Genomic DNA, 71,543 nt, shown 5'->3' with positions numbered 1-71,543 from the left:
TTGCCCAGGCTAGAGAGCAGTGGTGTGATCTCAGCTCACCGCAACCTCTGCCTCCCGGGTTCAAGCCATTCTACTGCCTCAGTGTCTCAAGTAGCTGGGATTACAGGCGTGTACCACCAGGCTCAGCTAATTTTTGTATTTTTAGCAGAGACAGGGTTTTACCACATTGCCCAGGCTGGTCTTGAATTCTTGACCTCAGGTGATCCACCTGCCTCAGTCTCCCAAAGGGCTGGGATTACAGGCGTAAGCCACTGCACCTGGCCCTGATATGAATTTTTTAAAAGAGAGCACTTTAACAAGGAAACTTTCTTCTATTTATCAGCGTCATCCATAAAAGAGTCCTAAGTTCCATCACAACAAAATGAAGTGCATGGTCCTGGACTGGATCCTGGTTTGAACAAAACAGCAGTAAAGGATATTTTGGAATCAACTGGGGAAATTTTGTGGATTAAGTATTAAATAATACTAGGAGGTTATAGTTAATTTTGTTGGGTGTTATATTTTGATTTTGGCTATGCAGAAAAATATTCTTTTTTTTTTTTTTTTGAGACAAAGTCTCACTCTGTCACCCACGCTGGAGTGCAATGGTGCGATCTTGGCTCACTGCAACCTCAGCCTCCAGGGTTCAAGCGATTTTCTTGTCTCAGCCTCTGGAATAGCTGGGATTACAGGCGCCTGCCACCATGCCCGGCTAATTTTTATATTTTTGGTAGAGATGGGGTTTCACCATGTTGGCCAGGCTGGTCTTGAACTCCTGACCTCAGGTGATCCGCCCGCCTCGGCCTCCCAAAATGCTGGGATTACAGGCATAAGTCACCGTGCCCGGCCAATATTCTTTTTTTTTTTTTTTTTTTTTTTTTTTGAGACGGAGTCTCGCTCTGCCGCCCGGGCTGGAGTGCAGTGGCGCGATCTCGGCTCACTGCAAGCTCCGCCTCCCGGGTTCCCGCCATTCTCCTGCCTCAGCCTCCCGAGTAGCTGGGACTACAGGCGCCGCCACCTCGCCCGGCTAGTTTTTTGTATTTTTAGTAGAGACGGGGTTTCACCGTGTTAGCCAGGATGGTCTCGATCTCCTGACCTCGTGATCCGCCCGTCTCGGCCTCCCAAAGTGCTGGGATTACAGGCTTGAGCCACCGCGCCTGGCCGCCCGGCCAATATTCTTATGTCTTAAAGATACATACTGAAGTATTTAGGAGTGGAATGTCATGATACCTTTATATATGTATTTAAATATTTCATAAAAAATTAATGAAGTGAGCTAAAGAGAAGACACTCTTCCCATAAGGCACCAGGCACGCAGAAGAAAAGCATGTGGAGGTTGTAGTAAACATCACGTTAAAGCCACCACACGTAACTCCTTGGCAAGGAAAGGGCCCACGAGTAGCATTGTTCTCGCCTTTCCTTCCTGCTTAGACCCCTTCCTGACTCCCTCTGGTTGAGTTTCTGAGAAACTCATGCCTCTACCAACAGGCCTCCCTGGAAGGGCTTAGCCTGGAGACTCAGGTTTGGAAAGGGCTGTCCCGTGGAAAAGTGAGGCCCACGTGGACCTAAGGAAGAACACTGGAGGAGAGAGGTTCAGATGGATAAAAGGCAAAATGGAGCTGGTTTCTTAGGGGAAGCAGTAAAATTTCCATCCCTGGAAGGGTCAAGCACATGCTGCAGGCTTGTTGGGAGTGACTGAGTGGGGAGGGAGGCTGGCCTTGACGTAACTTCTACTACAGCGCCTTTCAGCCTCAGACACCAGGACACAGGAGAAGGGTAGATCAGGCTGGAGATGGTAAGAATGAGACAGAGAGGCAGAAAGCAAGGCGGGGGCCAGGCACTGACTGAGCTGGAGCTTGAGCTGTTTCTCTCATCTCTGGCTTCCCCCCCGGACCCTGCTTTGTGGTGCTGCTTCCTGTCTCCTACAATCTGGAGAAGCCAATTTCCTGTGGTGGCTGATTTCATTTGATAAGAAAAGGGAGGGCAACTCAAACGAAGCCATGGCAGGGACTGTCCTTGAACAGAAACAGAAGCTCAGTCTTGGCACGTCCTCCTGCCATCCTGACCATTCCAAAACGAGGGAGATTTAGGAGAGAAGCCACAAGCCGAATGATCATAAGGTTTGTTTTGAACTTTGCAAATACTGTATTTAAAGCCAACAAAAAACAGTGACCAGCATATTTCCTAGCTCCAGGGAGAGCAGAACAATGCAGCTCAGGTCAATAGATGGGACCCTAGGACCTGATTGTGCTGGATTTGGACAGGATATAAAGATGAATAGACTACCCTCAAAGCATTTGCAACCCTCAATTGCAGCCAAAAGGCTGAAAAGAAGAACTCACTGTAAAACATACTTAGTCCTGAATTACCAGGAAAGAATATGGAAACATTTAACAGACAGACTATATGTCATATTCCTTCTGATCCCTTTAGAGTGGTTTCGATGTAGCCTTAACGTGAGGGGCAAAAAACAACAACAACAACAGCACCTAAAACCAATGACCCTTTGGTGGTCTCATTCAGACCTCGGATTCTAGAGGTACATCTCTCTGTGAGTCTCTCTTGGCCCCGGGGAAAGAAAGAAGCCACCTTCCCTGACAAGGGGCTAGGAGCCAAATCCCTAGAAATAAATCCACCTGGTTCTGTGTTGTTTTTCCTCTCAATGGCCCTGGACCCCTCAGGAGTTCAATCTGAAAGACGTACAACTATTATGTATCCATAATAATTACAAATAAAAAATTTTTGACCTGGCCTGGTGGCTCATGCCTGTAATCCCAGCACTTTGAGGCAAGTGAGGCTTTGAGGTTGAGGCAAGGAGGATGGCTTGAGGCCAGGAATTCAAGACCAGCCTGGGCAACACGGAGAGACCATATCTCTAAAAATAAATTAACAAATGTTTTTTAAGCCAATTTGTCCCAACACCTAATTCTTTGGCTTAAACTCAAGCAATATGCCCATGAGACAAGGGCCAAAGTGCTCTTGAGAAAGAGCTAGTAATGATAAATAATGTTTTAAAAACACTCCACCACAAATGCAAACTTTTCACATTATTATCTTTCTTGAGTATCTCAATTCTGTGAGGTATTTATTATTATTTTTTAGAGACAAGGTCTCACTCTGTCACCATACTAGAATGCAGTGGCGCGATCACAGCTCACTGCAGCCTCCACCTTCTGGGCTCAAGTGATCCTTCTGCCTCACCCTCCCAAGTAGCTGGGATTACAGGCATGCACCACCATGCCCAGGTAATTCTTATTTTTTGTGGAGATGGGGTCTTACTATGTTGCCCAGGCTGGTTTCAAACTCCTGGCCTCAAGCAATCCTCCAGCCTTGGCCTCCCAAAGTGTTGAGATTACAGGCATGAGCCACTGCGCCTGTCCTCTGTGAGGTCTTTATGAAAGGCAGTGTTGGCCGGGCGCAGTGGCTCAAGCCTGTAATCCCAGCACTTTGGGAGGCCAAGACAGGTGGATCACGAGGTCAGGAGATCGAGACCATCCTGGCTAACACGGTGAAACCCCGTCTCTACTAAAAAATACAAAAAACTAGCTGGGCACGGTGTCGGGCGCCTGTAGTCCCAGCTACTCGGGAGGCTGAGGCAGGAGAATGGCGTGAACCCGGGAGGCGGAGCTTGCAGTGAGCTGAGATCTGGCCACTGCACTCCAGCCTGGGCGACAGAGCGAGACTCCGTCTCAAAAAAAAAAAAAAAAAAGAAAGGCATTGTTAATTTATAGATAAGAAAACTGAGGGCCGGGCACGGTGGCTCACGCCTGTAATCCCAGCACTTTGGGAGGCCGAGGCAGGTGGATCGCGAGGTCAAGAGATTGAGACCATCGTGGCTAACACGGTGAAACCCTGTCTCTACCAGAAATACAAAAAAATTAGCCGGGCGTGGTGGCGAGCGCCTGTAGTCCGAGCTACTTGGGAGGCTGAGGCAGGAAAATGGCATGAACCCAGGAGGTGGAGCTTGCAGTAAGCCGAGATCGTGCCACTGCACTCCAGCCTGGGCAACAGAATAAGACTCCGTCTCAAAAAAAAAAAAAAAAAACCGAGTCCCAGAGAAGGCAAGTGACTTGCCCAAAATTAACTATGTGACCTCTAACCTAGTTCCACCATGCCCAAGATAATAAACTCCCATGTACATGTTTATCACCTTGGCCATGGTGGGACTAGGTTAGAGGTCACACAGTTGCCACGCTGCCTCTACTGTGGTATACCGGGGTACCGAGGCGGTATACGGGCATTGTAACAGTGGATTTCAGGGAGAAGCAGTGAGAAGGTCCTAAGATCACATTTCTGGGGATTTCTGCAAAACGACCCCTCATTACAGTTTTTGATCCCAGCCCCCCAGGTCCTACCCCGAGGCATTCCTTCTCCACATGCCATGCGTGTGTGGACAAAGGTATAGACCAGATTGCAGGTGGGTGTCCATGTTCTCATCCAGTCTAGCAAGTGAGTGGGGAACTCAGAGATGTGTAAGAAATTGTGAGAGGCCTTTGCCTTCCAGGTGATGATAGTCTTGGAGATAAATGTGATGCCTCTGGGGTAGGTGAGGAACGGGGGGAGCCAATCAGCTTTTCCTTTCCCTTATGCTGTGTTTCTTATTTCCAGAGTGACTAGAAGGTGATTATTTGGCCAGACCTATACTCCTGACCATTAGGGAAAAAATGGGAAAATGTTGGACATGAAGGAAGGGAAAGAGAAGAGTGAGAGAAACTAGAACATTTATGGCCAAAGCAGAGGATAAGAAATTAGGAAAAAGCAAAGAACAAAAAGCCATGTCCTCAGTAATACTGAGTGCGTCTTCCTACTTCCAAAATAAATGGCTGCCAGTTTTAGAGAAAACATATTTGTGGCTCAACTCACCACAGGTGTGGGTTTGACTCTGAAGTGGGACTGAGGAACTAGTTTACTTTTTCCATTCTATGTGTTTCCTCCTCCAAGTTCCTCCCCACAGGGCACCCCATAGCACCCCACCCCACCCTACCTGGCATGTGCCGCTGCTGCCCCCTGCTGGGAGAACACTGTTGGATCCCGGGGAGAGGGACTCCTTTCAGAGTGGCCACATCAGGGGCAGGACAGGAGGGGACTCTGAGGGATAGGTAATAAAACAGAGCATTTAAATATAGCCAGACACTAAAATCTTTGCACAAAATGTCTGAAACATCTGGCTTACAATCAGCATACAGGTGTGTGAAAAGGGATCAAGGAAATATAAGGTGGTTGGGTACCCACCTGAGATGGAAGCCTTTTAATGAGGCCTAGACTACCCATCTCCTCCCTTTGGTGTATCTGAAGCATTTTAGTCTTCTTAAAGCACAATGTTTATTACGTGGTAAAAAAAAAAAAAATTCTTCAAAGACTACATGGCTAAGATTCATACTCTTCAACAACCATTTTCTTCCCTTTTATTCCAAAGTCCACAAACTGACCCCAACCTACCTCTTTAGCCTTGCCTCTCACTGTTCTTCCTTGCACAGGCTGTGACCTATGTTGTCTTCTACCAACACACCCTGCACACACACTTATACCTCTATAAATAACACACATTATAAACAAAGTTATGAAACAAGAACTGACAAAAATGAAACAAGAACAGGCAAATATTTTTAAACCAATAACCTCATCATTGTATTTTTTATTCTTTGAATTCTGTAACGTCCCTATGTTTCATATTCAAAAATAATAAATTCATTAGTTTATTTTTAAATCAGAAAAAAATGGGTTAGAAATCTTAGGAACATGACATATGTTTAATGACTTTAAAAAGCTAATAGAATAAACTCCAGACTGAGCACAAAGAGAAAATTTGTGAATTAGGACATGACAGAGGAGTAAAGACAATAAAGGCATTTTTTCAAGTAAAAAATATGTGACATCAGCTAAGCAATGGAGACAATACATCGGGTCTCTAATATATCCCCTTTTAAAAGCCTCAGAAGAAAATAACAGTAAAGGAGAAATGATTGAATAGATAATAGTTCACATGAATATCCACATGTAAGATAATGAAGTTGAATTTCTACCTCATACCATAAAAAAAATTCTAAATTCTCATAGACCTAAATGTAAGAGATCAAACTATAAAACCCTTTGAAGAAAACAAAGGAGTAAATCTTTGTGACTTTGAATTAGACAATGGTTTCTCAGCTATGACACCAAAAGCCCAATTGACAAAAGAAGTAAATAAGTTGGACTTCAACTCAACAATAAAAAGACAAATTACCCATTTTTATTTATTTATTTATTTATTTTTTATTTTTGAGACAGAGTCTCACTCTGTCACCCAGGCTGGAGTGCGGTGGTGCTATCTCAGCTCACTGCAACCTCTGCCTCCCAGGTTCAAGCAATTCTTGTGCCTCAGCCTCCCAAGTAGCTGGGATTACAAGCTCTTACTACCATACCTAGCTAATTTTTAAAATATTGTTAGTAGAGACGGGGTTTCATCATGTTGCTGAGGCTGGTCTCAAACTCCTGAGCTCAGGCAATCCGCTCACCTCGACCTCCCAAAGTGCTAGGATTACAGGCGTGAGGCACCACACCCAGCCAAATTACCCATTTTTTAAATGGGCAAAGGATCTGTACACAAACAACTTAGATGCCTGTGAGGAAAGCATGCTTAGTTCCTACTCCTAAGATTTCCATTCATTTCAAGGACCTCTTTTGGTGTGATAGTCTCAGTTTCTCTGCCTCTTTACTCATCCTGCTCCTTGGAGGACGGAGTGATGTTAAATAGTAAATTTAGGGAGAATAATCTGGATTTGTTAGTTCTGTTTTTCTTTTTGGGGAGTAAACTGCTGGCAGTGTTTTATATATAGATATATTTATCAAATTGTTTGTATATTTGTTGCCTTGATCTACTAAACAATCAGCTAACAGACCTAAAGCTGCATCCTCTAACCTGGTCACTATCAGCAATAAAGATAATATTTTGGCTTCTATAGGGGTCAAACCCAAGCAGGGAACCCCATCTTTTTATTGGATCCTCAAAGACAATATCGAGTGACCCAAAAGATGGTGAGATATGCTACAGTCATGGATGAGAATGCATTTCATCATAAAGATACCAATTCTTCTCTAGTCTGTTGATTCAACATGCATATTGATTTATATTTTCAATTTTCAATAAAAATCGCAACAGAACTTCCTGGTGACTCGACAAGGTACATTCTAAAATCTATACAGAAGAGCAAAGGGCCAAAAATAACCAAAACAATTTTTTAAAACCAAAAGTATGAGGGAATTGCTCTTTCAGAATGAAGACTGGGGCTGGGCACCCTGGCTTATTCCTGTAATCCCAGCACTTTGGGAGGCCAAGGCAGGTGGATTGCTTGAGCCCAGGAGCTCAAGACCACCCCGGGCAACGTGGTGAAACTCTGTCTGTACAAAAAAATACAAAAAAATTAACCAGCATAGTGGTGTATGTATGCATGTAGTCCTAACTACTTGGGAGGTTGAGGTGGGAGGATCACTTGAGCCAAGGAGTTCAAGATCAGAAGTTAAGCCCAGGAGACAGAGGCTGCAGTGAGCCGTGATCACAGGGCTCATGCTTGTAATACCAGCCTGTAATCCCAGGAAGATTGCTTGAGACCTGGAATATGAGACCAGCCTTGGTAACACAGTGAGACTCCAGCCCTAGAAAAAAGATTATTTAAAACATTATAACAGATCTATAAAAAAAATTGACCAGGTGTCATGGTGCACACCTGAAGTCCCAGCTACTAGGGAGGCTGAGATGAGAGGATCTCTTGAGCCCAAGAGTTCAAGGTTACAGTGAGCTATGATCATGCCACTGTACCACAGCCTGGGTGACCGACCAAGACCCTGACTCTAAAACAAAACAAAAACCCAAAGATTGATTATAAAATGAGAACAACTAAGAGTGTATGGTACTAGCCTATGTATAGATAAAGAGGTCAAAAGAATCAGACAGTCCAGGAGCTGGCCCATGTAGACGTATGTATGGAAGCTTGATAAGTGACAGAGGAGGCACTGCAAATCAAGGGAAGCATAAGCTATATTCAGTAAACAGGAGCAGGATGAAATGTTAACCATATATTTTCAATAATGAAATTTCGACTTTCTCCATAACAAAAATAAATTCTAGATAGATTAAAAACCTATATTAAAAAGTTTTAAAGACTATTTCTCCTTTTGCTTTGCAGATATGGACAAAAGCCTCAAAATACCTTTTATGCCTTTCACGGCCTGTGATGCAAACTTGTCACAGTGTTGTCAACTAATACAAGCCCTAGGTCGGAAAACCTGTTTAATAAATCGCTAGGGCCAGAGGTGTAATGTAGAGGGATAAACAAGTTCGTTAAGTGGATGACCCTTGTGAGTCTTTTTTCAGGTAACCTAGCAATGAGCTGGCTCTTCAGGATGGGCTAAAAACCCCCTCATGTATAAACTGTCTGGATTATTGGGTTGTTTCTAACGTTATTTCTTAGGCCAGAAAGGCTGAAACCTTCCTTGCAAAGCCATGTTGGTCAGATGATCTCTGATTCCTCCATAATTCTTTTTTTTTTTTTTTTTTTTTTTTTTTGAGACAGAGTCTTGCTCTGTCGCCCAGGCTGGAGTGCACTGGTGTGATCTTGGCTCACTGCAACCTCTGCCTCCTGGGTACAAGCAATTCTCCTGTCTCAGCCTCCCGAGTGGCTGGGATTATAGGCGTGCACTGCCACACCCGAATAATTTTTGTATTTTTAGTAGAAACAGGGTTTCACCATGTTGGCCAGGCTAGTCTTGAACTCCTGACTTCAGGTGATCCACCCATCTCAGCCTCCCAAAGTGCTGGGATTACAGGAGTGAGCCACTGCGCCCTGCCCTCCATAATACTTTATAAATGCGTGAGGCAACAAGGAATTTTATATTCCCTCTCCTTGTACAGAACACATGATATGTCCAGCTCTGCCCAGCCTAAGCACTCTTCCCCATGAAGTGGTGAGAATCTTGGGTACTATATGCATCCCCTACACCTGCAGGTTGAAATATGCCTGTACCGTGTATTATTTTTGGTGCTTGCCCTTGTCCCTTGCTTGATAAACAGAAATATTGATGGCGGAAGAAACAGAAATGTTGATGGTGATGAACAATTAGGCAATATCTAACAAAGGTGGAGATGAGCATAAGCTAGAACTCAAGAATGCCACTTCTCATAATGTATTCTAGAAACTAGAGCACATACATACAGAATTCATTCCAGCTCTGTTTGTAATCACAAATGGGAAACAACCTAAATGGTCGTGAACAGAAGAATCGATAGACTGTAGTACGTTCGTGAAATGGAATACTGTGCGGCAGCGGTCCCCAACCTTTTTGGCATCAGGGACCCGTTTCCTGGAAGACCATTATTTCATGAACTGGGGGTGGGGGGGATGGTTTGGGATGATTCGAGTGCATCACATTTATCGTGTACATTATTTCTGTTATTATTACATTGTAAGATATAATGAAATAATTATACAACTCACCATAATGTAGAATCAGTGGAGCCCGAGCTTGTTTTCCTGCAACTAGACAGTCCCATCTGGGGATGATGGAAAACAGTGACAGATCATCAGGCATTAGATTCTCATAAGGAGCACGCCGCCCAGATCCTGCGCATGCTCAGTTCACAATGAGGTTCACGTTGCTATGAGATCTAGTGCTGCCGCTGATCGGACAGGAGGCGGAGCTCTGGCAGTAATGCCAGTGATGGGGAGCGGCTGTCAATACAGATGAAGCTTCACTTGCTCAGCCGCCTGCTGCTCCCCTCCTGCCGTATGACACAGTTCCTAACAGGCCGTGCACCTGTGCTGGGGTTGGGGGCCCCTGCTGTACAGCAATTAGAACAATGAGAACACTGGGACGCAGAGTGGGGAACATCACACACCGGGTCCCATCATGAGGTGGGGGCAGGGGGAAGGGATAGCATTAGGAGAAATACTTAATGTAAATGACGAGTTAATGGGTGCAGCACACCAACATGGCATATGTAGACATATGCAACAAACCTGCACGTTGTGCACATGTACTCTAGAACTTAAAGTATAATAAAAAATAAAAAAAAGTGACAGCTCTATGTTTAGGAATGGATAAATTACAAGAACGTGAAGTTGCAGGAGGACAGAAACAGCTCATGGCACACGCGCATGTGTATATATCCTGTATGTGGTTTAGAAATATGCAAAAAATGCTAAGCCTTCTTTATGGATCATGGATACGTGAAAACATAACAAAGAAAACCTGGAGGCCGGGCGCGGTGGCTCAAGCCTGTAATCCCAGCACTTTGGGAGGCCGAGACGGGTGGATCACGAGGTCAGGAGATCGAGACCATCCTGGCTAACCCGGTGAAACCCCGTCTCTACTAAAAAATACAAAAAACTAGCCGGGCGAGGCGGCGGGCGCCTGTAGTCCCAGCTACTCGGGAGGCTGAGGCAGGAGAATGGCGTGAACCCGGGAAGCGGAGCTTGCAGTGAGCTGAGATCCGGCCACTGCACTCCAGCCTGGGCGACAGAGTGAGACTCCGTCTCAAAAAAAAAAAAAAAGAAAACCTGGAATTGCATTAAAAAAAATACAAACAAAAAGTCTTTTCCCAAAGTAGGAGGAGATTGAGAGACCAAAGAATGACTGAGACAAGTCCAGCTTGGCGAGTAGACGAGTTTATGTGGACCAACATACGAGGCCTCCCGGGCAGCCGCAGGACAGCATTAGAGACCTGCACTGTCTCCCACTCTTTTTTTTTTTTTTTTTTCTTGAGACGGAGTCTCACTCTGTTGCTCAGGCTGGAGTGCAGTGGTGTGATCACGGCTCACTGCAACCTCCACCTCCCGGATTCAAGCGATTCTCCTGCCTCAGCCTCCCGAGTAGCTGGGACTACAGACACCCGCCACCACGCCCAGCTAATTTTTGTATTTTTAGTAGAGACGGGTTTCACCCCGTTGGCCAGGATGGTCTCGATCTCTTGACCTCGTGATCCGCCCACCTTGACCTCCCAGAGTGCTGGGATTACAGGCGTGAGCCACCGCGCCCAGCCACACTCTTGAACTGCCTTTAAGCTAATTTTCTGGCTCTTTGCCCACTGTGTGTGTGATGGACTGTTTTTCTTGGTAGTTTCTTAGAAACCCTCCAGGATGTTTGGTTCCAAGGGACACCTGCTCCTCTGCTGGGGACGGTGGCCTTGGCTCATGGCCTGGCCTTCAGGGTTCAGGCAGCCAACACACACTGTTTAGTAACTTGGCTGGGGACCCCTCACACTACAGAAAAGCATAAAAACAAACACAGCAATGACACGTGTCAGGTTCTAGAGAGGGAGGGAAAGGAGTCAAATCACAGGCATAGATGTATAAGAGGCTTCCACTGTATCTGTGGCATTTCATTTCTGAGAAAAAATATCTGAAGCAAATATGGCAAAATGTTAAGATTTGCTAAAGCTGAACATTGGGCAAATGGGTGTTTGTTGTTACTCTCTTTACTCTTCTGCATTTTTTTTTTTTTTTTTTTTTGAGATGGAGTCTCGCTCTGTCCCCTAGGCTGGAGTGCAGTGGCATGATGTCGGCTCACTGCAAGCTCTGCCTCCCGGGTTTACACCATTCTCCTGCCTCAGCTTCCCGAGTCGCTGGGACCACAGGCACCCACCGCCATGCCCGGCTAATTTTTTGTATTTTTAGTAGAGACGGGGTTTCACTGTGTTAGCCAGGATGGTCTCCATCTCCTGACCTCGTGATCCACCCGCCTCGGCCTCCCAAAGTGCTGGGATTACAGGCGTGAGCCACCGCGCCTGGCCTCTTCTGCATATTTCAAAGATGTCAAAATTGAAAAACAATAGTCACTGACTTAGCATGACAGAGAAATCTTCAAGCATAGCTTTGCAAAGGGAGATACCTGTGGGAACCAAGCCACTAGAGCCATAGAATCCCAAGGAGGCGCAAAACGGATTTGAAATTGGGCAGAATGATGTGTGAAAAAGCATGATCCATTGGGTGTTGTGTCTGTGCATACACGGGACCTAGAAGGACACGGCCAACTGTAAACTGCTCGTGCTTGTGGACGGCTTTGTTCTCTGCTTGTGTTTTTCAGTTTCTTATAATGCACATATTAACTAAGAGTAATGAAATTATCCTAATTTCTATTACATTAATTTATATTAATTAATACATTAATTAAAAATAAAGGTTACTTTTAAAACCAGAAAAACATGGTTGGAAGAGAAAAATTAACCTTATAATGTTTTTTGACATTTGGGACATAAACATTGCCTGAAATGAAAACATAAATAAATAAATGGAATATTGGGAAAGCTTGGTAAAAATTAAATTGCTATACATTCTACAAATTGCTAAAAGGGGCCGGGCGCGGTGGCTCAAGCCTGTAATCCCAGCACTTTGGGAGGCCGAGACGGGCGGATCACGAGGTCAGGAGATCAAGACCATCCTAGTTAACACGGTGAAACCCCGTCTCTACTAAAAAATACAAAAAACTAGCCAGGCGAGGTGGCGGGCGTCTCTAGTCCCAGCTACTCAGGAGGCTGAGACGAGAATGGAGTAAACCCGGTAGGCGGAGCTTGCAGTGAGCTGAGATCTGGCCACTGCACTCCAGCCTGGGCTACAGAGCGAGACTCCGTCTCCAAAAAAAAAAAAAAAAAATTACTAAAAGGAATAAAGTTTTGGCTGGACGTGGTGGCTCATGCCTATAATCCCAGCACTTTGGGAGGCCGAGGCAGGCAGATCATGAGGTCAGGAGTTCGAGACCAGCCTGACCAATGTGGTGAAACCTCATCTCTACTAAAAATACAAAAAATTAACCGGGCTTAATGGTGCATGCCTGTGATCCCAGCTACTCAGGAGGCTGAGGCAGGAAAATCTCTTGAACCTGGGAGGTGGAGGTTAGAGTGAGCTGAGATTATGCTGCTGCACTCCAGCTTGGGTGACAGGGCAAGACTCCGTCTCAAAAAAAAAGAGGAATAGGCCGGGCGCGGTGGCTCAAGCCTGTAATCCCAGCACTTTGGGAGGCCGAGACGGGCGGATCACGAGGTCAGGAGATCGAGACCATCCTGGTTAACACGGTGAAACCCCGTCTCTACCAAAAAATACAAAAAACTAGCCGGGCGAGGTGGCTGCGCCTGTAATCCCAGCTGCTCGGGAGGCTGAGGCAGGAGAATGGCATGAACCCGGGAGGCGGAGCTTGCAGTGAGCTGAGATCCGGCCACTGCACTCCAGCCCCGGCGACAGAGCAAGACTCCGTCTCAAAAAATAAATAAATAGGCCGGGCGCGGTGGCTCAAGCCTGTAATCCCAGCACTTTGGGAGGCCGAGACGGGCGGATCACAAGGTCAGGAGATCGAGACCATCCTGGCTAACACGGCGAAACCCCGTCTCTACTAAAAAAAACACAAAAAATTAGCCGGGCGAGGTGGCGGCGCCTGTGGTCCCAGCTACTCGGGAGGCTGAGGCAGGAGAATGGCGGGAACCCGGGAGGCGGAGCTTGCAGTGAGCTGAGATCTGGCCACTGCACTCCAGCCTGGGCGACAGAGCGAGACTCCGTCTCAAAAAAAAAAAAAAAAAAAAAAAAAAAAAAAAAATAAATAAATAAATAAATAAATAAATAAATAAATAAAAGAGGAATAAAGTTTTAGCGAGCAACATTGGTAAATTGCTATTAATCAATTTGTGTAGCCAGGCGTGGTGGCTCACACCTATAATCCCAGCACTTTGGGAGGCCGAGGTGGGTAGATCACCTGAGGTCAGGAGTTCGAGACCAGCCTGACCAACATGGTGAAATCTGTCTCTACTGAAAATACAAAAATTAGCCTGGCCGTGATGGCATGCACCTGTAGTCCCAGCTACTTGGGAGGCTGAGGCAAGCCAGTTGCTTGAACCTGGGAAGTGGAGGTTCTAGTGAGTCGAGATCGTGCCATTGCACTCCAGCATGGGTGACGCAGAGCAAGACTCAGTCTCGAAATAAATAAATAAATAAAAATAAATAAATATAAATTTGTGTTAACAATTTTATTTGGCAAATTGATACATGCCTAAATACGATTTATCTTTTAAGGATCTGCTCAGATGACACCTCCTCCACAAAGTTCCTCGGACCACAACCCTCCCTCACCTGCAAATGCCCTCACGTGGCGTTCCTCCTGCACTTCCTTCAGCTGTTCTCATTTTCTATATGTTACAACTATTTAGAAAGGTCTCAGCTTCCTCTCTGGGCCTAGATCCTTGAGGGCAGAGTTTTACGTGTCTCTGCCTGCCTGTCAGCGTAGTGTTCATGGCGGGTTCTTAGTATCTGAAAAAAGGAAAGGAGGAGGAATCTGGAACCCTAACTGAAGAAAGGATCAAATAACTAAAAATTCAGCTTCCTCCGGCCTGCAAAGTGTCAGGTATCTGTAACTGTGAGTGCTCTGAGATTAGGCCACAAACTTTTGCTATCTCAACAGTTTCTCCTCTTGGACCATTTCCTTTGAGTTGCTGTTCTGCCAGTTTCTGCATTCAGGCTCAGCCTATGGTGCCAACCTGTCAGTGTGGTGCCAGGGAGGTGCTCTCAGAGGAAGCAAAGCGAGAAGAGGTGATGAGAGCTCTTTCTGTGGCAGCCCCAGACACAGTCTCACGCTGAGGCATGTGCAGCAGCAAATGAGAGGCTGGGTGAGGACCAGAGGACCAGGATCCAGGCCAGAATGCAACACAGAAAAGGCAAAGGTTAGATGGGCAAGGTGTGACATCAGAGCCAGGCAAGAGGTCCCTGGCTGGGCTTTAGGGTTGCTACATTTGGCAAATAAAAATAAAGAATGCCCTCACCTCACACCCTTTAGGACGGCTGTTTGGGAAAACATCAGATGGAAGCGTTGGTGAGGATCTGGAGAAAGTGGAATCCTTGTGCACTGCTGGTGGGAGTGTAAAATGTGCAGCCAGTATGGAAAACAGTCTGGCAGTTCCTCGAAAAATAAAACAGAGAATGACTGTATGATTCAGCATCCCACTTCTGAGAACACACCCACAAGAACTGAAAGCAGAGCCTCAAAGAGACCTTCACACACCCGTGTTCACAGCAGCATTCCTCACAGTAGCAAAGCAACCCAGAGTCCATCAGTGAATGATGGATCCATAGAACGTGGCTCGATGGACTATTACTCAGTCTTAAAGAGGAAAGAAATTCTGACACATCCTACAACAGATGAGTGAACCTTGAGGATATCACACTAAGTGGAATAAGCCAGTCACAAAAGGGCAAATACTGTATAATTCCACTTACATGAGGTGTTTAGAGGAGTCAAAATCATAGATACACAAAGTAGAATGGTGGTTGCCAAGGACTGGGGAGTTGGAGGAATGTGGAGTTATTGTTTAGTAGACATAAGGTTTCAATTTTACAAGATAAAAGAGCTCGGGAGGCCAGGCTTGTGGCTTGTGCCTGTATTCCCAGCCTTCGGGAGGCCGAGGCGAGAGGATCACTTCAATCAGGGAGTTGGAGACCAGCCTGGGCAACACAGCAACACCCCATCTCTACCAAACAAATAAGCAAACAAACAGAGTTCTGGAGATGGATGGTGGTGATGGTTGCACACATTATGAATGTATTTAGTATCACTAACTGTACACTTAAAATTGGTTAAAATGGTAAACATTTTATATTATGTGTATTGTACCACAGTTTAAAAATTGGGAAAAAGTGCAGTGCCCACAGTGAAATCTGAATTTTAAACATGAATAAGGCCGGGTGCGGTGGCTCAACCCTGTAATCCCAGCACTTTGGGAGGCCGAGACGGGCGGATCACGAGGTCAGGAGATCAAGACCATCCTGGCTAACACGGTGAAACCCCATCTCTACTAAAAAATACAAAAAACTAGCCGGGCTTGGTGGCGGCGCCTGTAGTCCCAGCTACTCGGGAGGCTGAGGCAGGAGAATGGCGTGAACCCGGGAGGCGGAGCTTGCAGTGAGCCGAAATCGCGCCACTGCACTCCAGCCTGGGCGACAGAGCGAGACTCCGTCTCAAAAAAAAAAAAAAAAAAAAAAACCATGAATAATTGTTCAGTATCATTATATTTCATGCAACATCGGGTATATATGTATACTAAAAAACTATTCATTGATCTGAAATTTCATCAGGCATCCTGAATTTTGTCTGGCAACCTGGACACAGGTCAGGTTCTTTAGTGAATGGTGATCATAATTCATCAGCAGGCTGAGGGAAGATTCATAGAAGTGAGGAGAGGAGCAGAGAGGAGCTGGCTGGAGGGAATGTATGTTTTTCCCATTTTCCTCTCCAGTCCTGGTAAATAAAACACGGTCAAAGTGTATCTGCTGACTCTCCAGGCAAGTCAGCCACCCCAACACTACTCACGTTTATCTCTTCGAGAGCACTTACTTGTTATTGGATATTTATCTGCTGACATATCTGCCTCCCCCTTGAGGGGAAAGTAACCAAGGTTTTGAGTCAGAGATCGAGGCTGAAACAAGACTCTGAAACTTAAGGTTGTGACTTTAGCAAGTTATTTATCGTCTGTGAGCCTCAGTGTTCCATGAAATATGAATACCATCAAGATATTCTAACAAATAAATCAAATAATGTAGATAAAATACATAGCAGCTGCCCAGAAATATTAAGCACAGTATCTCTGAAGACCTGGAGTGCAGGGACCCAGTCCTAACAGTACCCACGCCGCAGAGCCCTAACAGTGCCCACATTGCAGAGCCCCAACAGTGCCCACGCTGCAGAGTCCCAACAGTACCCGCGCCGCGGAGTCCCAACAGTACCCGCACCGCAGAGCCCCAACAGTACCCGCTGCGGAGTCCTAACAGTACCCGCGCCGCAGAGCCCCAACAGTACCCACATTGCAGAGTCCTACTAGCACCCATGCTGCAGAGTCCCAACAGTACCCATGCTGCAGAGCCCTAACAGTACCCGCATTGCAGAGTCCCAACAGTACCCGCATTGCAGAGTCCCAACAGTACCCGCGCCGCAGAGTCCCAACAGTACCCGCATTGCAGAGTCCCAACAGTACCCGCATTGCAGAGTCCCAACAGTACCCACGCCGCAGAGTCCTAACAGTACCCACGCCGCAGAGCCCTAACAGTACCCGCATTGCAGAGTCCCAACAGTACCCGTGCCGCAGAGTCCCAACAGTACCCGCGCCGCAGAGTCCCAACAGTACCCGCATTGCAGAGTCCCAACAGTACCCGGGCCGCAGAGTCCTAACAGTACCTGTGCTGCATGTTCCATGGAGGAGGTGCTGAGTCAAAGGAATGTGAGTGCTATATCGATCGCCTAGACTAGGGCTCTACATATTTCATTCTTGCTGCTAGTCACGATTATGATGGCAAGAGGTAAGAAGACCTCAATCATAAATTGTCCGCCAGTCACTTCTGACAAGGCTCTGGAAGACAGAGGCACAGAACACAAGGCTGGACCCTTTCCGTCACTATCACGTGCATTTCTTTTTTTTTTTTTTTTTTTTTTTGAGACGGAGTCTGGCTCTGTCGCCCAGGCTGGAGTGCAGTGGCGCGATCTCGGCTCACTGCAAGCTCCGCCTCCCGGGTTCACGCCATTCTCCTGCCTCAGCCTCCCGAGTAGCTGGGACTACAGGCGCCCACAACCGCGCCCGGCTAATTTTTTTTTTTTTGTATTTTTAGTAGAGACGGGGTTTCACCGTGGTCTCGATCTCCTGACCTTGTGATCCGCCCGCCTCGGCCTCCCAAAGTGCTGGGATTACAGGCGTGAGCCACCGCACCCGGCCCACGTGCATTTCTTTATGGGCAGGGCAGCTGCAGGGAAGGGTGTTTTCTGTTAGTTTGTTTGTTTTTGTTTTTTTGAGACTGAGTCTCACTCTGTCGCCCAGGCTGGAGTCCAATGGCACGATCTCGACTCACTGCAACCTCCGCCTCCCAGCTTCAAACGATTCTCCTGTCTCAGCCTCCTGAGTAACTGGGATTACAGGCACCCGCCACCACGCCTGGCTAATTTTTGTATTTTTAGTAGAGACGGGGTTTTGCCGTGTTGGCCAGGCTGGTTTCGAACTCCTGACCTCAGGTAACCCACCTGCCTCAGCCTCCCAAACTGTTGGGATTACAGGCGTGAGCCACCATGCCCAGCCAGTGAAGAGTTTTTTAACTCGTCATGGGGGTTCCTAAGTGAGGGACTTGGGTGTGATTTTATGACAACTGGTCATGAAATTTCATGACAACCAGTTGTCATGAAATCAGGGGACAAGTATGTTTTTGTGCAGGGAGAGGAGGCCTGCGGGTGCAGTAGGTCCTCTTAAGCTCCTCTGGGTTCCATCTTCCTACAAGAGATTCTTTTCGACCAGGCGCGGTGGCTCATGCCTGTAATCCCAGCACTTTGGGAGGCCAAGGCAGGTGGATCACCTGAGGTTGACTAACATGGAGGCAGCCTGTCTCTACTAAAAATACAAAATTAGCCAGGCGTGGTGGTGGGCATCTGTAATCCCAGCTATTTGGGAGGCTGAGGCAGGAGAATCACTTCAACCCGGGAGGCGGAGGTTGCGGTGAGCCGAGATTGCGCCACTGCACTCCAGCCTGGGCAACAAGAGCGAAACTCCGTCTCCAAAAATAAAACAAACAAACAAAACAGGAGATCCTTTTCTGTCTCCAAACCCACAGCTCTAAGTGTCACTCTGAGAAGCAGAACGTTTCATTTGGTTGTCACGGCAGAGGTTTTGAACTCCGTTGCCATCCTTTCCCTAAAATACTGCCTCATTTCACCTCATCACCAAACTCCCCTCCAGGCTGGAACCCTCAGTTCATTTTAGTATTCCAAAAGCAACCAGAATTAAGCTCTGGCGTCTGTAGGAAAGGAGTCCGGTGAAAGATGTGAACACAATGACCACAAGAGAGGGAGAAACTTATTACCTTCATTTTTCACGCTCAAGATAAGCACCCAGCGAGCTGCTGGGCGTGAATGATTTCCTATCAGCCAAACAAAAAACAGATCACCAAGCTGGCTTTCCTCTGGGTTTCTAACCTCGCCGTTCTTCAGTCTCTCCCTTAAAACAGAGAACAGGAGACGAGGTAAGAAGTACAGTCTTTCAAGATCCGAAGACCTGAGCTTTCTCTTCTTGCTCTTGACTTAGCAGATCAGCCCCTGCTCAGACACAGCCCGATAGCCAGGTAGGGAGCGACGCTTCTCGGGGCAGAGCCTGGGCAAGGGGCGCCATCCTGAGTCTTACGCCGAGACGCTGCGCTCTCCCTCCAGGGGCTGTCTTGCTGTGAATCTCCAGGACTTGATAGGGTTGCCTTGCTCTCCCCCTCTCTTTTTTCCTCTTCACTCCTTCCAGCCTTTGTCTTTTTTCTTCTGGGGAGTCCTCAAATGTGCTCTTCCTCATGTGGCCAAACTTTGGGGTGGGAGGAAGCATGTTTGTTAGTGTGTTCCTGCACTACCCCGTCTCTTCCTATGGCTTCCCTCCCCCTCATCCCCCAGCCACAGAGGCGTAGGGCTGAGACTAGTGGCCTCCTAGGTACTGTGTGAGCCCACTCCTCACCCCATGGCCGTAGCTGATTGGACCAGTAGTAGGAATTGCAGTCTCTGTCTGGGACCCTGAGTTGATCTCTTGAATGGAGGGGAGAAGTGTGGGTGGCCATTTTTCCCGATGTGGACTATGGAGAAGAGGAAGTTTGGGGAAAGAATGCAGAAATGTTTCAGGAATAAGGAAGAGGTGGTATTCCCGGGCTCCTGACGGCTTTCCATTGCTTTGTCCAACTTCCTCATGAAAACTAAGGCGTTCCTGCTGTTGATCTCTGTGAGTTAGCCCTGCATCTCTAAAATAAACTTATTTTGCTTATGCTACCTCAAGTTCTGTTGCTTTATTTTTAAATGTTTCCTATATTTTAAAACATTTCCTATTTTAAAATGTTTCCTATTCTTAATTTTAGAACCAGATGAATGGAACGTTTTATATTTCACCACAATTTTTATTTTTTTAGTGACTAAAATTGCTTTTCTTTCATGGTTGGCTCCTAATGATACCTATTGTAGAACAGTTCAGTAATAATACTGAGAAACGCAGGGAATAGTTACTACACTCCTGGCACTGTTCCATCTGGTTCAATGTGCATTTCATGTAATGCCCACATCACCTTTTAAAGTAGGTGGCATGATTTCCCCCGCCCCCCATTTTACAAATAAGGGGACTGAGGCACAGAGGGATCAAACGTCCCACCCAGGGTTACAGAACTCTTCTAGTAAGTGGTAGAAGAGGGTTTGAATTCATGACTCCAGAATCCACGCCCCTAACTACTACCACTAAGTAGTTTACAAACACTGGGTTACGAATGCAACCTGGCAAAGAACTTCCAACAAATCTATAACACCTTAAAATTGTTCCTGACCTTTCCCATGGTTCCAGTGAACAACCAAACACAGCATCAAAGTTGCCTCCACAAAGAAACAGAATTGGTAGAGAGAAAAATTAAAAGGTGTGTTTCCTAGGGTTGCCACAGCAAAGTACCACAAACTGGGTGGCTTCAACTACAAAAACGTATCGTTGGGCACAGTGGCTCAGGCCTGTAATCCCAGCACTTTGGGAGACCGAGGCAGACGAATCACTTGAGGTCAGGAGTTCAAGATCAGCCTGACCAATATGGTGAAACCCTGTCTCTACTAAAAATACAAAAATTAGCCGGGTGTGGTGGCGTGTGCCTGTAATCCCAGCTACTCGGGAGGCTGAGACAGGAGAATTGCTTGAACCTGGGAGGCAGAGGTTGCAGTGAGCCAAGATTATGCCACTGTACTCCAGCCTGGGCGACACAGCGAGACTCCGTCTCAAAAACAAAAAAGTATCATCCCACCACCCCGGAGGCTGGAAGTCGGAGACAAAGGTGTCAGCAGGGCTGGTTTCCTCTGAGGCTGGTGGGGAGGAATCTGTTCCCCGCCGCTCCCCGGCTTCTGTTGGTTTGCCGGCAGTCTTTGGCACTTCTTGGCTTCTTGGCTTCTGCTGTACGGCCCTGATCACTGCCTTCATCTTCACATGGAATTCTCCCTGTGTGCATGTCTGCGTCTAACTCTTTTTCACAAGGACACCAATTATCTTAAATTAGGGGTCCAGTCTGGTATGACCTCATCTTAACTAGTTACATCTGAAATGACCCCATTTACAAATAAGGTCACATTCTGAGGTACTGGAGGATTTCAACATATAAATTTTTAAGGGGATGCAACTCAGCCCCTGATATTAGGTTTTATTGTTTCTTTCCTGTAGCAATTTTCAATCATTATATCTCCTTTTATCAGAGGTAAGAAGTTTGATTTCAAGATGTGACAAACCACAGATGCAGCTGCGCAGCTTTGGTAGGCACCCAGATGTCACTGCCACTCTGATATAGGAAGGACCAAATCACTAATCCCTGAAAGAATCCTGATAAGGACACCTCTTTTTTTTTTTTTTTCTGAGATGGAGTCTTGCTGTGTTGCCCAGGCTGGAGTGCAATGACGCGATCTCGACTCACTGCAAGCTCCGCCTCCCGGGTTCATGCCATTCTCCTGCCTCAGCCTCCCGAGTAGCTGGGATCACAGGCGCCCACCACCACGCCTGGTAATTTTTGTATTACTAGTAGAGACGGTGTTTCACCGTGTTGGCCAGGCTGATCTCGAACTCCTCATCTCGTAATCCGCCCGCCTCGGCCTCCGAAAGTGCTGGGATTACAGGTATGGGCCACCGCACCCAGTCTAGAACCTCTTTTAAATTACTGCCTCGCGTGAGCTCACTCAGGGCCATAGAAAGACTCACAGAAGAGGCAGTCGTGCCTCAGGTGCTCACTCTGGCGCCGCCATCATCTTGCTCTTGGTCTCTAGAGCTAGAGCTCTTTTTTCTCATACAATTTTCCTAGTTATAAACCAGAGATTTTTGCCTGGCACGGTGGCTCACACCTGTAATCCCAGCACTTTGGGAGGCCCAGGCGGGTGGATCATAAGGTCAGGAGTTCGAGACCAACCCAACCAACATGCTGAACTCCCATCTCTACTAAAAACACAAAAATTAGCCAGGCCTGGTAGGGCGTGCCTGTAGTCCCAACTACTCAGGAGGCTGAGGCAGGAGAATCGCTTGCACCCAGGAGGCAAAGGTTGCAGTGAGCCGAGATCGCACCACTGCATTCCAACCTAGGCGACAGAGTGAGATTCCATCTCAAAATAAAATAAAATAAAATAAAATAAAAATAAACCAGAGATTTTTGCCTCCATTTGAGGCTGCTCAAATGTCACTCCTGAATGGTGGTCTCCTAGTTCAGGGGAGAAGTACCTGGAGACTTAAAAACAAACAAAAGGCCAGGCACGGTGGCTAACGCCTATAATCCCAGCACTTTGGGAGGCCAAGGCAGGCAGATCACAAGGTCAGGAGATCGAGACCATTCTGGCTAACATGGTGAAACCCCATCTCTACTACAAATACAAAAAATTAGCTGGGTGTGGTGGCGGGCACCTGCAGTCCCAACTACTCGGGAGGCTGAGGCAGGAGAATGACGTGAACCCGGGAGGCAGAACTTGCAGTAAGCCAAGATCGTGCCACTGCACTCCAGCCTGGGGGTCAGAGCGAGACTCCATCTCAAAAAAAAAACAACAAAAACAAACAAACAAACAAAACTCCACTCTACTACCCCACGGAATTTAATTTTTCAGGGCATCTTATTTATTTATTTTGAGATGGAGTCTCACTCTTGTTGCCCAGGTTGGAGTGCAATGGTGCGATTTCGGCTCACTGCAACCTCTGCCTCCCGGGTTGAAGTGATTCTCCTGCCTCAGCCTCCCAAGTAGGTGGGATTACAGGCATGCACCACCACGCTCGGTTAATTTTTGTATTTTTAGTAGAGACAGGGTTTCTCCATGTTGGTCAGGCTGGTCTCGAACTCCCAACCTCAGGTGATTCACCTGCCTTGGCCTCCCAAAGTGCTGAGATTACAGGTGTGAGCCACTGCGCCCGGCCGCATCTTATCTTTTAAAAGCTTCCCAGATATAGGTTATCTTGATTGTGATGGATATATACATACATCAAAGCTTATCAAATTGTGCACTGTAAATATGTATAGCTTACTTGATGTCAGTTATTATCTCAATGAAGCTGATTTAAAGAAATAAAAAGCTCCCCAGGTGATTCTAGTGGGCAGCCCAAAATGAGAATCACTGAGCTAGGTCAGCCTCAGGGACAGCCCCAGAAAGGAAGACATCTGCTCAGGAATCGTGTCCCGACCGGCAGCCCCACCAGGACTTAGAACGCGTGAGTCCTGCGCTACTGATCCAGTGGTCTCACCTCAAGACCAAAATGAGAACGTTGCTGAGCTTCTCTCAAAATTATAAAGAGGCACCTAAAATTTTTGAACTGTGGCCGGGTGCGGTGACTCACGCCTGTAATCCCAGCACTTTGGGAGGCCGAGGTGGGCGGGTCACGAAGTCAAGAGATCAAGACCATCCTGGCTAACATGGTAAAACTCCATCTCTACTAAAAATACAAAATTTAGCCGGGCGTGGTGGCGGGTGCCTGTAGTCCCAGCTACTCAAGAGGCTGAGGCAGGAGAATGGCTGGAACCCGGGAGGCAGAGCTTGCAGTGAGCTGAGATTGTGCCACTGCACTCCAGCCTGGGCCACAGAGCAAGACCCTGTCTCCAAAAAAAGAAGAAAAGAAAAAAGAAAAAATTGAACTGCTAGGATTGTTATTCAGAGGTGTAGGGTGAGAGAAAAAAAAAAAAAAATCCCCAAACAACAAAACAAACACCCCAGCAGCCTTCAGTTGGCGGAGTCATGGTTTAGAAGGCAGCTGGTTGTCCTTTCAGGGTAGGCCCACCTCCCCTCACTCTACCTGCTGGACTGTGGAGCCTGCACAGCCAGTGAGGAAAGCGACACACCAGTAGCTCTCTTGTCAAGTTGGCTGCCAATCTCCTTAACTCCAAACTCACTAGTTCCAACTGCCTGTTCAGTACTTCTACCTCGGATTCAACATGTTCAAAACTGAACTCATTACCCTCACCCCCCAATCTTTTTTTTTTTTTTTTTTTTGAGACAAGAGTCTCACTCTGTCACCCAGGCTGGAGTGCAGTGGCGCAATTTCGGCTCACTGCAACATCCGCCTCGCAGGCTCAAGTGATCCTCCTGCCTCAGCCTCCCAAGTAGCTGGGATTACAGGCGCCGCCACCACACCCGGCTAATTTTTGTATTTTTAGTAGACGCGGGGTTTCACCATGTTGGCCAGGCTGGTCTCGAACTCCTGGCCTCAGGTGATCTGCCCACCGCAGCCTCCCAAGGTGTTGGGATTACAGGCATGAGCCACCACGCCCGGCCCCTCACCTCCCAATCTGTTTGTTTTTGTTGTTTTTTTTTTTTGAGACACAGTCTCGCTCTGTCGCCCAGGCTGGAGTGCAGTGGCACGATCTCGGCTCACTCCTTCTCAGTGCCGTTTCTTAGTAACAGTACCATTATTCTCTCAAATGTCTGCACCAAAGTGTCTCACTCTTGACATACAAATGGTGTCCAAATGTCCTCCTGAATTACCTTAAATACATTCCACCTCCATCTTTAGTCACCTTAGTTTAGGTTCTCATCATTTTCTGCCTAGATCTCCTGACTCCCACCTTTCAGATATTGCTTTTTGTAGTTAATCATGCCCTTGCTGAACACCTTTGAATGGCTTCCCCATGAAAAAACAGACAAAACCCAAACTATTTAGTATGGCAATTATAATCCAGACGCAATTTCCTTGTTTCATGCCCTCCCCCACCTCTTGTCCAGCATGGTTCCAGACATAGCGGACCTACCTGTGCCTCTGTATCATAGCACATCCTCTTCCACTTGTCTGGAACAGTGGATTTATCTTCATTAGCTCCCACCTACTTATCTTCTAAGCTCAGCTTAAACATCGCCCCAGGTTAACTGCTTCCTCTCTACGCCACCCTGGACCTCACCTGTAATTTCGTTAAAGCCGTTATCCCAGTTTCCCGGCAGAGTCTGTTTCCACTTTTGCTTTCACAGAAGCTTGTCAGCAACTTTTTTCCTTCTCATCTTTCCATCTCTAGTACCTGGTAAAAGCCTGGTATATGATAGATGTTAGAAAATAATTTGATAAATTATCTTTCCTGCCTTTTTCATTCTTTCTACATTACCAATGGATGACTAGTAGCTGGGTGGGCAGGAAGATCCTTCAAAATTTCAGAAGCTCAGCTATGGCCACATAAAACCGAGAGTGGCCTGTGGAGTCACTGTTAGCTCCACGGCTCCATCAGCACTGAAGTTCCCGTAGGCTGTGCTCAGAAGGGTGGCCTGCGCCGGGCTTTGCCACGTCTCTGCCCAGAGCAGCATCTTCACTGCCAACATGTCTTTTGTGATAAAAGTGTCCATGCTGTCCTGGGCAATTCAATCATCAACTACACCACTCTTTGGCCTATCGAGGGGTTAGATGTCATCGACAACTCTCATTCCAACCTTAAGCCTCCTTTCCTTCAAAGGGGAGGAGGACCAACAGAGGTGCACAGATGAATAATATGCCCTTTAAACATGGGTTGGGAATAGCGAGCAAGTTAGCTCCATTAAATAAACAAAGATATCTGGTCTATTCCCACTACAATACGCCTCTAATGAATCTAACTTGAGACACTAGAATTTTAATACATTATTTCAGGGAGACTTTCTCAAGGGAGCTATGACCTCAAAACCATTACTTGATTTTATCCCCATTTTATTTCTAGAGCAAAGGGGGCAGAAATATAATACAGTGTACAAGTATCAAATCATATCTAGACAGGACTTGACCTCCCTGATCTTTTCTTAATGTTTTCCTGCCTTAAAAGAAACAGAAATTAAGCACTATCAACATGGTGACCTAAGAAAACTCCCTAAATGATTCCTACTTCTTGAGCCACTCATCATGAAATCCTACATACAAAAGCTGAATTCACAATCTTAAATCTTAAAGGGCTACTTCTTTCAGCAAACTATATTCTGAAGACTAGAGAACATGTTGCTCTCAATGGTATTTTAGAGAACACATTAAATAAGAAGCAAACAGTTCGGGGGAGGATCCAAAAAAGAAATCAGGACAACAGACTGGTAAAGCTGTCTCCGGCGTCTCTTTCCACTAAACAAAGAGGCAAATACAGAACATTTACACCTATTTTTCTTTTACGAAATTTAAATGCTTTGGGTCGGGCACAGTGGCTCACGTCTGTAATCCCAGTACTTTAGGAGGCTGAGGCACACGGATCACCTGAGGCGGAGGCTGCAGTGAGCCGAGATCACATCAACTGCTTTCCAGCCTGGGTAACAGAGGAAGACTTTGTCTCAAAAAAAAAAAAAAAAAAAAAAAAATTAAAATGCTTTGTATGAACTTTAACATATTAGGCAAATTTTTAGCAACATAATCAACTGATTCTCTTTTAAGCTTTTGGATCACAGGAGCCATTTATTCAGCCAGTTCAGGAACAGCATGCCTGTCCCTTTTAATTCTTCAACTGCATTATCCAACAAATGTGAGCAGTGGGGCGGGGTGGGGGGGCGGTAGAAGCAATTGGGAAATAAGACCCTAGTGAATTACTGTTCCTTGTCCACATTCCATTCTAAACATGGGGAATATGGATTCTATTATTAAAGCCATGGAATTTATAGGTAAATTCCATCACCACCTTTGGCTATTAAGGCACACCCCAATTTTTCTTTCTGACCAATGTGTAACAAATTTCTTTAAATGTAAGCAATCACAGGTGGTTAATGTTTAACTTTTTATTAAGAAACTAAGGCAAAACAACAGAATTCCAAAAAAATAAAGATACAGAATTCTATTTTAAATTCTAAACAAATATAAAAATCAGAGTTTACCAGTATTTTCGAGTAGAGGGAATGGCTAAATGCATTCGCAGTAATTACTTCTTCCTTACTAGCCTCAAGTTTGCACCCCTTTCCTTCCTGCTTCACTGGGACTAGAACATAGAATTTCTCATTCATCTTTCGCTACTGTAATTTTTGCTTCTATAGTCTAAAACTTCAGAGGAGCTCTTGTCTCTCTCCGTAGTTCTTTCTCTGTTCCTTCAGCAAATACGTGAGCACCTGCCTATTGGGCTTACGTGGTGTGGGTACAAAGATGAGTCCGTCAGAGATCCTGTCCCAGTTTAGGGGCGATATGACACCAGTAAATAATCAATAAATAATTTTAAACAAGGTATAAATAAATACAGCATGAGTCAACTATAGATATATAAAACTAGGGAAATTTCAAGGAGAGATTACATTCAGCTAGAGAAACGGAGGAAGGTTTCTGAGGACAGCATTTGGGCGGGGTGTGGCCTGTCCCTAGTAAAGGCTTCAAAGTGGTCCTGATTATCTACCACAGTCCCAACTGTGGAACTGTGGTGGTCTCGATTTCTGGAAAGTAATCTTTTCAATGCTAACCTTTAAAACTGCTTAAATTTCTGGCCCAGCATGGTGGCTTATGACTGTAATCCCAGCACTTTGGGAGGCGAGGTGGGTGGATGGCTTGAGGCCAGGAGTTCGAGACCAGCCTGGCCAACATGGCAAAACCCCCTCTACTAAAAATACAAAGATTAGGGCCGGGCGCGGTGGCTCACACCTGTAATCCTAGCACTTTGGGAGGCTTAGGCGGGTGGATCACAAGGTCAGGAGTTCAAGACCAGCCTGGCCAACATGGTGAAACCCCGTCTCTACTAAAAATACAAAAATTAGCCAGGCGTGGTGCCGGGCGCCTGTAATCCCAGCTACTCAGGAGGCTGAGGCAGGAGAATCGCTGGAACCCGGGAGGCAGAGGTTGCAGTGAGCCAAGGTCGTGCACTCCAGCCTGAGTGACTCTGTCTCCAAAAAAGAAACACACACACCACTCCCCTTCTATCTCTTCAAACAACTCGCTTCTTCAAAATAACAACAACAACAACAAATAATAATAATAATATTAATATGACAATCTACATAGTTTGGGGACTTAAAAGTTAAAGCTGGGCATGGTGGCATACACCTGTAATCCCAGCTACTTGGGAGGCTGAGGCAGGAAGATTGCTTGAGCCCAGGAGTTCAAGACCAGCCTAGGCAACAGAGTGAGACCCTGTTTCCAAAAACAAACAAAAGTTCATTATACAATAGTTTTTTATGGTTTAGAGATCTGCTATTTTTGAAACTCTTTCTCCAGTCAAATCATTCTAAAAGGCAGAAAATGCCTAATCACTGAACAATGATTTCAAATATTAACTGGGTAAATCTTACTTTCTTTAGGTGTCTTATCGAATCCGTATCTACACTTTATGTGAATGAGGGAGATGAAATAAATGGCTTAACATTCAAGTCAAATAATGAAAAAATAATGGCAACTATGAAATGACATTAACCACAAATTCCTTGTATGAAAAGATTTAATGAATTATGAGCCATTGACCATTACAAACTTTAAGCCTTAATATTTCTTCTTTCCTATGTAAAACCAGGTAATTAAAACAGCCTGTCTCAAGTATGACAGAAGACCATAGTAGGAATAATGGTAACGTCTGCTTCCACGTCTGCATGCTTCGTTCACGAACCAAAGACAGTGCTCCCCGTTTCCCAAGTCAACAAAGTACGGTCAGTCACACCCTCCCTGATCATACTATGGATTGAAATAGAACGCTCCTTTGACTTTTAATAGCACTTTCCATCCACAGCACAAGCACCTTCCCATTATTTTCTCCTTTACCCTCAATATCCTTGTGAGGTAGTGAAGGGAGGGAGCAAGGATTTTTTTTTTTTCTATTTTGCAGATGAGAAAACTCAAGGTGAATTTTAGAACAATGGTTCTCAACCTTGGCAGCATATTGAAATGACCAGAAAGTTATAAAAATCCTTATGACCAGCTCATATTCCAGACCAACATCAGAATCTTGGCATATGGAACCCAAAGCATCGATACGTCTTCAAACACTCCAAAGTGACTGCAAAGTGCATACAGCCAACGTTGAGAACCACTGGTTGGAATGATTTATACTCAATCTTCAGGCATAACTGTCTTCTACCTAAATGCTCTTCTCAGCACCAATGACAAAGATATTCCATTTCCTTGAACATTGTAGCAGTTTAATATTTTGTAGAGCTACTACTGGTTTTTAGTGACAAATTTACGTAAATGAAGGCTCTTCATTACCCAGATGCTCATGCTATTAACCTCAATTGCATATGATTTGCAAATGGGATATTCTGGAATTTAAACCTTTGAGACAAGAATGGCTTGTTGTTAAATATTGAGGCAATTATTTCATTCTAGGTCCAATATGCAATAACCATGTGTTTCGGTTTTCCACTCAGCACCTTCAAAACTGTTGCAAATGAATGTTTACTAACAAGACAAAAGAGACAATTATAAACCAAACTCTCAACAAAAGCTCTTGGAATGGCCACATCACAACCTGAAAAAGAAACAAGTACTTAAAGGACTTGATCATTTTCTAACAAGTCCATCTTCATCCTGAACCACTTCTCGTTTAATCAAATTTTAAACTTTGCTGAATTGTGTTGTTCTACACCAAGAAAAATAAATTTCTATACCATCTATATTCTCTAATACGTTTAACATATAATTCCACTCAATACAAGGAGGTTTCTTCTTAACCTGCACATCAAAAAGAATCTTTAACAGATTTCATCTTTTCAAGCAATGTATCAAATACACAATAAATACTTGTAAACTTTTCTGGTGGCAACAATAAATCTTTGTCCTATGGCTGAAATCCCTTGCTTCATAGGAGTACTGAGAATCTTAACTCCCAAGGGCAACCCAAGAATCCCGGCCAGCTGCCTAGTGTCCCTAATTAGATTCAAAACAAAATACACATACAGCAAGAACTCAGAAGTACAAAGATTTTGCTTGCCTTTGCCAATTCCTATGTATCTAAAACCATACAATTTATACTTTCATACAGAAAGATGTCTGTTTCTTTTCCAACAAAAGAAAAACTCTCAGCTCATGTGGGTTGGATTATTAATTCAAAAGCATTTTAGTGATGAGAAATAAGATTTGTAAGTCAAAATAGGAGTTAATGTTAAATTCTTCTACAGTGAAACCTTCAAATATTGCCAACCTGAAGTTTACAGCACAAGGTGTCATATTTCAAGTCCCATGGGGGCAATTATCTATAATGAGATTAAGAATATTCTTAACCTGTTTCAGGTGGGTAAGTAAACATTTTCTTTATAGCCCCAATAACGAGTTTGAGGCTTAGATTAGTTGCATGATGTAAACAATATGAAATTAATTTTTTTGATAATATCTACAGCATTTATAAGGCTACAAAATAAAAGGACCATTAATCAATTCTTTTTTTCCTAGGCTCTAGGACTAATATTTGTGGCCAACAAGAGCAAATGGCAATGTTCTGTGTTATGAGACACTTTCTTAGAAGGCCAGAAATAAAACTGGATACCAAAAGATACACATTACTATTATGTTGAGATCATCCTTACTGATATATGTATAATTAGAAATAGATTTGCCTTCCCTCAATCTTTAGCCAGGAGATTGAGAGATCTTTACTATAATTTTGATAGTAAAAACAAAAACAAACCAGACTCTAACAGCTATGGGAACTGGAAGCCAAAAATAATACAAAATGAGTCAATACAACACATCTCCTCTTAAAATCCTCTTCTTTGTAGTTAACCTAGCTGTCCCCAAATGTTATTCCAATTTTGTAACCATGTAGTGGTTTTTAAGAAATTAGAACTAGAACAAAGCAACCTGTTTGTCCTTTTTGTTTTTTTTACAGTTTTTTTTTTACACACATATTGTATATACAACTTTTAAAATAGCTGCACAATTTTATATCTCACTTTTAGAGAAGTGCAGTCCAGGCAGACCATGCTTCTCAATATATTAAAAATATTAAATAAAACCCAACCAGTTTCATACTTTTCTAATAGTCAAGCTGGCCAGAAAAAAAGGGACTGGAGAAAGAACAGGCAGTTGTAAAATGGGATCAGTCTTCACAAACACACTACTTAAAAATCTTGCTATTTCTTATCTTATCCCTTTGACAGCATCTCTACAATCTCACCTTTCAAGTTGGAAATAACACATTGCTAACTTGGAGACAACATCGGTTGCAACATGCATATGTCAACTGCCCACTCAACCAACTGCAACCCTGAGGATTTTTCTGGCCCAGTGGGAAGAGGAAACATGAAGATAATCTCTGCTGTAGAGTTGCTTCTCCAGTTTACAACTTCATGTGTTTTCAGGATGTTTCTTGGACATGCAGTATGACAGTCACTTCACGGTTCTACTTCCCATAAGCAGATCTCTCCTCCACTCTGTCATCACAAGGAAGCCACTGTCATCCGTCCAGAGGTTTTCCAAGGTAAACCAAAGTCACTTCTGTGTTGCCATATACAGCAGAAACTGCTGGGTATAAGCAGACCTTTGGAAGTCCTCTAAAGGCAACCCCCAGGAACTCATATCCACGTTCAAAAGCTAAAGTCTTATCTTCCATGTCCAAGATGACTCGAATTCTTTCTCCTATCTGCAAATAGACATCAAAAGGTTAGAAGAAAATCTGCCAAGGGCATAGCTAGAAGACACAAGACACAAATCAAGAATTTGAAAATATTAAGAATATTATCCTGAAAGCTGTCTAGAAAAATCACAAGGGAAGCTTTCTAGTCAGGGAGAATCATCTACAAAAAAAGGACATATATCTGGTCAGGTATGATGGCTCATGCTTGTAATCCTAGCACTTTGGGAAGCTGAGGCGGGCGGATTGCTTGAGCCCAGGAGTTCAAGACCAGCCTGGAAAACACGGTGAAAACCCATATCTACTAAAAATACAAAAATTAGCTGGGTATGGTGGCGCAAAGCCGGTATCACACCACTGCCCACTACACTCCAGCCTGGGTAACAAATCACAAATGCTTACTTTGATAGTTTTGTTTCTAAGACTCACATGGAATCTACATTTAATTACTAACAATTTAAATGTTCCGGCCGGGCGCGGTGGCTCAAGCCTGTAATCCCAGCACTTTGGGAGGCCGAGGCGGGTGGATCACGAGGTCAGGAGATCGAGACTATCCTGGCTAACATGGTGAAACCCCGTCTCTACTAAAAATACAAAAAACTAGCTGGGCGTGGTGGCGGGCGCCTGTAGTCTCAGCTACTTGGGAGGCTGAGGCGGCAGAATGGCGTGAACCCGGGAGGCGGAGCTTGCAGTGAGCCGAGATCACGCCACTGCACTCCAGCCTGGGAGACACAGCGAGACTCCGTCTCAAAAAAAAATAAATAAATAAAAAATAAATAAATAAATAAATAAATAAATGTTCCACCTGAACACTCTCTAGATTGATTTTATTCACTCTTTGTTTAAAGGTTTTTCTTAAGGTTAACACTAAAATCTATAACTTGACATATTTCACCAAAAAGAACAATCTAAATCAGCTTCTCAAATTACTATACCATACATACAATGAAATTTTTTTTTGAGACTGAGTCTTGCTCTGTCACCCAGGCTGGGGTGCAGTGGCGTGATCTTGGCTCACTGCAAGCTCCGCCTCCCGGGTTCACGCCATTCTCCTGCCTCAGCCTCCCCAGTAGCTGGGACTACAGGTGCCCGCCACCACGCCTGGCTAATTTTTTGTATTTTTAGTAGAGATGGGGTTTCACCATGTTAGCCAGGATGGTCTCGATCTCCTGACCTCGTGATCCACCCGCCTCAGCCTCCCAAAGTGCTGGGATTACAGACGTGAGCCACCGTGCCCAGCCATACAATGCAATATTATTCAGCCATAAACAGAAATGAAATTTTGATATATGCTACAACATAGACCCTGAAAAGATTATGCTAAGTGAAATGAGCCAGACACAAAAGGCTAAATGGTATGATTCCATTTACATAAAGTATCTAGAATCGTCAAATACATATAGTTGTAGAATAGAGTTTACCAGGGGTGGGGAATGAAGGAAACAGGGAATGAACATAGTAGAGATTACGATGGGGTGAGGAAAAAGTTTTGGGTGTAGATAGAGGTGATGGTTACACAACATGTGAATGTATTTAATGCCACTGAATTGTATACTTACAAATAGTTAAAATAATAAATATGTATATTTCACCACAATTTTAAGAATCACCATAGTAAGACACATAGCTTTTATTTTATTTTATTTTTTTTTATTTTGAGACAGTCTCACTGTCTCCCAGGCTAGAGTGCAGTGGCGTGATCTCAGCTCACTGCAAGCTCCACCTCCCGGGTTCATGCCATTCTCCTGCCTCAGCCTCCCGAGTAGCTGGGACTACAGGTGCCTGTTACCTCACCCAGCTGATTTTTTCTATTTTTAGTAGAGACAGGGTTTCACTGCATTAGCCAGAGTGGTCTCTATCTCCTGACCTCATGATCCGCCCGCCTCAGCCTCCCAAAGTGCTGGGATTACAGGCATGAGCCACCATGCCCGGCCTGACACAGCTTTTAAAGTTTACAGAGCAGTTCCACATATAATGTGGAATCATGAATAATCCAATCTGGCTACAAATTCTAACACAGAATATAGAATAGGCTTATTAAATAGTCAATTTGTGGTTCACAACTCTGAAACACCTGTTATAAAAAACAGCAGCACTGATTATTAAACGAAACTGGAAGCAGAATATATCCAGATTTTTCTCATTTGGAAAAGTAAGCAAAAAAAAAAAAAAAAAAAGGATGTTTCATCTTTATGGTCTGCATTTATAAAAGGATGTTGCATCTACAAAATTGGAAAGAGAAAGTCCTAATGTTTGCAATCAAAATTTAATTCTTCCTGATTATGATAACCCCTGCTATTGTCATTTACTTTCCTTCACTGTGTTTCCTGTTAACAGTAACTGCCAACATCTGCTTTTTTCCTCCCTTTGCCCACCTCACAGATTAACCCATTTTATGGATCTAAGAACCTCCAAATCATCATCACCACCACCACCACTCATACCAACAAAATATTAACAACAAAGTAGAAATGAAAAGCTAATTCTGTTGGGTATTTGTTTTGTGTCTTATTTGTATTATCCCATTTAATCCTCACACTAATCCTAGGAATTTTTATCCCTATTTTACAGAAGTTGAAACTAAGTAACAATTACTCCTGGTGAAATCTGCAAATTTGCTTCACCTTTGAGCATACGGCATGCACAAAGCACAGGGTGGAGAAAGCAGAAGCCTTACCATCTTTAGGTGTCAGGGGGTAAAACTTGGGAGACAGCAGAGCAACTGGAAACTTAGAGGAGGAACTCCAGAAGCAACAGAACCACAGAAAGGATGAACCCCAAAATCTGAGAATTAACTGCCCAAATCCCTGAATGACCACTATATTACAAAGGCACAGGGTCAACCCCCAGGACTGAGAAAGCAGCAAAGCTGAAAACACTGAGCAGACGTTAGCTGCTGTACATCACAAGAAACAGAGTTTATAGTTTGAGTAGAGGCAAGTTAACTGCCTATTAAAACAAGAAAACCTATACTTTTTAGAATAAAGCAGTTTCTAGAAACAAAACATTCAGGAGTTACTACTACGTATCATCTACACATCTAGGTTTCAATGAAAAAATTACTAGATATGAAAAGAAACAGGAAAGTGTGATTCATATTTAGGGGAAAAAAGAGCAATCAATAGAAGCTGAACCCAAGTGGGCCTAAGTGTTCGATTTGGCAAAGACTTCAAAGCAGCTATTATAAATATGTCCAAATAATTTTTAAAAAATATAATATAAACAAACAAGGAATCTCAATAGAGAAAAGGAAATTTGCTCTAAAAAAGAACCAGGCCGGGTGCAGTGGCTCACACCTGTAATCCCAGCACTTTCACTTTGGGAGGCCGAGGCGGGCGGATCACGAGGTCAAGAGATCGAGACCATCCTGGCCAACATGGTGAAATCCCGTCTCTACTAAAAATACAAAAATTAGCTGGGCATGGTGGCACGTGCCTGTAGTCCCAGCTACTCAGGTGGCTGAGGCAGAAGAATCGCTTGAACCCGGGAGTCGGCGGTTGCAGTGAGCCCAGATTGCGCCACTGCACTCCAGTCTGGCACCAGAGCGAGACTCTGTTTCAAAAAAAAGAAAAAGAAAAACAAAAAAATTCTAAAGCTGAAGTGTACAATAAGCAAAATTTACTAGCCCAGCTCAATAGCAGAGGTGAGATGGCAAAAGAAAAAAATTTATAACCTTGAATACAGAACAACACAAATTATCTAATTTAGGTCAAGCACTGTGGTTCACACCTGTAATCTCAGCACTTTGGGAGGCTGAGGCAGGCAGCTGCTTGAGCTCAAGAGTTTGAGACCAGCCTGGGCAAAATGGCAAAACTCTGTCTCTACAAAAAATACAAATATTAGCCGGGCATTGGTGGGGAGCAACTGTAGTCCCAGCTACTCTGGAGGCTGAAGTGGGAGGATCGCTTGAGCCCGGGAGGCAGGTTTCAGTGAGCCAAGATCATCGCACCACTGCACCACTCCAGCCGGGGCGTCAGGGCAAGACCGTATCTCAAAAAAAAAAAAAAGAAAGGAAAGAAAAGAAATTATCTAATGCAAAGATTAGAGAGAAACAAGGTTGGGGAAAAAAAAACAACACACAGCTTCAGAGGCAGAGATAAGGACAACATCAAGCAGTCCAACACTTACATTAAAGGTAAATGAACTGAACACTTAAAAGTCAGAGACCGAAGCTGGGTGAGGTGGCTCACGGCTGTAATCCCAGCACTTTGGGAGGTCGAGGCAGGTGGATCACTTGAGGTTGGGAGTTCGAGACCAGCCTGACCAACATGGAGAAACCCCGTCTCACTGGGCATGGTGGTTCACGCTTGTAATCCCATGACTTTGGGAGGCTGAGGTGGGCGGATCACGAGGTCAGAAGTTCGAGACCAGTCTGGCCAACATGGTGAAACCCTGTCTCTACTAAAAATACAAAAGTTAGCTGGGTGAGGTGGCGCATGCCTGTAATCCCAGCTACCCAGGAGGCTGAGGCAGGAGAACTGCTTGAACCGGGACCCGGGAGGCGGAGGTTGCGGTGAGCCGAGATCATGCCATTGCACTCCAGCCTGGGCAACAAGAGTGAAACTGCATCTCAAAAAAAAAAGTCAGAGACAGAGACTGGGTTAGATAAAAATCAAGATCCAACAATATGCTGTGTAGGAGCTCCACTTTAAATACAAAGACAGACTGACAGAGGATTACTAGAGTCAAAGGAGGTCATTTCATAATAAAAGAATAAATCAGGCAGGGAGATATAACAATTAGAAATGTATATGCACCAGTAGTAACAGAGCTCCAAAATACATGAAGCAAACACTGACAGAACTAAAAGAGGAAAGAGACAAATTGGTAAGCATAGATGGAGATTTCAATACTCCTTTCAGTAATGATAGAAGGGGTAAAAAAAATCAGTAACACTATATAAGACTTAAATATTATCAATCGACTTCACCTAATTCTCATTTACAAAATATTCCATTCAACAAAAGAATATACATTTTTTCAAGCACACATGGGACACTCATCAAGAAAGACCACATATTAGAATAAAACAAATCTCAATAAATTTAAAAGGACTGAAACCATAGAGCATGTTCTCTGAAAAACATAGACTTAAGTAAGGGCTTTCACTTACAAAATCATCACAAGGGTAAGTGATAGGACTTTCTTTTTAGTGATAAAGTCTACACACCCTTCTCCTTATAGTATCTGCAGAGCCTAAAAGGATAGTGAGGAAACATTCTATGAAAAAAAATCCTTCCAGCTTTTATACCTCAGGAAATGGGATGTAGTTTTGGTTCTTTGGTTCAGTATGCCTGACTTGAGGTCATTACCGAGGCTGGAACTTTCACGCCACATGTGGCTCTGAAATATGCAGCCTATAGTTCTTTAAAGACTTCCAATTTCTTACCAGATTATTATATATTACACCCTGCTGGGTCTATAGTAATAAATATGGCTTTTACAAATAGGACTATAATTTTAACTTGAGTCAAATGAGTATGCCTTAAGCCTAAGATGAAAAGAATAAAAAATACAGCAGTTTGCCTGAATCTGCCTGTCTCTACAGAAATCACTGATGCCTCCAGGGGCTCTGAATCCACAGGCGGAGGGTATGGTGCATGTGCATCCACAGAGATGTACTTACTGGGGTAAGGAGCCTAGAAAAAGATGTGGAAGTGCCATGATATAGGAAAGATGACCATCTAGAGCAGGGGTATTCAATCTTTTGGCTTCCCTGGACCACAACGGAAGAATTGTTTTGGACCACACATAAAATATACTAACACTAAAGACAGCAATCACCTTTAAAAACAAAAAATTGCAAAAAACTCTCACAATGTTTTAAGAAAGTTTATGAATTTGCATTGGGTGGCAATCAAAGCCATCGTGGCTACCCGCAGGCTGTGGGGTGGACAAGCTTGATACAGAGCATGAACTGGCAAACTACGGCCCCTGGACCCAATCTGTCCCGCAGCCCACAAACAAGGTCTGTGGAATACGGCCACGTTCATTCGTTTACGTATTATCGATGACTGCTTTTGTACTATAGAGTTGCAAGTTGTGACAGATTCTTACCTTGAAAATGACATAAAAAAAAAAAAAGTTGTGACAGAGACCATACGGACTGCAAAGCTGAAAATATTACTGCCTGGCCGTTACCAAAAGGTTTGCCAACCCCTGATCTGGAGCAAAGATAGGCTGCTTAAACTTGTATTAGGAAACACATATTGAGAAAGATCATTTACATATTTATTTAAAAACCGTCAAAAAATCTCCTTGAGGCCGGGCGTGGTGGCTCACACCTGTAATTCCAGCATTTTGGGAGGCCAAGGCGGGTGAATCACGAGGTCAGGAGTTCAAGACCAGCCTGGCCAAGATGGTTAAACCCCATCTCTATGAAAAATACAAAAATTAGCTGGGCATGGTAGCAGGTGCCTGTAATCTCAACTACTCGGGAGGCTGAGGCAGAGAATTGCTTGAACCTGGGAGGCAGAGGTTGCAGTGAGCTGACGTCACACCACTGCACTGCAGCCTGGGTGACAGAGCGAGATTCTTAAAAAAAAAAAAAAAAAAAAAAAAAAGAATATTTTCCTGCATAGCCAAAATCAAAATATAACACCCAACAAAATTAACTATAACCTCCTAACATTTAAAAAAAAAAAAAAAAAAAACTTGAAGTCTTGGTATTTGAAAAAATAAAAAATAATAAAAATTACCAAAAAGACAAACAAAACTGCTATACGAAAATTTGTAAATTTAAAACAAATTAAAGCATGATTTGACAAAGGCCCATACTTGAGAAAAACCCATTTCTCACCTGATATTTTGGTGCATTGTTGCACTGTGGAAAACTGCCATTGACTTCTCCATTATGTAGTAGATTATTGTCCACCAGATTCCAGCCCCAGCTCTGGTCATCACTGCCCAGCAATGCCACATAACCTTGGCACTGCATGGGGGCCCGTTTCGTGGCAATTCCAATCACTGCCACAGTGCCCAGAGGGCCCTCCCACCACACCTCCCATGCATGGCGGCCCTCACTGAAACCAATCTTGGTCCTTGCACCATCAGTGCTCTGAGCAATGGGGTTTCGATGTAAAGTAAAGCCATTCTTCTTAATGTAGACATTCCTGGAGCAGTCATTAGTGCTGAAGGCATGTTGAAAAGCACGTATCTAAAAAGATGAAAAATAGACCAAATAAATAACGTTATTTTTCTTAAATATTAAAAACTTCAGGATGTATGTTTTTAAATAATGAACTTATATATTTTAAAAAACACAAGTATTTCCAAATAATGGCTAAAGTTTCAGGATGGGATACTAACAGAATAAATAACATTAAAAGTAACTGCCAAACGTTTCATCACTGACCAAAATTTTAAATTGTAGTATTTCCTCAAACAGACTTCTTAAAACATCAAAAGATACCAAAAAAAAAAAAAAAAAAAAAAAAAAAAATCCTTATATCTTAGAGATAATACTGAAACGTTTATGGATAAAATAATATCTGGGGGAATTGCTTTGAAATATCCAGAGATAGAGTGGGAAAGTGTGCAATATAAATATGAAACTAGACTGGCCATAAATTAATCATTGGCAAAGCTTGGTGATACGTATAAGGAAGTTCATCAAACTATTTTCTCTACTTTTGTTTATATTTGATATTTTTATATCAAAAAGTTGAGACATAGTTTTCATATGGGCAATGCTGTCATCAAAAATAATTATATTTTACATAAAATAGAAACTTTAATCATAGCAACTCTAAAGTTTATGAAAAATTTTAGTAAACACAAACTACTTTAGATCCTCAGCCTGCTTGCCAGGTATGACTTACACAATAAACAAAAAATCACCAATCTCATTTTACCAAATCAAATAATCCCCTAGATAGCATCTAGATTCAAGTAACTAGAATTTATAAAGAGAAGCTATCAATAAGACAACTTAGTTGACTCTTCAGCAAAAACAAAAGTTTACACTTCCAAAATAAAGAGGGTATGAAAATAGCTCTTTCATACAAACAATAACAATTTCTCATGAACAATTTTAAACTTTTAGTTTGTGTATTTTAAATTTTTTTTAGACAAGGTCGCTGTCACCCAGACTGGGAGTGCAGTGGTACAATCATAGCACACTGCAGCCTTGAACTCCTGGGCTCGAGTGATCTCCCATCTCAGCCTCCCAAGTAGCTGGGGTTACGGGTTCGAGTCACTACGCCTGCCTGGTTTGTATGTTTTTAAAAAATCCCTTCTTTACTTTAGCCAAACTACCCAAAAGCAGTGGAAGGCTGGGACCTATGCTTTGGTGAACCTGAGAAATCAACTCCAGAGTCACAGAAGCTCAGCATTCAGGAAGACCCTTAAAGGCCACCTAGTCCTTCTCAAGGATCTCAACGCGGGTGAGTGCGAGAGGCCCAAAGAGAGGCCAAGTATCCAGCTCCCTCACCACCTGTTCATTTGCCACTCGCTGGCACTCTACTGTTTCGCTGTACTGCAGGGCACAGATTTTAAAAAGGACTGTTTCCAATATCCCCTGCATTCATAAGGAGGCTACAAAACTGAAGCATTCCCAATGTTTTTCCTATCTGCTCATATTATAAAATACTTTAAGGCACTTATAAGACCAAAACATAAGATTCAGTGAAGGGGCTGGGCGCGGTGGCTCACCCCTGCAATCCCAGCACTTTGGGAAGGCAAGGTGGGCAGATCGCTTGAACTTGGAGTTCAAGACCAGCCTGGGCAACGCGGCGAAACTCCAACTCCAGTAAAAATACAAAAAATTAGCTGGGCATGGTGGTGCACGCTTGTAATCCCAGCTACTTGGGAGGCTGAGGCAGAAGCAATGCTTGAGCCCAGGAGGCAGAGGATGCAGTGAGCTGAAATTGCACCACTGCACTCCAGCCTGGGTGACAGAGCAAGACCCTGTCTCAAAAAAAAAAAAAAAAAAGAAAGAAAAGGAGATAAAGGAGATTAAATGGGGGAAGGAACATGTCCCCAAAATAGCAAATACTATCTAAATAACTCAAGAGAGTAATATCAATAATTCACCATAAAATAATTAATATTTCCCTATGCCTATTTCCCAATTCTTATAAATTCCAATTGCACACTGACACTATTGACAGCCTCTTCCTCAAACTTTTTTTTTTTTTTTTTTTGAGACAGAGTCTCGCTCTGTCACCTAGTCTGGAGTGCAGTGGCTCAATCTCAGCTCACTGCAACCTCTGCCTCCTGGGTTCAAGCGATTCTCCTGTCTCAGCCTCCCCCAAGTAAATGGGATTACAGACGTGGACCACCACACCTGGCTAATTTTTGAATTTTTAGTAGAGACAGGGTTTCACCATGTTGGCCAGGGTGGTCTCAAAAACTCCTGGCCTCAGGTAAACCGCCTGCCTCAGCCTCCCCAAGTGCTGGGATTACAGGCGTGAGTCACCACACCCAGCCCTCTCTTCCTCGAACTTCTATGACATCTTCCTATTTCCCTGGACTGATCCTGTATCACTTCCTTTTTTGGTAACCACCCCTCCTCCACCATCACCAAATTCTCCAAACTCGGTTCTCAACTCTCTATCTGAATTATTTCCAGACCTGTCTTTCTAAAACAGCACCTTTACTACATCTCATCCCAGTTCTATAACCTTTGGTAGTTCCATACTTGGTACCATTACCAACTGCAAATTCTTCTGTCTGGCTTTCAAAGCCCTCCAAATCTGATTCTTCCTATTTCCCTTTCTACCTTGATGATGATGTTCTTGCTTACAGTATTATAAGTGTTTTCTTCTCCCACACATTCTCTAAGACCCCCTCTCTATTAAGCTACTTTTTTTTTTTTGAGACATAGTCTCTCGCTTTGTCGCCCAAGCTGGAGTGCAGTGGCGCGATCTCGGCTCACTGCAAGCTCCGCCTCCCGGGTTCACACCATTCTCCTGCCTCAGCCTCCAGAGTAGCTGGGACTACAGGTGCCCACCACCACGCCCGGTTAATTTTTCCTATTTTTAGTAGAGATGGGGTTTCCCTGTGTCAGCCAGGATAGTCTCGATCTCCTGACCTCGTGATTCACCCACCTTGGCCTCCCAAAGTGCTGGGATTACAGGCATGAGCCACGGAGCCCGGCCTACTAAGCTATTCTTAACCAGGGCCACCCAATTCCCTTTGTTTCTCCCTCTGCTGAGTGCTTACCCACCACTTTCTGTACTGCGTCACAATTTAGTAGCTCTTATTTTCTAACACATCTTTGACCACTAATTCTAGTAAAAAATAACTTGCAAAAAAATCTAATCTAATCTAAATTGATCAGACCTCTATGGGAAACAGAGGACAGTAGAACATGTCAAGTAACACCATGATAATGAAATCAGCAAAATGGAGCTGAGAGTAAACAACCTGGTTTCCTCAACAAATAAGATGGGAGGTTGGGGAGATGGTGAGTGAATATGTAGACTAAAACAGCCTTAAGAGACATACCAACCTTTGCCATGGGACCCTTATATAGATCTTGATTATATAAAACATAAGTTTAAAATGCAACTTTTTTTTTTTTTTTGAAACGGAGTCTCGCTCTGTCGCCCAGGCTGGAGTGCAGTGGCGGGATCTCAGCTCACTGCAAGCTCAGCCCCCCAGGTTTACGCCATTCTCCTGCCTCAGTCTCCCAAGTAGCTGGGACTACAGGCGCCCGCCACCTTGCCCGGCTAGGTTTTTGTATTTTTTTAGTAGAGACGGGGTTTCACCGTGTTCACCAGGATGGTCTCCATCTCCTGACCTCGTGATCCGCCCGTCTCGGCCTCCCAAAGTGCTGGGATTACAGGCTTGAGCCACCGTGCCCAGCCTAAAATGCAACATTTAACATTTATGAGACAACTGGCAATTTGAACACTGAATTTTTGATATTAAGGAATTAATATAAATTTATATTTAGATGTGATAAGCATACTGTGATTACATTGTCTTTGTTTTTTAGAAACAGATACTGGAAACTTCATACGAAATGGGAAAACAGGCCAGGCATGGTGGCTCACACCTGTAATCCCAGCACTTTGGGAGGCCGAGGCGGGCGGATCACGAGGTCAGGAGATCGAGACCATCCTGGCTAACACGGTGAAACCCCGTTTGTACTAAAAAAAAATACAAAAAACTAGCCGGGCGAGGTGGCAGGCGCCTGTAGTCCCAGCTACTCGGGAGGCTGAGGCAGGAGAATGGCGTGAACCCAGGAGGTGGAGCTTGCAGTGAGCTGAGATCCGACCACTGCACTCCAGCCTGGGCGGCAGAGCGAGACTCTGTCTCAAAAAAAAAAAAAAAAAAAAAGAGAGAGATCGAGACTGTCCTGGCCAACATGGTGAAACCCCGTCTCTACTAAAAATACCAAAATCAGCTGGTCGTAGTGGCAGGTGCCTGTAGTCCCAGCTACTTGGGAGGCTGAGGCAGGAGAATCACTTGAACCCAGGAGGTGGAGGTTGCAGTGAGCTGAAATCGCGCCACTGCACTCCAGCCTGGGTGACAGAGCGAGACTCCGTCTTAAAAAAAAAAAAAAAAGGGAAAATAAAGACCAAATTAATAAATTAAAAACAATCCATAGCCTCACAGTCCCATGCACAACCTGGATTTTGTTATGGCAAAAGCAGCATGAAGACCTAGCTTAAAATGTAAGTCTGAACTTTAGATAATTCTCATCAGATGCCAAATATGACTGAAATAATGCTACGGGGGAATATGTAAAACAGGAACTTAAAAAAAAAAAAAAACTAAACAGACTAACAAACTCCACTTTCCTGTTTTATGCTGTCCTAAATCTTTTCCTGTCCTTCTCTGTTATCCAGGCTCCTGGGAAAATCCATTTGACGCCTCCATCTTCCTCATCCCATTCACCTAGTCAGCTGTCCACCTATGTATACTGTTTTCTACAACAGCTCTCCAGCCATCCCCTTCTCTCCTCTAGGTACCTGTTCCGGTCTGCAGTCTCTCTGGTGTAGGCACTAACCCCTGCCCTCTCCAGCTCATCTAAGGCCTAGTTCTTTTAAAGTACAGCCTTTGTCACTCTGCTGTTCAAACTTCTATGGTTTACAGCTGTCCAGTACAAAACCCAAACTACAGACTGAAGGCTATATTTCAAGGCCCTCCATGATATATCTAGTCCCATAACATAGCTTTATAATATTTCCCTCTACTCCCTTTCATTCAATCTAACTGTACTATTTATTTAGCGCAGATCTCTCCTCTAAGCTCCAACCTCCAACAGCTGCCTATTTGAAATCTCTCTCAAAAATACTGTAAATGCTGCTCTCCCAAAACTGAACTCATTGCCATTTCTTCAAAACTTAGCCCACCAGCCTGGGCAACATTGTGAGACCACATCTCTACAAATAAAAATTAAAGGGCCGGACGCGGCCGGGCGCGGTGGCTCAAGCCTGTAATCCCAGCACTTTGGGAGGCCGAGACGGGCGGATCACGAGGTCAGGAGATCGAGACCATCCTGGCTAACACGGTGAAACCCCATCTCTACTAAAAAAATACAAAAAAAAACTAGCCGGGCGAAGTGGCGGGCGCCTGTGGTCCCAGCTACTCGGGAGGCTGAGGCAGGAGAATGGCGGGAACCCGGGAGGCGGAGCTTGCAGTGAGCTGAGATCCGGCCACTGCACTCCAGCCTGGGCGACAGAGCCAGACTCAGTCTCAAAAAAAAAAAAAAATAGGCCGGGCGCGGTGGCTCACGCCTGTAATCCCAGCACTTTGGGAGGCCGAGGTGGGCGGATCACAAGGTCAGGAGATCGAGACCATGGTGAAACCCCGTCTCTACTAAGAATAGAAAAAATTAGCCGGGCGCAGGGGCGGGCGCCTGTGGTCCCAGCTACTCGGGAGGCTGAGGCAGGAGAATGGCGGGAACCCGGGAGGCGGAGCTTGCAGTGAGCCGAGATTGCGCCACTGCACTCCAGCCTGGGCGGCAGGGCGAGACTCCGTCTCAAAAAAAAAAAAAAAAATAATTAATAAATAAATAAATAAATAAAAAATAAAGGGCCGGGCGCGGTGGCTCAAGCCTGTAATCCCAGCACTTTGGGAGGCCGTAGACGGGTGGATCACGAGGTCAGGAGATCGAGACCATCCTGGCTAACACGGTGAAACCCCGTCGCTACTAAAAAAAAAAAAAAAAACAACTAGCCGGGCGTGGTGGCAGCGCCTGTAGTCCCAGCTACTCCGGAGGCTGAGGCAGGAGAATGGCGGGAACCAGGGAGGCGGAGCTTGCAGTGAGCTGAGATCCGGCCGCTGCACTCCAGCCTGGATGACAGAGCGAGACTCCGTCTCAAAAAAAAAAAAAAAAAAAAAAAAATTAAAAATTAGCTGGTCATGGCACATGCCTGCAGTCCCAGCTACACAGGAGGCTGAAGTGGGAGGATCGCTTGAGCCCAGGAGTTCAAGGCTGCATGCAGTGAGCTATGATCATTCCACTGCATCCAGCCAGGGCAACAGAGCAAGACCTCATCTCAAAAAAAAAAAAAAAAAAAAAATTCTAGATCAAATGATCTCTACATTATGTGAGCCAAATTCTAGGATTCATCCTTACCACTTCCCTCTTCTTCATCCCTATTTCAAATCTATTGCCAAGTTCTGTAGATTTTTAGTTACTAAATCTGTCCATTTCCATCTCCTCTACTACCTACTTCCTAATTGACCTACCATATTCCAACCTGTTCTCCATACTAAAGTCAGAAGTAATCTCTTAAAATGCAAAATAAGGCCGGGCGCGTGGGCTCACGCCTGTAATCCCAGCACTTTGGGAGGCCGAGACGGGCGGATCACGAGGTCAGGAGGTCGAGACCATCCTGGCTAACACAGTGAAACCCCGTCTCTACTAAAAATACAAAAATTAGCCGGACGTGTGGTGGCGCCTGTAGTCCCAGCTACTTGGAGGCTGAGGCAGGAGAATGGCGGGAACCTGGGAGGCGGAGCTTGCAGTGAGCCGAGATCGCGCCACTCACTGCAGCCTGGGCGACAGAGTGAGACTCCGTCTCAAAAAAAAAAAAGCAAAATAATCATACTACCAATCCCCACATCTCAAATCCTTCTTGCTTAAAACTCAAAATGGCTTCCCTATACTTTGGCCCCAGTTCACTTCTTCCATGGTTTTTTTTTTTTTTTTTTTTTTTTTTTGAGACGGAGTCTTGCTCTGTCGCCCAGGCTGGAGTGCAGTGGCGCGAACTCGGCTCACTGCAAGCTCCGCCTCCCGGATTCATGCCATTCTCCTGCCTCAGCCTCCCGAGTAGCTGGGACTACAGGCGCCCGCCACCTCGCCCAGCTAGTTTTTTGTTGTTGTTGTTGTTGTTGTATTTTTTAGTAGCGACGGGGTTTCACCGTGTTAGCCAGGATGGTCTCGATCTCCTGACCTCGTGATCCGCCTGTCTCGGCCTCCAGCATCACCTTTGCTCTGTGCTCCAGCCACATTGAGGTAGTTTCCATCCCTCACATTCATAAGGTTCCCTCCTGGAAGGCCGTTCTCGCTCCCCTTGGCCTACTTATCATCCTTCAGATCTCAGTACATGGATCACTTCCTCTGAGAAAGCCTTCCCTCACCTCTCTACCTAGGTTAAATCCTCCACTACAGACAATCAGAGCACTAGGTATCCTTCCTTCATACCACCATACCAGATGCAGTTTTACATCTGTGCGATTATTTCATTAATATCCATTTCCCCTACTAGACTGTAAGCTCCATAAGGCAAGCCATCCATAAGAGTCTGTGTTTCTTTTATCTGCCACTGCTTCTGCAAAACTGAGCATAGTGCCTGGCACTCATTTTTTTAAATAAAAATATGTTGTACAAACCTTTTACTTTCCTGTTGTACTGCTTCTGTTCAGAGTACTTCCTCTTCCTAAAATATTCAACTCCTTCTCATCTTTAAAATTCAGCTCAAATATAACCTCAACCTCAAATCTTCTCCAATCCTCCACTCAATTTGTAAATGTCTCCTTTCACTGAACTTCCAGTATACCTTTTTATGTCTGTAACAGTAAGGAGCAGTTTTTACCACACATTAACAGTTCTTTCCATACATTTTTTTCTCCTCTACTAGATTGAAAGACTTTCCTGCTAGGCTATTTGACTCCTTTTGAATTAATCTTTTATCCTGAAAATATTCAAGAAAAGTCCTACAATGTGTGAATGAACAGTGATTGGTACAAGTCTACAACATCTATAATGCACATAGCAGAAAGGCAAAGTATTAAAAACCTCAGAAACCTAAAATATCTCTGGAAGGATACAAATCGTAACACAGGTTGCATACCTGGAGAGGAACTGGGTAGCAGGGGGACAAGGATGAAAGGAAAACATTTTGCTTGATATTATTTTGCTTCTATTGAAGCTTGACTCACACGACACATTATCTATTACATATTATGATTCTTGAATCATGTGAACATTTCTATTACAAGTCAATTACCAAAACAACAACTCCTAGTTTAGGCTGGGTGCAGTGGCACACGCCTGTAACCCCAGCACTTTGGAAGGCTGAGGTGGGAAGATCACTTGAGCCCAGGAGTTTGAGACCAGCCAGGCAACAAGGTGAGACCCCGTGTCTGTGAAAAATAAAAAAGGAGCCAGTGTGGTAGCACATGCCGGTAGTTCCAGCTACTTGGGAGGCTAAGCTAAGGAGATCACTTGAGCTCAGGAGGTTGAGGCTGCAGTGAGCTATGATTGCGCCACTGCACTCCAGCCTAGGAGACAGAGTGAGACCCTGTCTCAAAAACAACAACAAAAACTCCTAGTTTAAAATAAGTAAAAACAATAAGCTTTATGGAAAAATAAAAACTAAATAAAATTTATGAAACCTACACATTTATAAAAGTAGGACAAAATTCCAATAATCTGCACTCACCTATATAAATTACAACCAGTATCCACTGAATAGCCACCATGCACAAATAGTCCTAGTAAATTATTGTTATTTTGCTTAATAGAAAAACAACTCGAGGCCGGGTGCGGTGGCTCACGCCTGTAATCCCAGCACTTTGGGAGGCTGAGGCAGGTGGATCACGAGGTCAGGAGATCGAGACCATCCTGGCTAGCACGGCGAAACCCTGTCTCTACTAAAAATACAAAAAATTAGCCGGGCGTAGTGGCGGGCGCCTGTAGTCCCAGCTGCTCGGGAGGCTGAGGCAGGAGAATGGCCTGAACCCGGGAGGCGGCACTTGCAGTGAGCCAAGATCTGGCCACTGCGCTCCAGCCTGGGCGACAGAGCGAGACTCTGTCCCCCAAAAAAAAGAAAGAAAAAAGAAAAGAGAAACAACTTGATAGTTGACATATTTAATGGCAATGTTCCCTGTCTTCTATAACTAAAACCAGTTTTACTATAGAAGTATAAATTTTACATGCTTCACATGAAAAAAAATTTTTTACTTCTTACTCCGACCCCTGTTGGCAAGCTAGTATAACAAAGGGATGTTATCGCGTGGTGGCTCACGCCTGTAATCCCAGCACTTTCGGAGACCGAGGCCGACGGATCACCTGAGGTCGGGAGTTCGAGGCCAGCGTAACCAACATGGAGAAACCCCATCTCTACTAAAAATACAAAATTAGCCGGGTGTGGTGGCACATGCCTGTAACCCCAGCTACTCGGGAGGCTGAGGCAGGAGAATCGCTTGAACCCGGGAGGCAGAGGTTGCAGTGAGCCGAGATCATGCCATTACACTGCGTCTCAAAAAGAAAAAAAAACAAAAAAAAAAGGATGTTATCCTTTTAGTTACTAATGCATTTATTATGTTTACTACATTGCAATCAGACTTTATCTTCTCTTATATATGATCTTGGTTGACTGCTATACTGAACAGCTGTTAACCATTAAGCTGAACCCAAGGCCAAGACCCTTTGTTTATATGGCCTGAGAATCCTTTCAGCCCTACCACAACCTGTTCTTGACATTTTTATTTTGTATATGAAGACGGGCGGAATACGCACAAGAATCTAGGAGAAAAAAAAAGGACGCAGCGAAACTGTAATCAGCACCTTAGATGACAAACAGAAGAAGAGAGACACGCCATCCATGTGGAACTATTAAAAAGTTAGCAAGGAAACAGCCAACAACAGTAGGACAAAGCGGTATGTTAAGTGGTGCCCGTGGATGTTCTATAAAGGCCTGTATCTTTAAGTGAGCAGGATGACTAGGACTACACCCACTTGTGAGCCTCAAATATAGTGGAGGGAACTAAAGAGAACTTGGGGGAAAATAATGAAAAAAAAAAAAGGTTAAAAATCAGAGTTTGGAAAAGATGAGATAAACGTGGAGTAAAAGCAAACTAGAAACTTAGAAACTAAGCCCCTGTTAAGGTAGCGGGGATTATTTAACATAATGAAGTCTATTTGGAGGCCAGGGGGAAAATTAGGATGAGGGCATTAAAAGGTACAAGAGTGGTGGTCTGTCTTTAACGGGGAAAGCAGTCAAAAGTTGAATGAGTGATGCAAACTACCTAGTTGTTTGAAAAGTGGATCACGGAAGTGGGGTGGGTTAAGGAGCAGAACTTCGATCCAAAGAAAAGAGAATCTTTATGTTGGGGGGAGGTGAGGAAGGTGCTGACTGGAGCCGTGGAAAGGCGGGCTGGTGAGGCGAGGCGTCTGACTCAGAAGCTTGGATAGCAACACCGGGAACGACGCCGGGGAGCGGGACTGGGGGCAGCGGTGTGGCCCGGGGCTCTCTCACCTTGGCCTTGTAGCTGGGCAGGTTGCAGAGGATGTCCGTGCGCAGAGCCTCTTCTGCCAGGCTGCGGGCGCACAGGCTCCGCCACACCTCGCTGTTCTCATCGCCGTGCAGGCAGCGGTACCAGTGCTTGCACACCAGGGCGCAGCTCCGCAGCTCGGACAGCTCCAGGTAAGAGAACACCAACTCCAGCACCCGGCTGGGCAGCCGGCCCCCGGCCCCCGCGGCCCCAGAGCCCGAGCCCGCGCCCGCGCCCGCGCCGCCGCCGCTACAGCCAGCGCCGCCCGAGGCTGCCCCAGCCCCCGGGGCCGGCGCCGCCATCGCCTCACCAGCCGGCCCGAGGGCCGCCGCCGCCGCCGCCGCTTCCCGCCGTCTCTGCTCGGAAGGCCAAGCCTCGCCCGGAGACCGGAGCGGCTCGCTCACCGCCCCTTTCAGTGCCAGCCGCCGGCGCCTCCACCACTCCCGCCCCTGCCCGGGGGCGTCCGCCGCGCGCCCCGCCTCACTGAGGGCAGACGCACCGGCTGCACGGGCGTCCTCCGCCCCTCCCCCGCGGCTCAGCGAGGGCGCCGAAACCGCCCGACTCGCCCGGCCTCTCCGCGGCGCGCCAGTGGCTCCGCCATGCGGGTTGAGGGCACGAAGCAAGGGCGCACGCCCAGCTCGTTCGCGGTTCCTCTCGGCCCCGGATGTGACTGTTTGGCTGCGCCGCCTCGCGCCTTACGCTCGACGGGATTGGGCGCCGGCGGGTGAGGTCATCACTGGGCGCCGAGGAGGGGAGCGGGAAGAGCAGGTATGAGGCTGGGGCCGGTGGCTTTGATGCTGCTTTCCAGTGCCTTTTCCTCTTTCTGGTCTGGTGGCTCCGCGTCTGCTCTCCTGGGCCCCCTTTCCTGTGACGTTTCCCTGTGTCGGTTAGGTCCTTGCTTCAGACTCCAACTCAACGCGTGAAACTTTTCTTTCCTTGCTGGCCAGTTCCTAGCTCCCCCACCTTTTTGTGTAGCTTGGGCAGCGGAGGCCGTCTTGACCTGGTCAGGCCCTCTCGTTCTCCCCGAATATCGGCAGTTAGCCCAACGTCTGTGCCTGTGTGCCTTCGGAAAGTAAGGTGGCTGCGACTGAACACCCCCGCGCCCACGCCTTCGAGTGCCATTTGAGTGCTAATTAACTGCTTCTGTCTTTTGGACAAGGTGTGGCCTTTACTGGAGCCACCGCTTAGTAAGCAGATGAAGGCAATGTAGTTTTAGTCAATTAAACATTCCAATAGGGAGAATGACGTGGAGGCCATGATTATAGATGGATTCTTGGAAGGGGAAGAATTTCAGCATCCCAGCCTGGGCAACATGGAGAGACCGTGTCGCTACAAAATATAGAAAAATTAGCCGAGGGTGGTGGCGTGCGCCTCTGGTGAACCATAATCGACTGCTGTGCTCCAGCCTGGGCGACAGAGTGAGCTCCTACCTCAGACACACACACACACACAGCTATATCCATCTCTTAGTCTCTAGTAAAAGCAAAGGAACGGCAGCTACCTTCCCTACCCTCTGATACATGGTGTTTGATTATTACTCGCCTGTCCGTTCTCCTCATATGTCTTTTTCACAAAGTCCAGTAACCGTAATTTTCATTCTTACCAATGCCAGCGCCACAGCCCTTCAGTCATTTTGGTTGCTATCCAGCTTCTCCACATCAAGTCCAGCTTTAGAAACCCCAAGCCGGTAAAGAAAAGTTGACCTCTGCTGACTATGGTGATGGTGACTCTCTCTCACTAATTTCTTTTAAGTTTTCGAGGATAAGCAGAGTTGATCCATCTGAAAACGAGATAATGAACTAGACAGAATGAACAGCCTTAAAGGCACAAGCACTTGAAAGGGACAGTGGTGGTATGACTGGTGCAGAGTGTTTCGAGATCATTCAGTTTTAAAGACTGGCCTTTATCCTGTCACAGTACAGCCGAGGTAGAACCTTTGAAGGATCCGATGTTTTTCTGGTGCTAATCTCTAGCCCAGTCGCTGAGGTGACTTTCAACGGCAGACCGTCTCCTAAGTGCCCCAGGTAGAATTTCAAAGTAAAAGATTACCCTTCTCAGCCCCTCCTTTTCTTTTTTACAAATCTTTCACCTGCTCATCACCCACCCCGCCAAGCCCCTTCCCCGTGTTCAGTACTCACTCTGCGCTCCGCCAAGCCCCTTCCCCGTGTTCAGTACTCACTCTGCGCTCCGCCAAGCCCCTTCCCCGTGTTCAGTACTCACTCTGCGCTCCGCCAAGCCCCTTCCCCGTGTTCAGTACTCACTGCGCTCTGGCCGATGAGAACTGCCAGCTGCGGCACCTCACCCTTTTAAAAAATGCTCGGCCGGGCGCCGTGGCTCACGCCTGTAATCCCAGCACTTTGGGAGGCTAAGGCGGGCAGATCACCTGAAGTCAGGAGTTCGAGACCAGCCTGGCCAACATGGTGAAACCGTCTCTACTAAACATACAAAAATTAGCTGGTTGTGGTGGCCGCGTGCCTGTAATCCCAGCTACTCAGGAGGCTGAGGCACAAGAATCGCTTGGACCCGGGAGGCGAAGGTTACAATGAGCCGAAATTGCGCCATTGCACTCCAGCCTGGACAACAAGAGTGAAACTCTGTCTCAAAAAAAAAAAAAAAAAAAAAATTGCTCTCAAAATAACTCACCTGGCAGGGCACGGTGGCTCATGCCTGTAATCCCAGCACTTTGGGAGGCCGAGGTGGGCGGATTGCTTGAGCTCAGGAGTTACACCAGCTTGGGCAACATGGTGAAATCCTGTCTGTACAAAAAAATACAGTAATTAGCTGGGTGTGGTGGCGCATGCCTGTAATCCCAGCTACCTGGGAGACTGAGGTAGGAGGATCACTTGAGCCCAGAAGGTGGAGGTTGCAGTGAGCAGAGATTGGGCCACTGCACTCCAGTATGGGTAACAGAGGGAGACCCTGTCTCAAAAAAAAAAAAAACAAAACAAGAAAAACTCACCTTTCCCTCACCCACTCTATATGATTTCAGTAGGTATTAGAAGGAAGTGATCTATTATCTGATTAAAGTAATTTACAGTAGGATATGATTAACTGCTGTGCTTGACGCTTTAGGCAACTCGATAGGAAAAGAGAAGCTTGTGGACTTGATACATGAATGTGGGGATGGTGACACTTCACCTCTTTCTGCCAGGCTTTTCCAGTTGCAGTCAGAAAAGCAAGAAACAGTGGCTTGCCAACTCATTTCTGAAAAATTGTTTTGATTTAACCCAACTTTAATTACATTTCTTCCCACTACCCTTCTATCACAGCAATCTGATTGTTTAACTTTTTGATAGTGTTCTTTGGTGTGTTTCAAATAATAACAAATCATTTTAATTTTATAGACTAAGTAAATGATTTTGGAGGCTCTGGTTGAATCACTGATCAATGCTTTGCATGATAAATCTTGATTGACTAAATTAATAGCCACAGAGTGTATAGATTTCTGGGGCTTTCCAAACTTCCCTCGGCCTTTTTTTTTTTTTTTTTTTTTTGAGACAGAGCCTCACTCTCACCCAGGCTGGAGTGCAGTGCACAATCTCAGCTCACCACTGCAACCTTCACTTCCCAGGTTCAAGCAATTCTCCTGCCTCAGCCTCCCAAGTAGCTGGGATTACAGGCACACACCACCACGCCCAGCTCATTTTTGTATTTTTAGTGGAGACAGGTTTTCTCCATCTTGGCCAGGCTGGTCTTAAACTCCTGACCTCAAGTGATCCGCCCGCCCCAGCCTCCCAAAGTGCTAGAATTGCAGGCACGAACCACCACGCCCAGCCTCCCCCACCCTTTTTTTTTTTTTTTTTTAACATTCCCAGGAATAGTTATTTGTTTTTATTTTTCTGACTGGAAAACAATCAGTAAATATTATCTGCGATTTAGAGAGCAGGAGTTTAGTGTGTAGCGTTTAATAAGATAGTGATTTAGAGAGCAGGAGTTTAGTGTGTAGCGTTTAATAAGATAGAGCTGTTCTTGGGGTCTTGTGAGACTAATAGAACAAGAGTTACTACTGGTTCCATTGTGGAAAAATTTATAGGAACTGTAGTCTTTATAATACTCCCTTTAGGGACAAAATTCGTTTATTGCCTATCTTCTCATACTTTGGAGTAAAACTTAACCAAATGAACCTTGAAGATTGAGTTAAATCTTTTCTAGAAAAGAGTTAAATTAGAAAACCTGCTAAAACGTTTGTCTGTCGGTCAACATTTATTTGGCTCTCCTGTGGGTAGATTTGTAATGGAGAAATAGGAGCATTAGAAACTCTGCTCATTCTTGTTTCAGAGAAAACCTAAAATCCCAGCTGGGATCCAAAACCTGTATGCACACAAATATCAGCAAATCTTAATGCTCTAGAGCATAGACCTCCTGACTTCAAAGTTGATTCATCATAGCAATGATCTGGCCGATGAGAACTGCCAGCTGTGGCACTTCACCCTTTTAAAAAATGCTCTCGGCCAGGCACTGTGGCTCGCGCCTGTAATCCCAGCACTTTGGGAGGCTGAGGCGGGCAGATCACCTGAAGTCAGGAGTTCGAGACCAGCCTGGTCTCGAAGAAGAGGCTGGGAAAGAAATGATCGACATTATAAAGATTTGAAAGTGCGGCCGGGCGCGGTGGCTCAAGCCTGTAATCCCAGCACTTTGGGAGGCCGAGACGGGCGGATCAAGAGGTCAGGAGATCGAGACCATTCTGGCTAACGCGGTGAAACCCCGTCTCTACTAAAAAGTACAAAAAACTAGCCGGGCGAGGTGGCGGGCGCCTGTAGTCCCAGCTACTCGGGAGGCTGAGGCAGGAGAATGGCGTAAACCCAGGAGGCGGAGCTTGCAGTGAGCCGAGATCGCGCCACTGCACTCCAGCTTGGGCGACAGAGCGAGACTCCGTCTCAAAAAAAAAAAAAGAAAAGATTTGAAAGCATTGGCTGGGTGCAGTGGCTCATGCCTATGATCCCAGCACTTTGAGAGGCTGAGACAGGAGGATTGCTTGAGCCCAGGAGTTCGAGAGCAGCCTGGGGAATGTGGGAAAACCTCATCTCTACAAAAAAATACAAAAAATTAGGTGGGTTTTGTGGCGAGAGCCTGTAGTCCCAGCTAACCAGGAGGCTAAGGTGGGAGGATCACTTGAGGCTGGGGAGGTCAAGGCCTGCATGACAGAGCAAGACCCTGTCTCAAAAAAAATTGAAATTGTTAAACAAAATTGTAACTTAAATTGACTTTTCAATATTCAATTCAAATTTGTAGAATAGCATCTTTATCATGAGATAAGTCAGTATTACAGTTCCTTAGCCTAAATACTATCAGTGCCTTTCGTTTAAAATCTTGGTTTATCTGGAACTTTTGGCAACAGTCTTTGTTACAGCATATTTACCTGCTGCTGTTTCAGTACTTGTCAGCAAAAATCAAACCACCAGGGCTCCCTGTTTTTACCTCCCTCTGAGTCATTTCCTCTCCAGTCCTCTCCTTTAAATATTACTGCTTCAGTCTCCAATTAGTTTCTTCTGTATATTAATTGAGTGCTTCTGCTTGAAAACAAAGTTTAATTTTGTCTTTTTTCCATTTTAGTTTTATGAACATTTCTATATTTGATTTTGTGACCACGTTTCTGTTACCTTGATTACTAATAGATCAGTGATTTTTTTGCAGTCTAATTAGTGATCCTGTGTGTGACTAAAAGTAGGGGGAAGCTGGGTGCGGTGGCTCACACCTATAATCCCAGCACTTTGGGAGGCTGAGGTGGGCGGATCACTTAAGGTCAGAAGTTCAAGACCAAGCCTGGCCAAATGGTGAAACCCTGTCTCTACTAAAAATGCAAACATTAGCCTGGTATGGTGGTGGGCGCCTATAGTCTCAGCTACTTGGGAGGCTGAGGCAGGAGAATCGCTTAAACATAGGAAGCAGAGGCAGAGGTTGCAGTGAGCTGAGACTGCGCCATTGCACTCCAACCTGGGCGACAGAGCAAGACTCTGTCTCCAAAAAAAAAAAAAAAAAAAAGCTTTGTGTTGGGAATGGAAACTTTGGGCAGATTGCCAGATTATTTTAAATGATTTTTCCAAATAAGGAAATTTATCTCTGTACCATTGGGCTAAATTCAAGTATCTTACCTGGAAATAGCATAGCAGCTCTGGGGTCTGGCACTCGGGTAAGTTCTCCTTTCGCTCATGAAATTAAAAATTAAATTTGTCGAGATAGATTTGTTTGCTTCCTTTTGTCTTGACCAAGAGTAGAGTTGTATAAATTGCCCTGATTCCTTTTTTGTCTTGACCAGCAGGCAGGCAAGGCAGGCCAGTATTATGTGGCATTTCCAGTGTGTCTATATCTGGGATTCCTAGAGGATCAGAAATCTAAATTTTGCACTGTTGTGTAAATGCAGGCAGATGATAATATGATTAAACATATGTGAGGACATTTTAAAGCACTGATGACTTACTAGTAATTTTTGGTCATTTTCTGTTTCTTCAAAGACTAATAACAAAACCGTTGTCAGGTGGAGTTGTTAGAAAAGGACCTTCATGGCCGGGCGCGGTGGCTCAAGCCTGTAATCCCAGCACTTTGGGAGGCCGAGACGGGCGGATCATGAGGTCAGGAGATCGAGACCATCCTGGCGAACACGGTGAAACCCCGTCTCTACTAAAAAAAAATACGAAAAAAAAACTAGACGGGCGCGGTGGCGGGCGCCTGTAGTCCCAGTACTCGGGAGGCTGAGGCAGGAGAATGGCATGAACCCGGGAGGCGGAGCTTGCAGTGAGCTGAGATCCGGCCACTGCGTTCCAGCCTGGGTGACAGAGCGAGACTCCGTCTCAAAAAAAAAAAAAAAAAAAAAGGACCTTCATTATTTAAATATTTGGAACCTGGGCAACATAGGGAGACCCCCCCACCCCGACTTTGCAAAAAAATAAAATAAAATAAAATAAAAATTAGCCAGGCATGGTGGTGCACATAAGTGGTCTGAGCTACTCAGGAGACTGAGGTGGGAGGATTGCTTAGGCCTGGGAGGTCGAGGCTGCAGTGAGCCACGATTGTGCCACTGCACTCCACCTGGGTGACAGAGCAAAACCCTGTCTCAAAAGCAAAACATTTGGGATCCCTTACAAATCCTAAGAGTCAAGTGACCTTGGGAAAATTATTTAACATTTCTGAGACTCGGTTTTATTATCCCTAAAATGGAATAATACCAATCAAAAGGGTTGCTTTGAGAATAAAATTAGATAACCTACTGAATAAGTATCTGGTGGGAAGACCCAAGCCTGCCATTTTCACCAGTTCCCCAGGTGGTTATTAGTGCAATACAGATTCTGCAATTCCATTGTACATCAGGATCACCTGGAGGACTTACTAAAACACATTGCGTCCAGGTACGGTGGCTCACGCCTATAATCCCAACACTTTGGGAGGCCGAGGCAGGTGGATCACCTGAGGTCTGGAGTTTGAGACCAGCCTGGCCAACATGGAGAAACCCCGTCTCTACTAAAAATATAAAAATTAGCCAGGCTTGTTGCTGGGTGCCTGTTATCTCAGCTACCCGGGAGGCTGAGGCAGGAGAATTGCTGGAAACCGGGAGGCGGAGGTTGCAGTGAGCTGAGATCGTCCATTGCACTCCAGCCTGGACCAACAGCAGCGAGACTCCATCTCAGAGAACAAAACAACAACAACAACAAAAGCACATTACTTGGTCTCACCCCCAGAGTTTCAGATTCAGTAGATCCGGTGTTGGGTCTGACAGTTTGCATTTCTGACAAGTTCCTAGGTGGTGCTGATGCTGCTGGTCTGGGGACCACACTTGGAGAGTACTGGTGCAGTACATGTGATGCCACTTTGAACCAGCCTAATAAAAACAGAAAAAGTAACAATAGGAATACTTGTTGAGTACTCATTATGTGCCAGGCACCATTATGTGTGATTTACATGTATTATGATCCTATGAAATAAGTGTTGTTATTATCCTCATTTTATAGAGAAGAAAAGTGAGTGACAGAGAGGTTCAGTAATTTGCCCAGTCACCTAGCTACTACAAACCTGGAGAGCCTGGCTACAGAGCTCATCATCTAAAACATTATTCAGATAAGAGGTATAACCTGATGATTTTGCAGCCCTCTCTTTAATAGAATTTTTCCTAATTTAAAATATTTAGTGTTTATTCTTCTGTGGGTTCCATATCAAAGACTGGAGGACCAGCCTTACCTAGATCGCTGATGGCAAAGGAAGCCCCACTGAAGCATTTGCCAGCCAGGATACAACCCTGTGTTCAGCTAGGCTTTTGGAGACTTGATCTTTAAGTGTCCTTTTTTTTAAAAAAAAAATTTAGTTTTTTCAAGATGTCTTTTTTTTTTTTTTTTTTTTTTTTTTGAGACGGAGTCTCGCTCTGTCGCCCAGGTTGGAGTGCAGTGGCCGGATCTCAGCTCACTGCAAGCTCCGCCTCCCAGGTTTACGCCATTCTCCTGCCTCAGCCTCCCGAGTAGCTGGGACTACAGGCGCCCACCACCTCGCCCGGCTAGTTTTTTGTATTTTTAGTAGAGACGGGGTTTCACCGTGTTAGCCAGGATGGTCTCGATCTCCTGACCTCGTGATCCGCCCGTCTCGGCCTCCCAAAGTGCTGGGATTACAGGCTTGAGCCACCGCGCCCGGCCCAACATGTCTTTATGAAATAGTGTTGATTACGTCTGTCTCCTACCATCAAGTCAATGCATAAAACATGAGATTACAGTTGTTTCCCCTTCACAGAGTCTTCGGGACCATTATGGCAGTCAAGTGGACCGGCGGACATTCTTCTCCTGTCCTCTGCCTAAATGCAAGTAAAGAAGGGCTGCTGGCTTCCGGAGCGGAGGGCGGAGATCTCACGGCTTGGGGTGAAGATGGAACTCCATTAGGACACATGCGGTTCCAAGGGGCTGATGATGTTACCAGTGTCTTATTTTCTCCCTCCTGCCCCACCAAGCTCTACGCCTCACATGGAGAAACCATTAGTGTACTGGATGTCAGGTCCCTCAAAGATTCCTTGGACCATTTTCATGTGAATGAAGAAGAAATCAATTGTCTTTCATTGAATCAAACTGAAAACCTGCTGGCTTCTGCCGATGACTCTGGGGCGATCAAAATCCTAGACGTGGAGAACAAGAAGGTCGTCAGATCCTTGAAGAGACACTCCAACATCTGCTCTTCGGTGGCTTTTCGACCTCAGAGGCCTCAGAGCCTGGTGTCATGTGGACTGGATATGCAGGTGATGCTTTTGCACAGAGTACTTGGAGAATTTCTGAGTGGGATTTGCTAACAGAATCAAAGTATTGATCACACCAAATACCTTTGCTTTTTCTGTTTTCTACTAACATATCCATTTATGAACGATAAGCCTTATTTCTACATTTAATGCTAGTCTGATAAAATCTAGTAGAATTTATTCACAAAGTAATCGTTAATCCTTTACTCTTCCTTTCTCTGTACTGTAAGATATTCCTAAAACCTGAAAATTCAAATATTTGGTTGTAAACATCTGTTTAAACAAACAACGGTGAGTACTAAAGGCAGAGTTGGTCCACCCATTCTCTATAAACTCTGTTTAAACAAAAAGTTAGAGGGATCTGTTTTTACTTTAAAGTTCTGGGGTACATTAACTGAAATATTGTGTATTGGTGATCAGGATCAAAGCACCGTATTCAATGCTGAGTTTTGAAAGGAGCATCACGGCTGGGCGTGGTAGCTCATGCCTGTAATCCCAGCACTTTGGGAGGCCAAGGTGGGCAGATCACTTGAGGTGAGGAGTTCAAGACCAGCCTGGCCAACATGGTGAAACCCCGTCTCTACTAAACATACAAAAATTAGCCAGGCGTGCTGGCGGGCGCCTGCAATCCCAGCTACTTGGGAGCCTGAGGCAGAATTGCTTCAACCCGGGAGGCAGAGGTTGCAATCAGTCGAGATCTCGCCACTGCGCTCCAGCCTGGGCAACAGAATGAGACTCTGTCTCAAAAAGAAAAAAAGGAAAAAGAAAGGAACATCACAAATTGCCCAAATCCAGAGGAAGTCCATCAGGAAAGCAGATATATCTAGAAACCCCATTATGTAGAGAACTGGAGGTGTTTAATTCTTAGTTTTCTTGAGGGAAAAAAATGGAATATGCTGGTCTTCGTAAGAGAAGTCATGGGAAAGCAGATTTGGGCTTAACGTAAACGTTTTCAAATAGCTTGAACGTTCCCATGGCAGGATGTGCTTCCTCTTGAGAGTAAATCTCATCACGGGAGTGACAGTCGTCACAATTTCTCTCTGTTGAGCACTTAGTTCTTGACAGTGCTTTGTGTATATTCGTTTTAATTCTAATCACATCCTCCTAGTGATTTTGTTTTTGTTTTTTTAATAAAGAAACTGAAATTCACATTAAGTATCTACATAGCCACCTGACTGGGATTCAAAGCTCAATCTCTCTGGCTCCTAAGGCTGTTTTTTCTCTAGGATGACAGGTATTCAAGCAGAGTATCATCAGTAATGTCACAGAAAAGTGTCTTGGTTTGGGATGAGGTGGCTTCTAGAGAGAGAACCATTGAGAATGACCTGTGTCCAGCACTGTTTAGGCATTTAATCTCTGTTCTCAGTTGCATACAGTATCTTCTAAGATTCTGTGTTCTTTTTAATAGCATCAGAAGTTTTGACTTCCACCCTCTTGGCTAGTGGTCTTTACCTCTCCCTCCCCAACCCTGCATCCCCCTTATAATTTAAGAATGATGAGACTGTTTTTGTTGTCACCATGCTGTTCCCCTCTCCTGCAAGCTACCAGTATTCAGTAGGCAGAATCAGTGGCTGTCCTGCAATGCTGGGATATCTCCAAACAATAAAGAATTGTTCCCCAAAAAACATCGATAGTGCCTGGGTTGAGACTCACTCTACATGTGTGGGGCATAGTGACCCTGCAACCTCTACCTTCCTTTTCCACTCCTAGGTTTTGACCAAGCCCTTTATAAATCTCGTACATCCTCCACCCTGGTGGTAATAATCTGCCCTTGTGGTTGTAAAGAAAGAGCTGTACAACCAGGTGGACATGTTTTAAGTAGGCAGATTGTACAGTGTGTCTTTGAGTAGTCGTTCTGTCATCCTTCAGCTATACCAGTTTTCCATCAGTAGCTCGTTAATTAACCACTAGGCATGGCGATAGACAATTAGGTATGCAAAAGTGATGTGTACTTTTCAGATTAGATAAGGAATGGGCATTCAGAATTTACTCTCTTGCCCCCAGTTCCAGGTAAGACGTTTTAGTGGCCGGCACTTGCTAGTGAACAGCCCAGGAAACAAGTATTTTGAAAAAGGGAGGCTCAGGTAATTTCTTATTTTGATTTGCCTGGTAAAATTGCTGAGCGTTCGTGGTAGATTTGTTTCTACACTGGGTTGTGATGTAACAGCCGTACAACCATGCTTTTAAGAAATTATTTCCTTAACTGAAGTTGAAACTCTATAATTTTTTCCACAGTTTTCTTCCTAAAACCTGTTCATCTAGTATTATCCTAAACTTTAAGGATAGCCAGTCTATGGGGGAGCCCAAGAATGTCGGCATAATACTAGTGGAAGGGAGTTGTGACTATTTTGAGTTCCTGCTCTCTGAGCAAACAGATTTTATCACAAGGCAGCAATTGAATGATTGCCATGTTCAACACACCTTTGTTCTTATGTAACAGTAATTATCAAATTATTTCTTTTGACTTAGGTTTGAATAATTAGGCAGGGCCAGGCGTGGTAGCTTACGTGCCTGAGGGCTCATGCCTGGGATCCCAGCACTTTGGGAGGCCAAGGCAGGCAGATCACTTGAGCCTGGGAGTTCGAGACCAGCCTGGGCAACATGGCAAAACCCTATCTCTACAAAAAATTACAAAAATTAGCCAGGTGTGCTAGCATGCACCTATGGTCCCAGCTACTTGGGAAGTTGACGTGGGAGGATCACCTGAGCCCAGGGAGGTCGAGGTTGTAGTGAACCGTGATCTTGCCACTGCACTCCAGCCTGGGTGACAAAGTGAGACCTTGTCTCAAAAAAATAAAATAGGCAAAGCACATTCAAAGAGGCAAGGAACTTAAAAGCTAAGTGTGGTTCGTTAAGACACTTGAGACTGCTTAATTTTTTATTTAATAGGTACAAAGTAATATTTATATATGTGAGGTATAAAGAATAACATTAGGTTGGGCACAGTGGCTCATGCCTTTAATCCTAGCACTTTGGGAGGCCATGGGGGGTGGATTGCTTGAGCTCAGGAGTTTGTGACCAGCCTGGGCAACATAGCGAAACCACGTCTCTACAAAAGATAGAAGAATTAGCCAGGCGCATGGTGAGCACCTATAGTCCCAGCTACTTGGGGGGCTGAGATGGGAGAATTGCTTGAGCCCAGGAGGTTGAGGTCGCAGTGAGCCAAGATTGTGCCTCTGCACTCCAGTCTGGGTGACAGAGGGAGACCTCGTCTAAAAAAAAAAAAAAAAAAAAAAAGAAAAAAAAAAATTAAATAAATACCTGTATACCTACCATTCAACTATACTTATTTTCTTGAAAGACTTAGAAAATTAAAACTGTCATATTTCTGTAGCATACATGTTGATGTTCTTTCCCTGCCCCTTTCTGCATCTGAAAACAGATGATTCAAAGGTTTGTTATTCTTTCTCAATTTTGTAAGACCAAAATATCAACACTTACAGACCAGAATGGTGGAGAAGGCTGTTTTGTTTGTTTTTGAGACAGGGTCTTTGTCATCCAGGCTGGAGTGCAGTGGTATAATTATAGCTCACCACAGCCTCGCACTCCCTCAAGTGATCCTCCCACCTCATCCTCCCGTGTAGCTGGGACTGCAGGCGCAAGCCATCACACCCAGCTAATTTTTTTTATTTTTGCTAGAGAGGAGGGCTGGCTCCCTATGTTCCCCAGGCTGGTCTTGAACTCCTGGGCTCAAGCAGTCCTTCTGCTTTGACCTCCCAAAGTGCTGGGATTATAGGCATGAGCCACTGCACCTGGCCTTAAGAGGCTCTTTATCTTGAAGATGAGTCTTTTATATGGAAAGAAACGTTTTTGTAAAAGGGGGATTTTTTTTTGAAAAGTCACTTTGTTACTATTACATTCACTTCTGAACATTTGCTGGTTCCCCACTTTTTCTCCTTTCGATGTTTTACAGAACCGTGAGCCCCAAACTCTTTCATTGTTTTCTTTCAGTATCTCTAGCTCTCTTGCTTAGGATGATAACTGCTTGAACAGCTGGTTGAGAAATTAAGTGTGAAACACCTCGGAGTCTTTAGCTGCTTGGAAAAGCCAAGAAGCGCAAAGGGAATGTCCAGACAGGAACAGTCTGGAATCCTCAATACATGGGAATGATTCTAGACTTGGTAGAATCTGGGGTGGCTGTTGACACGTTTAGATGGTTTCAGTCAAATACAAAGGTGTTTCAGCTGCTGAAACACTTGGGGTGCAGTTCGTGTTTGAATGTCTTTGGAGGACAGAAAATACGAGAAAGAACTGGGGCTATCTGCCAATACAGTGAAGCTAGCAGATTCTAGAATGTCCATTTTCCTTGTGTGTGTGTATATATGTATTTTAAGATGGAGTCTTGCTCTGTTGGCCAGGCAGCAGTGCAGTGGCACGATCTCGGCTCTGCCTCTCAGATTCACACCGTTCTCCTGCCTCTGCCTCCTGAGCAGCTGGGACTACAGGCGCCCGCCACCATACCCAGCTAATTTTTTGTATTTTTAGTAGAAACGGGGTTTCACAGTGTTAGCCAGGATGGTCTTGATCTCCTCACCTCGTGATCCGCCCGCCTCGGCCTCCCACAGTGCTGGGATTACAGGTGTGAGCCACTGCACCCAGCCGTGTTTAGATTTTTTAATAGAAACTGTTTTTGAGCGTTGTGGCTGATGTGTGTAATCCCATCACTTTGGGAAGTGGAGGTGAGCGGATTGCTTGAGCCTAGCAGTTGGAAACCAGCCTGGGCAACATAGCAAAAACCCTGTCTCTACAAAAATTAGCTGGGTGTGGTAGCGTGTGCCTGTACTCCCATCTACTTGGGAGGCTGAGGTTGAGGGATCACTTGAACCCGAGAGGTGAAGGCTGCAGTGAGCCATGGTCATACCACTGCACTCTAGTCTGGGTGATAAAGTGAGACCCTATTTTAAAAAAGACAAAAACAAACTATTTTCATATCAAGTTTCAGCACTCCTTCCTGTTATATTTTCTTTCTTTTTTTTTTTTTTTTTGAGGCGGAGTCTGGCTCTGTCGCCCAGGCTGGAGTGCAGTGGCCGGATCTCAGCTCACTGCAAGCTCCGCCTCCCGGGTTCCCGCCATTCTCCTGCCTCAGCCTCCCGAGTAGCTGGGACTACAGGCGCCGCCACCTCACCCGGCTAATTTTTTGTGTTTTTAGTAGAGACGGGGTTTCGCCGTGTTAGCCAGGATGGTCTCGATCTCCTGACCTCATGATCCGCCCGTCTCGGCCTCCCAAAGTGCTGGGATTACAGGCTTGAGCCACCGCGCCCGGCCTATATTTTCTAATATTTATTTGTTTTACTTTAGCTTATTTTAATTTGTTAGTACTTTAACTTCACCCAAATAGTGATTGTTCGTCACATAGTATAATGTTATAAACCCAATTCAAAGAGATTTTCATCTAAGAGAAGCAGAATATAAGTGTTAGTAGATGTCACTGCTTTTGAAGATAAGCCAATAAGAATAATCACAAGGGAAGTTACCTTGAATAGGAAACCAAATTCTTAATAGCATCAGCAATGCTAATCTTGCCAATTCAGATCTATGCTTTTCCTGTCTAAACAAGGTCATGCTTTTTCCAGTGTCTATTAAAATTATGAGTTATAATTCAGGGATGATGGTAAACTACATGGTAAAACAGCTGTCCGCTTTGAAAGTATTAAGAGTATTTTTCTTTGCAAAATGGTTGATACAGGAAAAGAATGAATCACTAGATGATAATGTAAAACCCATTCACAAAGCTTATTAAAAAAAAAAAAAAAAAGGTCGGGAACAACAACGAAAAGCCAAATGAAATTAACACCAGGATGTCATATTAATCAACAGACACATTTGGAATTTCTCCTCTTTCTCAGCCATTATGCTAGGCATTAGCAAAGACTAATTGAGTCTCAAGAAACTGATAAGCTAGCAGAATATGTCAGTTAATGGAACAGAAACTAGATACAGGAAAGAGAAGCAGGCTGAAATAGGAAAGCCTTCTTGGAGGCACCGGGACTGAGCTTAAGCCCCTTGGATGGGTAATTGGGTAATGTGAAAGGAAAGGCATTCCAGATAGAAACCATTTCAGTGATATCCAGATTGAGTTTATTTACTTGATAGGCCTTGTTACCTATAACCAGCATAGACTAAAACTAGCAAATTTCATAACGTTTGGTTTCACTTGAAGAGATGAGAGCAGAAAAACCTTTAGAAACTTGCTTAACAATTACACTTTGATGGGGTTTATTAATCAAAAATTACTCAGGATCTTGTTTAATTCTACCTTACTGCAATCTAGTTTTAGTCCCGGGATAGCATTCCACTGGCATGTTATGGCAGCATTTGATTATTTTTTTTGTACTGCTGGGAGGCTACCTTACTGCTCATTCTCAGACCACTTTAACGATTGTATTAGAAGCTGAATAAGCACACGGTAGTTGAGCAAATTGACTAGCATTTTGTATGACTGTGTAATTTCTTCTTACGTAAAGGTGATGCTGTGGAGTCTTCAAAAAGCCCGACCACTCTGGATTACAAATTTACAGGAGGATGAAACAGAAGAAATGGAAGGCCCACAGTCACCTGGTCAGCTCTTAAACCCTGCCCTAGCCCACTGTATCTCTGTGGCTTCGTGTGGTAATATTTTTAGTTGTGGTGCAGAAGATGGTAAGGTTCGAATCTTTCGGGTGATGGGAGTTAAGTGTGAACAGGAACTGGGATTTAAGGGCCACACTTTAGGGGTATCCCAGGTCTGCTTTCTCCCAGAATCCTATTTGCTGCTTACTGGAGGGAATGATGGGAAGATCATGTTGTGGGATGCAAACAGTGAAGTTGAGAAGAAACAGAAGAGTCCTACAAAACGTACCCACAGGAAGAAACCTAAAAGAGGAACTTGCACCAAGCAGGGTGGAAATACTGACGCTTCAGTAACGGATGAGGAAGAACATGGCAACATTTTACCAAAGCTAAATATTGAACATGGAGAAAAAGTGAATTGGCTCTTGGGTACAAAAATAAAGGGACACCAAAATATATTAGTAGCTGATCAAACTAGTTGTATATCTGTATATCCCTTAAATGAATTTTAAATCCAATAAAAACATTTGAAGAATTGTGGCAAAACTGTTTTTCAGATTTAAAAAAAGATCCTGGTTCTTTATTTAAGCTGTTTGTTATATGTAAAATCATACTATTTTGCTCTACAAATTTTAAAATATTTGAACAAAAGACAATTGGATACTTTATATAGTAAGTGATATATTAAAGTTTGGAGGAAGAGAATGAATATTCATTGTGTACCATGTACCAGCCATTTTACATATATTTGATTTCTTGTTCTGAATCAATGAAGTTTTTTCCCCTATTTTAGTGCCACAGGAATTAAGACTTAGAGATGTTATGTAACTTAAAGATCCAGGAAGATTGCAGGCACAATGACTTGTCTGGAAAGGACCTTGTTACTTGTCTGGAAAGGACCTTGCCTACCCTAGGGAAGCCCACATCCTGTTCCAAATCGGTCACCACATTAGTTACTTCTGGCCGTGTGCAGTGGCTCACGCCTGTAATCCCAGCACTTTGGGAGGCCAATGCGGGCGGATCATCTGAGGTCAGGAGTTAGAAACCAGCCTGGCCAGCATCGCAAAAATCCATCTATACTAAAAATACAAAAATTAGCCCGGCCTGATGGCACATGCCTGTAATCCAAGCTACTCAGGAGACTGAGATGGGAGAGTCGCTTGAACCCAGAAGGTGGAGGTTGCAGTGAGCCAAGATCACACCACTGCACTCTAGCCTAGGCGACAGAACGACTCTGTCTCTAAATAAATAAATAAATAACATTAGTTATTTCTGATCCCAGGATGTCATGAGGAGCATTACCACGTTGGAAGAGAAAACCTGTTCTTGCTTGTTCTGTGTAAAGCCCAAATTGCTTTGCTGACAATTACCTTTTGCTGTGTTTCTAAAAAAAAAGGGTTCCAGGGTCAAATCAGTTTAGGGTGTTACGCAGCAATCCAGGCCATGATGCTGGTGGAGTGAGAATGAATTGCAGTTATTAATGAGCAGAAATTCTGACTAAGCTAGAAGATAGGAAAGAGAATAGAGGCCTAGATAGGGTGTCAAGAGTTAGGTTCCTTTTCATTGAGGCCTGGATTGCTGTCTTCTCTGCATGTTCTTTCAGCTTTCACTCATACTGCCTACTCTTACATTTAAAGTTTTTTTAATTTTAATTTTTTTTATAGAGAGGAGCCTTGCTATGTTGGCCAGACTGGTCTCAAACTCCTGGCCTCAAGCAATCCTCCTATCTTAGCCTCCCAAAGTGCTGGGATTACAGGTGTGAGCCACCGTACCTACATTCAAAGCTTTGAAGAGATCATCTGATTGGTTACCATTATTCTTGTTTGTAGAGATCTGTTTTTCATAAGTTCAGTTTTAGTCAGGACTCCTGTTGCAGGTGACAGAAACCAAATTCAAATTGGCTTAACAGAATAAAAAGGAATGTATTGGCTCCCACAACTGAGAAGTCCAAGAATAGTCAGGTGCATACTGCTGGGGTGGCTACAAATCTACTCTACAAAGTTCATAGAAAAATAAAGTATACAAGTCAATGGTTTTTAATAAATTGAGAGGGTCCTGCAGCATCACCACAACCTAGTTTTAGAAAATTTCTCTCCCCCAGCCTAGGAAAACCCATTCCTACCAAAACAAACACAAACACACACACACACACACACATTAGCTGAGCGTGGTTGTGCGTGCCTGTGGTCCCAGCTACTTGGGAGGCTGAGGCAGGAGGACTGCTTGAGCCCAGGAGGCAGAGGATGCAGTGAGCCAAGATCGTGCCACTGCACTGCAGCCTGGGCAACAGAGACAGACTGTTTCAAAAAAAAAAAAAAAAAAAAAATTCTCTTCTCCCAAAAAGAAACCTCACTGGAAACAATTGGAACCCATTAGCAATTACTTCCCATTTCCCCTTATACCACCACTTCACCCCTACCCTAGGCAACTGTTACTCTGCTTTCTGTCTGTGTAGTTTGCCAGCTCCAGACATTTCATATACATGGACTCATGTAACATGAGGTTTCTTCAGACTGGCTTCTTTCACTTAGTGTTATGTTTTCAAGATAATGTTTTAGCATGTATCGGTACTTCATTCCTTTTTATGGCTGAATAATATTCCATTGTACTTATATACTATACCACAATTTGTTTATCTTCTCATTAGCTGATGAGTATTTGGGCTGTTTCTGTTTTCAAGCTATTCTGAATAATGCTGCTATGAACAAGACGATACCTAGGAGTGAAACTGACAGTCACATGGTAAATATGTGTCCATATTTTGAGGAACTGCCAGATGGCTTTCCAAAGTGACTACACCATTTTACATTCCCAGCAGCCTGTCTTTTTTTAATTATAGTTTTCTGAGTGGGTATGAAGTAGAATCTTATTGTAGTTTCAATTTGCATTTCCCTAATTACTAATGATGTTCTGCATCCCTTCGTATGCTTGCAGGCTTACACGTTTATGGCAAACAAATTTTTAGCAAAGGTACTAAGGTTATTCAATGGGGGAAATCTTAGTCTTTCTAACAAGTATTGCTGGAACAATTGGAAGCCATATGCCAAAAAATGAACCTCTGCTGTTACATCATAAATAATGGATCATAAAACTAAAAATAAGAGCTAATGCTCTAAAATGTAGGAAACGTAAAAGAAGATCTTTGTGACCTTGCATTCAGCAAAGATTTCTTAAGACACAAAAAACATGAACCATAAAAGAAAAAAATTGACAAATTGGACCTTATCAAAGTGGAAAGCTTTTGTTCTTCCAAAAAAAACTATTAAGAAAATGAAAAGCTGGCTGGGCGTGGTGGCTCACACCTGTAATCCCAGCACTTTGGGAGGCCCAGACCAGTGGATAGCTTGACCTCAGGAGTTTGAGACCAGCCTAAGCAACATGGCAAAACCCTGTCTCTACAACAAATACAAAAATTAGCTGAGTGTGGTGGCTCATGCCTGTAGTCCCAGCTGCCCAAGAGGCTGAGGTGGGAGAATTGCTTAAGCCCAGGAGACGCAGAGTGCAGTGAGCCGAGATCATGCCACTGCACTCCATCCTGGGTGACAGAGTGAGACCCTGTCTAAAAAAAAAAAAAATTAATAAATAAAAAAAAAGGAAAAAAAAATAAAAGAAAAAAGGCAAACCACAGACTGGGAGAAAATATTTGTAGAATGTATACCTACTGCAGAGCTTATATCCAGAATCTATACATATGGAACTCTCGCAACTTAAAAAGAAGCCAAAAAACCTAATTTAAAAATGGGCAGAAGATTTGGACACCTCACCAATATGGATATATAAATGGCCAACAAGTACATGAAAAGGTGCATGACATGAATAGTTATTAGGTAAATGCAAATTAAAACTACAATGTCATACCTGTATACACCCACTAGAATGGCTAAAATTTGAAGACTGACAGTGTGGACAAGAAAGCAGAGCAACTGGAGCTCTCATACATTGTTAGTAGGAACGCAAAATGGTACAGCCACTTTGGAAAGCGGTTTGGCCACTTTTAAAGCTAAACCTATGCTTATAATATGACCTAGCAATTCTACTTTTAGGTATTTACTTAGGAAAAATAAAATACTATCACATTTGGGATTTTTAAGAAAAGAAAAAGAAACAATAAAAAAATTTTAAAAAGAAATGAAAAATATATTCACACAAAAATCTTGACCCCAATGTTTATAGCTACTTTATTCATAATAGCCAAACTGGAAATAATCCAAATGTCCCTCAACTGTTTAACACCTCACAGTGTGTCCATGCAGTGGAATACTATTGAGCAATAAAAGGAACAGATTGTGGACATAGGCAAGAACATGGACAAATCTCAAAAGCATTACGGTATGTGAAAGAAGCAAGTATATGCCTAGCAGAGTAAATACTAATGATTCCATTTACACCCAAATACTATATGATTCCATTTATATGACATTCTAGAAAAGGCAAAACAGAAAGCAGCTCAGAGGTTTCCAGGGTTCAGAGGCAGGGTGTGGTGGCTCACACCTATAATCCCAGCACTTTTGGAGGCCTAGGCAGGTGACTGTAAACATTTGTCAGAGCTCAGCAAGCTGTACTTTTTAAATTATTGAAATTTATTGTACGTAAGTTATATCTCAAAACTAGTTTATTTTTATATTTTAAAATTAGAGATGGGGTCTTGCTATGTTGCCCAGGCTGGTCTTGAACTCCTGGCCTCAAGCAATCCTCTGGCCTCAGCCTCCCAAAGTGCTAGGATTATAAGTGTGAGCCACTGAATTGGGGCTGAAAACTAATTTTTTTAAAGGTTGCTTGCTATAAAGTGCAGTTTCAAGACAAGTGTCTTGGTGCTTTTTCTGGACCTATTACTACCCCACATCTCTTGTACTAGAGCTTCAAGCTTTCACCACCATTAATGTTTATATTGTCTTGATTTACTTTAATCCTACTAATTTTTCACTTAAAATAGTAATTTTTTTTTTTTTTAAACAGAATCTGGCTCTGTCGCCCAGGCTGAAGTGCAGTGGTGCGATCAGGGCTCACTGCAACCTCCATCTCCCGGGTTCAAGCAATTCTTCTGCCTCAGCTTCCCAAGTAGCTGGGATTACAGGTGTGCACCACCGGCCTGGCTGATTTTCATTGTGTTTTTTTGTCTGTTTGTTTTTTTTTGAGACAGAGTTTTACTCTTGTTGCCCAGGCTAGAGTGAAATGGTATGATTTCAGCTCACTGTAACCTTGGACTCTCCTGCCTTAGCCTCCCGAGTAGCTGGGATTATGGGCGCACACCACCACACCTAGCTAATTTTTTGTATTTTCAGTAGAGACAGGGTTTCACTATGTTGGCTAGGCTGGTCTTGAACTCCTGACCTCAGGTGATCCACTCACCTCGGTCTCCAAAAGTGCTGGGATTATAGATGTGAGCCGCCATGCCCCGCCTAAAATAAGGATTTTTAAAATTAGGCTTGACAACTTAAATTAATACTTTTTCCATCTTTTCTTTGTCTCGTTTGAAGTTATGATGTTAGAAGTAATAAAACAGGCTGGGTGTGGTGGCTCATGCCTGTAATCCCAGCACTTTTGGAGGCCTAGACAGGTGGATCACCTTAGGTCAGGAGTTTGAGACCAGCCTGGCCAACATGATGAAACCCTGTCTCTACTAAAAATACAAAAATTAGCCAGGCGTGGTGGTGCACGCCTGTAATCCCAGCTACTCAGGAGGCTGAGGCAGGAGAATCGCTGGAACCCGGGAGGCAAAGGTTGCAATGAGCTTTGTACTCCAGCCTAGGCGACAAGAGTGAAACTCCGTCTCCAAAAAAAAAAAAAGAAATAATAATACAAGCTGGGCATGGTGGCGCATGACTGTAGTCCCAGCTACTCGGGAGGCTAAGGCTGGAGGATGACTTGAGCCCAGGAGTTTGAGACCAGCCAGAGTTTTAACTGGGCATGTGTTAAACAGAAACACCTTGACTGGTTTTTCAGCAGACACAGTGCCCCCAGAGCTAACAGTCACTCAAAACAAGGGCCAGTAACCTCTTTCCCCAGTGTTCCACCATCAGTCCTCTATTCATCACTGTGGTAGGAGAAGTGACAGGAAGAATGTATCTTCCATATCATATCATGGAGTATCTGGGGTTTGAAAACAAACAATATCTAAAATTTTTAAAATAAATGATAGTAATATATATTCAGATTTTTTTCATCTAAAATTTATAAACTGAGAATGCATAAACCAAGTGATGGGTGTAATTCAATTAGATAAAAAATTTATGATTGAGTCATTTCTCTGCCCAAGGTATTATCAACTTGCCAAATGCAAAAGAACCTGCTGTAAAGAAGCTTTGTGAAATCTATGATGTGAGAGATGACTTAGTTTCAACAAATCAGCATCAGCCATCATAGTATGTTAATGCTGTCAATTTAATTACTTGTAATTTGTTTTGTATTTAATATGTAGGTTTGTTTTGCTCTTATAGTTGCATAAGCGCTGTAAGCATAAGAATTTTATACCTGGCCAGGTGCGGTGGCTCACGTCTGTAATCCCAGCACTTTGGGAGGCTGAGGTGGACGGATCTTGGGGTCAGGAGTTTGAGACCAGCCTGGCCAACATGGTGAAACCCCATCTCTACTAAAAATACAAAAGTTAGCTGGGCATGGTGGCGAGCACCTGTAATCCCAGCTACTCAGGAGACTGAGGCAGGAGAATCCTTTGAACCCCAGAGGCAGAGGTT

General features: G+C 44.4%; 2 protein-coding genes across 4 annotated transcripts; one reads left to right on the top strand and one right to left on the bottom strand.

The window, feature by feature from the left end:
* Positions 1-29,893: 29,893 nt before the first annotated feature.
* FBXO45 (F-box protein 45) lies at positions 29,894-49,716 on the bottom strand. The gene is made up of 3 exons (XM_045387260.3): positions 49,085-49,716; positions 38,221-38,577; positions 29,894-31,430 (listed from the first exon to the last, which is right to left on the bottom strand). Exons 1-3 carry the CDS (start codon positions 49,400-49,402, stop codon positions 31,245-31,247), a joined length of 861 nt encoding a protein of 286 aa, XP_045243195.1. The 5' UTR covers positions 49,403-49,716; the 3' UTR covers positions 29,894-31,244.
* Positions 49,717-49,826: 110 nt separating this feature from the next.
* WDR53 (WD repeat domain 53) lies at positions 49,827-65,397 on the top strand. Of its 3 annotated transcripts, none has more exons than XM_005545284.5 (3): positions 49,827-49,868; positions 57,810-58,305; positions 64,767-65,397. In XM_005545284.5, the coding sequence occupies exons 2-3, from the start codon at positions 57,826-57,828 to the stop codon at positions 65,361-65,363; spliced, it is 1,077 nt and encodes a 358-aa protein (XP_005545341.2). In that variant the 5' UTR covers positions 49,827-49,868; positions 57,810-57,825; the 3' UTR covers positions 65,364-65,397. The 3 variants fall into 3 exon arrangements, with proteins under 3 accessions (XP_005545341.2, XP_045243194.1, XP_065395702.1); XM_065539630.2 differs by lacking the exon at positions 49,827-49,868 and adding an exon at positions 57,045-57,156; XM_045387259.3 differs by lacking the exon at positions 57,810-58,305.
* The last annotated feature ends 6,146 nt before the right edge of the window (positions 65,398-71,543 follow it).

This window comes from Macaca fascicularis, chromosome 2 (genome assembly GCF_037993035.2).
Source record: "Macaca fascicularis isolate 582-1 chromosome 2, T2T-MFA8v1.1".
Lineage (NCBI taxonomy): Eukaryota > Metazoa > Chordata > Mammalia > Primates > Cercopithecidae > Macaca > Macaca fascicularis.
This window is presented reverse-complemented; position numbering and strand designations above follow the sequence as displayed.

Excerpts from the sequence above, each read along its gene's own strand:
- FBXO45 (XM_045387260.3), bottom strand. The coding sequence starts at position 49,402 with ATGGCGGCGCCGGCCCCGGGGGCTGGGGCAGCCTCGGGCGGCGCTGGC. Across the intron at positions 38,578-49,084 it reads TGCCCAGCTACAAGGCCAAG|ATACGTGCTTTTCAACATGC; the intron begins GTGAGAGAGCCC and ends TCATCTTTTTAG. Across the intron at positions 31,431-38,220 it reads ACAATGCACCAAAATATCAG|ATAGGAGAAAGAATTCGAGT; the intron begins GTGAGAAATGGG and ends GTCTATTTGCAG.
- WDR53 (XM_005545284.5), top strand. The coding sequence starts at position 57,826 with ATGGCAGTCAAGTGGACCGGCGGACATTCTTCTCCTGTCCTCTGCCTA. Across the intron at positions 58,306-64,766 it reads CATGTGGACTGGATATGCAG|GTGATGCTGTGGAGTCTTCA; the intron begins GTGATGCTTTTG and ends TCTTACGTAAAG.